Source organism: Solanum dulcamara, chromosome 10 (assembly GCF_947179165.1).
Source record: "Solanum dulcamara chromosome 10, daSolDulc1.2, whole genome shotgun sequence".
NCBI classification, from domain to species: Eukaryota; Viridiplantae; Streptophyta; class Magnoliopsida; order Solanales; family Solanaceae; genus Solanum; species Solanum dulcamara.
The window spans coordinates 10,447,505-10,519,593 of NC_077246.1; the positions used below are offsets into that span (position 1 = coordinate 10,447,505).

Here is a 72,089-nt window from a genome sequence, read left to right on the forward strand (position 1 = left end):
CTGAGCTGATGGAACTATACAAATTTAAATTTGAGATCACCTTGATCTGAAACTCGAAAAGTCGCAACTAAACTAACTTAGGCCTTCAAAACACCAAAATGGGCTCGGAACCTCTAAAATTTCAACCAACACTTCTTCTCTACCAAAAACCATCTAGTGAATCCAATGGAGTCATCAAAATTTGATACCGAGCAGCGAAACTGCAAAATTTGACCAAAACCAAACCTTGGCCTAAAATTCCCCAAATTCCCAACTCAACACCTCAAATCTTCATTCCAACTTCAAAATTGATTCCATAAACTCTTTCAAACCAATTTGCACATTTTGGAGCTGCTGGAATTAACAGAATTCCGTTCTGAGACTCGTAGCTCCAATTGCTCCCAAATACCACTTTTAAACACTTAAAACTTATAAAAACTCCAAAGTTTCCAAAGCCTTAACTTTTCATAGGATTTTCTAATAACCAACACCCGATACTAATCAGAAACCACTCGGGACAACTAATGCAAGGGGTAAAATGGTCATTTTATGAAAAATTCAAAAATGACCTTCAGGGTCATTACATCATTTACTAATAAAAGAACTTTCGTTCATGAAAATAAAATAAAACTACAGTCGCAGCTTGCAGGAATGAAAGGAGAAGGATAAAAGGCCCACATGCTCTACTAGACCCTCGGACACCCTCTTGGATCGAACAACACCGTCCCAAAACTTGAGCTAAGAGGAAAATCCTCAAATTCCATTCAAACTCCCAAAACTCCTCTAAATCTCTTTATGGGCCTCCAACCCTTACTCGCTTATCCTAAACTTATCCATAAACACCGAGTTTGAACTGAGGTCGACCAAACTAAACCAAAAACCACCGATATACATAATACAAGGCCATGGCAGATACAACTCACTCAAAATTCCAAATTTTTGTCTTGTTCTTTCAAATCCCTTCCTCCAAGCCACAAAGGACGTTATGCTAGTCTTCAACTATCCTAAGTACTACCAATACCATTTGAAACTTTCTTACCAAATCGCACCGTACAACCTCAGGGAAGTCGCATAAATCAACTGAACCTTACAGGGTGACAATATCGAAAACAAGGAAACTTAACTTGGGCAAAACATAAAATTCCAATCTCATCTTCAAAATCCAAAAACCCAACTAAAACACCCATTCTGAAACTGAACACTTCATTCTAAAATACCAGTTTCCCCCGCGAAGGACAAGACTACACTAAGTCCAGCTCCTACGGCTTATTCCTATCATAGGAAGTTCCAAAACACTGGCACTAGGTGCCCACAAACCACTTTTCTATCTCAAGGAACACCACAAGAACACACACAAACCTCGCACCCTGAATAAGAAATCAAGAGATGATTCCATGAATTACTTTGACTCCATCCTGAAGGAGAGTCATTTGAGAAATTCCATTCGCCCATGGAAGCAAGGGTCTGAATTAGTCAAAGAACACCAATATAGAAGACCCAATTCAATAATCTGACTTTTGGAACCATTGAGACACCCGTTGTAGCTTACCATAAAACCAAGGCATGACACGGAATCACCGAAACTAAAGATAGTCCTAGTTGTAAGGTAGAATAAGCCTATGACTGAGATTTTCATTTGGCATGACAGTCATGCCACCCTTTTTAGGAACACATTGCACCGGGCTCACCCATTTGCTATCGGCAATGGGATACACAACACCCTTATCAAGCCACTTGATTATTTCTTTATTCACCACTTCTTATATTGGAGGGTTTAATCTCCTTTGATGCTCGATGCTAGGCTTTTTATGGCTGGCCAACTAAATATTGTGTGTACACACATCGAGAGGAAGGCCTATAATGTCGGCAATTATCCACCCAATATGTTTGATGAATTTTTGCAACACGCTCATAAGAGCATGCACTTGATCCTCAACTAAATCAGTAGTTATTATAGCGGACAAAGTAGAATTTGCCCCCAAGAAAACATATTTAAGCTGAGATGGAAGTACCTTAAGTCAAGCTTGGGTGGTTCATTTATAGAAGGCTTGGCAGGAGGTGAGTCCTTATTTTTCAAATCAATCTCTAAACGCACAGGGTTCTTGGGGTAGAATCCGATACCCGTAAGTGCTACTACCACTTCATCATAGTCGGGAATTTCTTCCCCATCATATTACAGCAACACCACTGCTAACAACTCCCCAACATTAGAAACTTCTAGTATACTTGCCATAGAATCATCCATAATATCAATCGTGAAGATGAGGTGAAGATCACTAGGTTTTTTTATCGACTTAAAAACATTAAAAGTAACTTCCTCATTATTTACACAAAATTTCAATTCATAACTCTCCCCATCAACCAAAGCTCGTCTGGTAGCCAAGAATATTAGGCACCTCCTTATCAATTTCACAATCAAGAATTATGAAATCTGTAGTAAAAATGAATTTATCAACCTTTACCAAGATATCATAGAGAATACCAATGGGATGCTTGATTGTTCAATCGGCTATGAGTAACTTCATAGTAGTCGGTTTAGGTTCACGAAACCCGAGCTATTTGAAAATGGCATAGGGCATCAAATTTATGCTTGTACCCAAATCAAAAAGTGCCTTAGAGAATTAGTACCTATAGTGCAAGGAATTCTGAATGCCCTGGGATCATCCTTTTTCACCACAATGTTGTTTGACATAATTGCACTACATTTGTAAGACACCTTGATAGTTTTGAAGTCCATATTACACTTTTTCATTATAAGCTCCTTCAAAAACTTCGCATACTCGGGTATCTCCAATAGTGCTTCGATCAAAGGTGAATTTATTGAAAGAGTGTTAAACACTGAGAGGAACTTTTGAAACTTGATATCCTCAACTTTCTTTTTCAAACTTTGTGGGAAAGGAGATTTCACTTTTGGAAGAGGCTTTGGAGACTACTTGCCAGGTAGAACTCCGTCAACTTCATTTATTTAACTATGTGGGGGACCTAAGACCCCCCAAACTTATTATTACTGTATTGTTACCCCCTCACTAATTACCTAGTAAAGAAAAAAAGTTAAAACACAACATGTGTAAACACGCGCTTATTCAAAAATAAAAAAAGAGATGTCTTTTTTCATTTGATTCTTTCAAATTCAAATGACCGGGCCCTCATCCTCTCTTAAATCCTTTGTCCTCCTTCTTTCACTGTTTCAACAAAATTACAATTGCAAATAAATAACTAAGCTTGAGTACAAACAAAAGGGCAATGAAGAACAACAATTTATCAAGTTATTTGGAAACGAAAAAAGAATTAAAAGAAGAGATGGAGATTGTAACAATGCTGACAGGGGGTTTGAAGAGACAATAAAGGTCCGCTCATTTGGGCCTGAAAGAATCAAAATAAAAAATACTAAGACCTCCATTTATAGTTTTGAATAAGGGCTTGTTTTCTGTGTTTTAACATTTTTCACTTCAAGGTAAAGAGTTAAGGGGGGTAAATAATATAAAAATAAAGTTCAGGGGGTCATAGAACCCCGCATAGTTTAGGTGTCTAGTTGGTAATTTTGCTATAGTTTAGGTGTGTTTCTATGCCTTATCCCAAAACAAAAATCAGTCATCTGACATATATTTTCCTTCTGATCAACTTTGTGTTAAACTAGTATCTCCACTCCAAGGAAATTGATGTCTTTCATTAACTAGTCATGTCATTGAGTTCTTATATTCATCAACAGATCAATTACCATGAAGGATTTGTGAGCAAATAAACTTCACCCAAAATTAAATTATGGCATGTTCCATGCAAAACATCGTTTACACAACCTACTTGTTTCACAATATACTCATGAAAATTAGAGAAGAAATAATTGTTCTTTCCCAAAGCTCCATCCAAGCACAATTTCTAGCATGATGATCCCATCTTGAGAGGGATAATGTTAAAAACTTCTTCTTTTGTTTCATCAAAAAGCTGAGTCCTAGTTAAGTTCGGGCATAAATGTTAAGGTGAGAATTTAGACTGTATTGAATCTAAACACATATTGGCCCAAAAATAAAGTTCAAAATAATTCTTGAAATTTTAGTAAAATAAAATTGATAATAGAAGAAAACAAGGATATTCTGGTAATTGAGGAATATAGTAACAAGTGCCAGAATGGTGTCCATGGGCTTGTCCATCAATACTTATCTAAATGTCTTTCATCACAGTTGTTTGATGAAGTAGTCATCTTTTATCATGTCAGATTGTCATCTACCAGTTTAAAGGAAACAATGACAAGAGCTCTGATGAAGCATTGTTAATTTTAGTATGTCATGTATCCATTTTAAGGAAAAAGTGACAAGAGCTTGAGGAGATTAATTATATTTTAGATAAATTTAATAGAAAAAGAGAATACTACAAAACGTAGTATAGCACTTGGATATTTTAAGATCTCATCTTGTAGCAGACAATCAACTATCATAATATCATTTATCTTAAATCATAATACTTCTTTTGCCTCATAGATGATAGCACATGCTACTAAGTTAGATATGTCTTAGCACTATCATCAATTGTTGGAATAAAAGACAGTGGAACAATAACTTTTTCAAAATATCGAATGAGTTGAAAGTGCAGCAAGGTGTGGCCTAATGGTAATGAAGTGGGAGAAGAACCACAAGGTGTCAGGTTCATGTACCAGCAGAGGCAAAGAAATCTGTCTAAGCCTTGGTAGATAGAGTTACCCAACACCTATGCTGGTGGGAGATAGGCATCCGGTGAAATAGTTGAGGTGTACGCAAGCTGGTCTGAAGATGACCACCATCAAAAACAATAATGAAATGGTAGTAATGCAAATATTGATTGAAGCAGAATGGTTGTTTTTCTATATCGTTATAATAGTAGTATAATGGCAGAGTAAACACGACTGAAAAGAAAAAAAAGTAATTTATTTGTGCTTTCATGTAGCCTATTTGACAGCTACAACCACAATGTTACCCCTGGTTTGAATCATTAAACTTGTTTATAAATTACAGACTGCCTAATGCTTTAAAAGTAAAAAGGAGTCAACATGGAGGTATTGAAAAAGTGTTTTGTTGATTATTGAAGTGCCCAATGCACAGGAAACTATTATCAGCTAAAGCTTTTGTATGACCACATATAAAACAAAAACTTTGATATGATTTGCAGAAAAAAATTGAATCAATAATCCGCCTAATGCAACACAGACCAACAGTATAAAAATTGTAGAGACACAATCACAGAAGATTGCCAACAAAAGCAGAAGAAACTGGAGAAGTTTCAGTCATAATATCATTAGGTAAACGAAATGACAATCAAATAGAAGTTGAAGTATTTCAAATATGGTAATTTAGGTAGGATGTCCACCTGTGAAATGTGTGTGACAAACATTTTCAACAAAATCTGACCTTTGCTACAAAAGCACCTTTCACCTAAAGTTAATCATCTTTTCAAAAAATATAATACAAAATAGCCAACCAAATCCACAATGTATATTCATCGCAAGAAATCCACACGGGCTTTGACACAGATCTACTTCACAAACAAGTCTAGCTCAACCGAACTAAAACCCAAAGAGAAGAGTGACAGGAAATAGCAAAGAGAAAACTTACTATTTGTGAAATTTTTAGATTCCTTAGCAACATAGTCTCCGTACAAAAGTAAATACTCAAAGCACAAATTGGGTGCTACTGTTGGCTATATAACCATATATTTTAAATTCTATTATTGGGCATAGAATATACCTTTTTTTTCTAACTGAAGATGATTTGACTGGTGAGATCCAGATCACTGAGATTCTCACGTGAAGGTTGCCACTCTGGAAGTCATGCATACAACTCAACATCGCCCAAATTTGAATTTTTCCAAAAAACGATGGATTTCAAACTCCCCTTTTTCTTTTTTTCTTTTCTTTCTTTATCTCGTCCCAAGGGGGTGTTGGAGTTAAAGAAAAGTAATTGGGTTTTTTCTCAAATATAGAAAATATAATGCAATTACAATATTAATTAAAAAAATAATTTTATTCATTCAGATTGTAAGTACAAATTTATTTATCCTTTTATTTTTTACTCTTAAGATCTCTCCGTAATTCTAGGACTGTTAGTGGTGTATTTCTCGAACTAAGTATGATTTAAACTTCCTTGATCTCTTTATGAAGATCCAACCATTAGTGGGAGATTCAAGATTTTGATTTTTATAAATATTTCATGAATTTATGAATTTTTTAGGATTAGATGAAAAGAGAGGAAACTACATTCCTTGAACTTGTGAATATTTGTTTGCGGTCTTTCATCATCTTTGGGAGCTAACCAAGAAGTATCTTTTAGAAAGTGGATAAAATTCTAGTGAAAGAAACCTCTAAGGTATTGTAATGACCCTCGCGATCATTTGCTTGCTTTTGTGTGATATTATTGTTTTGCCCTTTTTCGTAGCCTTTATATTGTATATTTGACGTGTTGGATTGGGTGGCAGCTTCTTGAGTCCAGCATGCTATTTTGGTGACGTAACATAGTTTGTTTGCGTGCATGGAATTTCAAATGAATTTCGAGCCCTTTTGGGACATTTTCTCAACTTCAAGATTGTGCTGATGTTGTTATTGTTAGTGCCATAAACATTGTTCAGTGCGTTCGCGTGCTTGGAGCCACGTTTGAGATGACCAGTGAAAATGTTCTTCGCAACTGCGAGCTTGGAACTGCGATCGTGAAGACAAACCTTACACACGTGAGACCTATGATTCTGATACTCTAATATCATTTTGTCACAACCCGAATCCGGGTGTAATGGCACTCGTCTCAATCCACCAAAACAAGTCAGATTAAAACCTAGTAAAAAGTAAATGCGGAAGTAAATGGAGTAAACTGAAATTGAACTTAATCAAAAATAGGTAAATAATCTCAAATATCCCCCAAGATTGATTTTCATGTATACAAGCCTCTAAACAATACATAAAATGTAGAAAAAAATAAAAGTTTCAATGTCTTTGTCTCAAACATGACTAAAAACATAAAGTAAGAGTAGATATGGCTATCGAAGTGATGTAACAACTACCTCAGTCACTCTAGATAGTAGCCTCGGAGATGAATGGAAAAAGGGAGATGCCACACTAATTTGGGCTCACAACCTACACAAGTATAGAAGCAAGGGGTGAGTACCAACAACACGGTACCCAAAGTACACAACTAAACATAAGAAAAGCTATATAGAACTCAAATACCCCAGTCACACCAACCAAACCTCCATAACTACAACTTGTACACAAATGAGCCCAATTTAGTAATTTATATTATAAGTAGCATATAGGTTTTACAACTCTCAATATTTCAATTGACTCAGTTAAATGTCAAGATATATCATCCACAAGGGTATTGCAGAGGTAAATATGAATCCACATACAATTAATGAGGTGCAATACAGTGCAATATTGTGTCATATAATATGATGCATGTTTTTCCTATCGATACACATCCACTGAATCTCAGTTCGGAATTCACAGGGGACATATCTATCCATGTATTCTGCCATGAAGCGTGTGGCCCAACCCATCATATGATATCTTCCACGGAGCTTGTGGTCCGACCCCTATATATCATAATTACTATGATAGAGCATGTGGCGTGTCCCATATTTCTCATTATTACCATAAGTGTTTCATTTCAATTGTGTCATAGAACAAGTACAATATATGCATGATCACACATATAGCAATGTACAATGATAATCTTATCAACTCATGAGTCATATCAATATAGTCAAGGTACACTATCTCAGATAAGTCAATATCATCAATCGTATTGCTCATAGCATTAGAATTCAATCAAATTTCCTTTTTATTAACCCCTTCGTTATCCTTAATTCATTCCAATTTCACGAATGATTCTCAAATCCGAGTCCCCACTACACATAGCAAGAAGTATAGAATTTTACAAGCTTAAAGAAGGTTTAGAAATCCATTTGCTTAGAATTCAATCAAAACTAGTCTGAAACTTGCGCCTTGCCCTTACGTCATCGCTCCAAATCAAACAAAATCTAATTAAATATAAATTTCCAATAAGAATACGAATCTAACGACACTCAAATCATAATTTCAGAAATATGGGCCAAAATTGCTGCAAAAATCTAATTCTTAAAACAAAGGTTAAATCTGAAAAAAAATTGATAAAAAAGTTCTCTATAACATAAGAAATCTATTAGCAAAAATCGTTTTGAATTTGGAGTTAAAAATAGTTCGGAATCATCAATTTAAGAATTTTTTTGATGTTTCTAAAAACCTCAATTTCTTCAATTGACAACCTCAAATTCAAGTTACAATCGACAATTAATCAATGGGTACTTATGAATTTGAGTTAAAATAACTTACTCAATAAAATACCATGAAAATATCCCTTCAAAATTGCCTCTAACGAGCTTGTGTAACTCAAAAATGGTGAAAATGGCTAAAATCCAACTTTTGTGGATTAAACACTGTTTAGGTAAATTTTGACCTTCTCGAATGCGGCCCACTTAGCCCACGGAGAGTAACCCCTCGCGGCAGGACCCACGCGAACACAGAGACGCCCACACCCTACTCTCTGCGAATGTGACACCACATCGCGAATGAAAAGGTCAACTAAGTGATCCTTGCAACCGTGGGAAAAGTGCTGCAAACGCTAAAATGGCCACCCCAATTGAAGATATCAGTCAACACACAAGCAAGAAATCATGGATTGGACCTTTGGGATTCATTCGGAATCTCATGCACACAAACCTTATATGTTATCCTACTATATTCGACGTTTCTAACTCAATGAAACCATTTAAATTTGAATTCGAGGTCTCCTTGACTCAAAACCCAAAAAGTAACAACTAAACTAATTTCATGCCTCAAACTATCAAAACAAGCTCGGAACCTCTAAAAATTCAACCAAGATCACCCGTAGATCTAAAATCATCTCCCAAATCCAATAAAGTCATCGGAATTTCATTCCAAGCATTGGATCTCTGAATGTTGACCAAAGTCAACTCTATAATCAAAATTTAAAGAATTTCTAACTTAGGACCTCAAATATTCGTTACAACTCCAAATCTAATCCCCTCAACTCTCCTACACCAAATTCCACATTCTAGAGTTGATGGAATTGACAGAATTCCATTCCGAGACTCATAGCTCCGGTTGGTCCCAAATACCACTTTTGAATACTTTAAGCCTTTAGCAATCTCAAAACCTCTAAAACTTAACATTTTCAAAGAATTTCCCAAAATTAACACCCAATACTGATTAAAAATGACTCGGGGCAACTATCTAAAGAGGTAAAATGGTAATTTTGCAAATATTTCCAAAATAACTTTTAGGTTCATTACATGGATCCACATATAGCTTATGATGTAATGATGTTCTCATGGAGTCTACCTTGAAAAAGTAGCCTCTCCCTTCTCGATGTGAAAGTTACATCAGATTTTATGTTATAGCTCGCATGGTATTATATGTCGGTTAAAAGTCCTATCATACACTAAGGTATATGAAAATGTATAAAGTTCTCATGATGATGTTTTGATACATTGACCACATGATTATGATTTTTTATGGATTTCAAAGTTTTACTCATGTTTTAAGATACTGCTCATGCATCCTATGTTCATATTCATTATGTCTTATTTTCATTGTTCATGCGCACTTCTTACATACCTAGTGCATTTTATGTACTAACACATACTTTTGCCTATATTGTATTATAATGTAGGGTCCGACGATCACATTCATCCTCCCATTTTGTGGCTAGAGGTTATTACTATTCTCATTTGTGGTGAGTCTTCATGTTTCAAGGACGTGACAGTTTACTCTTTCTTATGTTCTTATGACTTTCTTATATATTGTGGTGAGCTAAGAGTTTGTCTTACGCCTCCATCTAGACTAGTAGAGGCATGTTGAACGTCATGGAGTTTATATTGTCTTCTCATTCCGAGTTGAGACTTATTCTCTTTTATTAAGACTATTCTTGTTGAAACTTTATTTCTGCATCTATGTTTTAGTCTTATGACTTTACTTACTTTATGTATGCTCATGTATAATATGCTAAGAGACTTGGTTGGGGTCCTTTGGGTTTCTAATTGCCATGTCACACCTAGGGTCTACCTTGGAATGTGACACCTCTAAACTAAAAGTTTAATAAGCTTTTAAACCTCCTCATTACACTTAAAAATCCTAAAATAAAATTATACAATTAACTAATCTTGTATATATACTCAAAGTAACACATTGTGTGTCATTCGCGGCTCCCCTAAGGCATCACGACTTCCCTGTTTAGTTGCAACCCCTATCAAAAGTTACAAGTTCAAGTATTGCCATCAGTTTCTTTGGCCACTTTAAAAACAAATCTCATGATACCAATTGTAAGACCCCGTAAGTCAGAAAGTTGGAACCAAGGAAACAAGTCTCAAAAATTTGAACTCATCCATGTGAATGAGCCTCTCTACGACTCGTAGGGCCTTCTACGGATCGTAAGGTTGGATCGTAGAGCAAGCCTTTGAGAAGAAAATTAGAGTTCCCCTTAGGAGAGGTTCTACAACCTTCCAGGATGAGTCTTCCTTGAGAAGATGGGTCGTAGGAACCCCTCGTAGGCCAAGTTTCAAAGACCCCTTAGGTACAAATCTATGAGCCTTGAGAATGGACCGTTCCTAGGAGGACGGGTCGTATACACGAGTCGTTCATAATCTTTAAAGACTTGAATTTTGCAAGTATTGGGGACCTGCAGGACGAGCCCAAGAATGGGTCATATCCTTAAGAATGGGTCATATACAATGGTCGTTCGTAAAATTTAGAGACTATATTTTTAGGCTCTTTTCTGAGGCCTGCAAGACGGGTTATTTGCACGACTCATCATTTTGATGATGACCCGTATAGGGGTCTCGTAGGGCTAATTTTCTAGATTTAATAAAGGGCAATTGTGTCTTTTTCAAAGTTCGGTTCAATGAACCTAGACACTTTTATGGCCAAGTTCAATGTCTGATAATACTCTTCTCTTCAAGACCTCCATCCTATCCAAGTCTTCTCTTAAAACTTCCTAGGCAAGAACTCATAAGGTCTCTCAAGGTTTCTCTCCAAATTCAAGCTAGGGTTTCCAACTTCTTCAAGGTTCTTCTTCAATTACTAGTGAATTCAAGCGAGGTATGTGGGTTTTCATCCATGGGTTCTTCTACCCATGAAGCCCAAATATTTTCTCAATCTAGTATTTCCATTCAACATAATGAAATCTTACGAACTTTTACATGATGACTTTACATACATAGATTATGATATATTTGAAGTTTCTTTACATATATTGATGGATATTGACTCTTGGTTTCATGAAGTTATGATGTTATTAAAGTGCCTATATGAAGGGTTGAAAAGAGTTTTAAGACATATATGGCGGGTTGCTTTAAGAATGTGTATTTTATGCATTTTCATTACTCTCATGTATGCAAGAATATTTTAAAGCATTGGAAGGTTTTTACAAAATGAACCTACCTAGCTTCTTATGATGAAGTAAAGCTGAAATGAAGTTTGACTCCAATGAATGTCATGAAGTAAATGCTTATGAAGGGGAGTCTTTTTGAAATGATTGATTGATGAAAAGAGTTTACTAGACAAAGTAAGGTTTCAATGTTAAAGGACAATTCTCACGTTGAATCAAATGAAATGTTTAAGGTTATGATATGATATGTATGACATCCCTATATGACGTCAATGCTTTTGAACATTTTTTTTAAAAAGGGCAGGTCCGATTAGCATGGTACCCTGAATACCATCACTGATTGTAGACCTAATTTTTTTATAAATCAAGGTTCATTAGTAGAATGATAAATAGGGCGTGACAGCCATAATGATATTATAAACTAAAGATTTTAATGAGCTATTCTACCGAATGTGATGTTTGAATTCTCAAGCTATATGATATGACTATTTTTGAAATATTATACTATTTTGTGGGATTTGACTTAGCATTGAATGTAGCATGTAGATGAGGACTCGATCAAAGGGGTCCTTAAGTAAAGTCTCATATTGCATTAACTATGTGCCACCATAGGAGCCCTTATCGTCTTGGCCTTTGTAGCCACCAAATGTTAAATAATTAAATGTAAACTGAATAGAGTTCTACACGGCAAGTAGTCTCCCCGTGCCAATGTAGGGGATTATGTTGGATTCCATGTAATACCTCGCATGATCTAAAATATCGGTTATAGTCATCTTCCCACATATGTATGATTAAATGTTATCTACTTGATTACTCATGCATTCATTCACTCAGGTATTTTACCTTATGAATGTCTTAACGTTTTATCATGTTGCATGTCTACATACTTAGTACATTCAAAGTACTAATGCATACTCTTATGCCTACATGATATCACCATGTAGAGACCGGTGTTCCTCCTCCTCCTCCACGTGGTTAGTTTGGATTGATTGAAGGCTATTTTGGTGAGTTCTCATTGTTTCAAGAACAATACTTCTCTCATTTCTATCATATGTTATGTTGAGGCATTAAAACACATATTTTGGTACTTCATTGTTAGTTTATTTGAGGGTGATCTAGGGATATGTCTTAGCCCCCGCCAAGTCTATTAGTGTCACGCCCCGAGAGGGTACCCTAGGCGTGACCGGCACTCAGAAACCATCTCTGGCCTCTGATAGAACTACTTGATCTCATGACTTATTCGTTCATCAGCGGAAGACTTAATAAGAATACTTATGTGGGCTCTCCATCAACAATATTAAATGAAAGAAGAATTTTTTTAGAAGAAGTAGTTTCAAAGGAGAACTACTCTAATTACATTATTAAACTCTGTCTATGAAGCCTCTAACACTATCAGATGGTGCAAATGATATGTTCATGGATACCTCAAAAGAAACATTACACTCAACAATAATAAAAGGATAAGAAGTTCCTATGAATACAAGAAGGACTCACCAAATAGCCAAAAAGAAATGATCTTCAATGATGCGCCTGTTGAGGATCTCTAACACCTATATTTGCATTATAAAATGATGCAGGTCGAATGTCGTCAGTACGTGGAATGTACGAGTATGTAAAATGGCAGGAAAGTAAGGACAGATATCACGAAACTCCTCTTAGGAAGACTCGGCTCAAAATTCAACATCATCTCAACATCAATATGTAATACAAGTTTAAAAATAATAATAATAATAATAATAATAATAATAATAATAATAATAGCAATAATAATTAGCAATGCTTACTCAGTTGAGAGTTTCTCTAACCGACAACCATCACTTATGAGCTAGCGATGATACAACGAATCCACTCATCAAAGTCCTCTTTTTGGGACTTAAGAGGCATAACCTCAATCCTACGCTGGCTACGTAGTTCTGAGATTTGAGTCAATTAAACTCTTACCCTACTCGGTGATCAGTACTACTCCTAAAATATGTGCTCATATTAAACTCATCATCTAGTCTTATTGGACTTCATTTAAAATCATCAAACTCGTCTCATTACATCTTCATCTATCATTATACTTCAAAAACATCATTTACATCTCATCAAAATATCTCGTTCAAAACATCATTTAGTCAAATTCATTTAAACTTAATTCTTTTGCTTTTTCAAAACTTAATAAAATACATATATAGTATTAATTTGTATCACTCTTTTTGTTAATGAAATATTAAAACCCAATATCTTTACTCAAAATATGTGTAAAAATATTCATGAACATCAAATCAATTAGGGTTCATGGAAAAGTAGCCATGAACAATAATTTCAATAATTTGAGAGATGAAAATAATAATAATAATAATAATATCAATAATATCAATGCATAAATATATCTAACTCAATAGAAGAAAATTAATTTATTTAGAATTCAAGATTTGGATAAAACTCAACTATAACTCAATTATAATGAATTTAAATATTGGCGCATGGACGAACTCAATCCAATGTTATAAAAGCCTTACATACCTTAAATCTAAAGAGTTTACTCCGAATTGGAACACTCTTGAACCCCTAGCCTTTTTACTTTGTCGGAGCATTTTGTGTACTACCCAGAGTATAAGAATCACCGGAGTAGTATTTCTATACTATTAAAACTAAAACTATATTTGAGAATGAGTAAAGAAGTGTATAGAGAGAAGAATTACTTGACAAAGCTTGATGAATAAAATGAGGAAATAAGGTGGGTATTTATAGGTGTAGAGAAGGAATCTAACAATAAATAAACATAATCACAAAGGACGATCTTGAAAATTCAATGGAGAATTTTGATGTCAAATGGTTCTAGATCTTTTCATGATAGGTGAGATGAACTCTTTTTTAACGGAATATTCTTTTTTGGAGCTGCGTTTGAATATGATAAATTCCTAATTAGGATTTGGTGTCCATATGAATTTTCTTCTACAAATACTCCATTTTATCATAGTACACTATCTTACAATAATTAATTTATTTGACCTACTTAACCTCTGAAACTTAACATATGGTCTTCATAAAAGTTGTAGGTAATGATATTGTGGTTACTTAAAAATTTGAATCACAAAATTTGGACCATCCTATGAAAATATATGCCCAAAATACAAAGAGAGTATCATTTTCGTCAAGAATTAAAATACCACATACAACGTTTTAGGAGGTGTTATAGGAAAGAATACTCTCATTGAAGTCTTACCTACCTTAGAGTAAAACATAAAGAAAATGAACATAATTTGTATAATCAAAATACTTTAGGCATGGGAGAACATAATTATGATCAAAATACTTTAGGCATGAGAGATCATAATATAATCAAAATACTTTAGTTATGAGAGAAATAATCATGATCAAAATACTTTAGACATGAGAGATCATAATATGATCAAAATACTTTAACACCTTTCTATGTCTTCATATAAGGACTTTAATAAATCAATAGTTTAATACATTTAAGAGCCAACATAAACTAACATAAGATAGGTGATTAAACTTTAAATATTTAATAATTTATGCAATTGGAATCATGATATGAAAACCCATAAAGTTTCATGCTTGAATTAAATAGAAAACTTTGATAATTCATTTAGGATTCATGAATTAAAGGATCCATGAATCAATAACATTTTAGGAGGTGTTACAATTAGTAGAGGTATATTTGGACATAAATGTATGATGATCCAAGGTTGATTATGACTCTTATTTTATTATTTTCTTCTTTAGTCCCTATATTCCTTATATTTTCGCTTGATTTGTTTATCATTACCAATGAAATGCTTAATGAATGCTAAGAGACTTGGGTGAGGTACTCCCAAGTGTCTCATTCGTCGTGTCATGTGTAGGCCCTAGGATTGGGTTGTGACACCAATAGGACATCTAACTAATACTACTCGAAACACTTGAAGGTTCCATTACTTTCTTGATGCTAATTCATAATACTTGTGACATCACAAATTTGGAATTTCACCCACTACCGAGTTGAACTTATATTGCCAACAATACACCTTGACGTTTTACAACAATCTATTGGCGTCACAGATGAATGACCGCTTGTTCTACTGTAAGACCCTAGAAACATGAAAAGTCCTAAACAAAGGATCAAATGAGGAATTCTCAGAAGTTGCAGAAAACTGGCACCAGAAGCTGACTACGAAAGCCTTCACATACTGTGGTAAGCACCACGGACTGTGGTGTGCAACTGTGGTGGAGATTTAGAGGCTCAATCTGTCACTCTCCGAGAGGGTACCCTAGGCGTGGCCGACACTCATAAACCATCTCTAGCCTCTGAGAGAACCACTTGGTCTCATCACTCATTCGTTCATCAACGAAAGACTTAAGTGAAATAAGAATACTTATGTGGGCTCGCCATCATCAATATCAAAGAAAAGAAATATTCCTTAAAAGAAGTAGTTTCGAAGGAGAGTTACTCCAATTACATCACCAAACTCTGTCTATGAAGCCTCTAACATTATCAGACGGTGCCAATGACCTGTCTATGGCTACCTCAAAAGAAACATAATGCTCAATAATACTAAAAGGATAAAGAGTTCCTCCGAATACAAGAAGGACTCATCAAATAGCTGAAAAATAATGATCTCTAACGATATGCTTGGTGAAGATCTCTAACACTTGTATCTCTATCATAAAATAATGCAGGTCGAATGATGTCAGTACATAGAATGTACGAGCATGTAAAATGACAGAAAAGTAAGGACATATATCAAGAAACTCCCCTCAGGAAGACTCAGCTCAGAACTCAATATCATCTCAACATCAATATGTAATGTAAGTTTAAAAATAATAATAAGCAATGCTTACTCAGTTAGGAGTTTCTCTAACCAACAACCATCACTTATGAGCTAGTGATGATACAATGAAGTGATGTCGTTGTCACATCCATCCAATACCTTGCTAGGGTAAAGGATATTACCATCTTGGATCCAATCATCAAAGTCCTATTTTTGGGACTTAAGAGGCATAGCCTCCATCCTATGTTAGCTACATAGTTTTAGGGTTTGAGTCAATTAAATCCTTGTCCAACTCGGTGCTCAATACTACTCCCAAAATATGTACTCATATTAACCTCATCGTCTAGTCTTATTAGACTTTTATTTAAAACATCAAACTCATCTCATTACCTCTTTATCAATCATTAAACTTCAAAACATCATTTACATCTCATCTAAACATCTTACTCAAAACATCATTTAATCCAAAAAATCAAATTCATTTAAACTCAATTCTTTTGCTCGTTCAAAACTTAATAAAATACATATATGGTATTAATTCATATCACTCTTTTTGTCAATGAATATTAAAATCCAACATCTTTACTCAAAACAAACGTAAAAATATTCATGAACCTTAAGGTTCATAGAAAAGTAACCACGAATAATAATTTCAATAATATGAGAGATAATAATAATAATAATAATAATAATAATAATAATAATAATAATAATAATAATAATAATAATAATAATAATAATCTCAATGCATAAATATATCTAACTCAATAGAAGAAGAATTAACAAAATAAAGTCAACAAAATAATTAACCAGTTTTTCAATTACTGTAGTCGAAAATGTATTAAAATAATTAAAAAATAATTTTAAATAGCTACCGCTATAATCGGCCATGATATAATATTTTTTAATTAAAAAATAATTTAAATTTTCCGATTACTGTAGTCGAAGAAAGTAATATTATATTAAATTCTAATACAATTAATTCACTCAACTCCCGCAATTCTATCACTGCGTCTCTCTCACTACCCTCTCTCTAAATTAAATCTTTTCATTTTACTTTAATATTCAGTTCCCTCAGTTCACTAACATGTTCCCATCGGTAAATTCAGTTCCGATATAAATCTCATCTAAATTTCATAAAGTTCTCATCGCTTAGAGGAGAATTGGATTTTCCAACTTTAGGGTTTCAATTTTGTTGAGGTAATGTCAACTCTTCTCCTTTTTAGGGTTTCAATTTTGTAGAGGTAATGTAAACAATGAACTCTAATATTGTTCAAAATGGTTGTTGCCTTGGTATTTCTCTCTTTCTATGTGTTTGAGTAAAAGAGTAATGTTAGTCTATTGTGTTCGATTTGTATTATCTCATGGGAAAAAACTAGCTAAAGAAGTTTTTTTTGAGTTTGTTAATCATATTAATGAGCTTGTTATTGAATTCCCTGTGTATGTACGTGCTCTTTTCGTTATTCTATCACAAGAAATACTAGCTATATCAGATACTAATGATGGTAATAGATCCATTTTTTAGTTCTTTTGAGGGAATTATCTAGTAGATTAGAACCTTACTGGAAAGGCAGTGGTGACGCCAAGCTGGAGGGATCTAACTAGTTTATAGGCTTGAGTCTTAGAGCCCGTTTGGATGGGCTTAAAAAAAATAACTTTTATGTATGAAGTGCTTTTAGAACTTTGAAGTGCTGAAAGTTATTTTTATAAATAAGCAGTTGAGTGTTTGGATAAAAGTACTTATGATGTGAATTTTAAGGTTAAAAGAATAAAAAAAGGTAGTTTGGGAATTTAGTTAAAATATAAGGGATATAAATGTAATTTTCATGATCAAAGAAAATGACTTTAAGCACTTTGGGAAAAAAGTTAGGAATCCTAACTTTTCATTTTTAACTGACTTTAAGAACTTTATGGCTTAAAGTCAGCATTAGGCAAACACGTCTAAAAGTTAAAAAGGGGCTTTAAGTTGATTTTGACCAACTTAAAGCCAATCCAAACGGGCTCTTAGTTAGCAACTTACTGCATCCTTAGTTGTGTAGTGCTACAAAGGCTCCAATTTATTTACGGTATAAAGGAGAGTAATTGTACGTTGAAAGAAGAATAAGTTTGAATCTCGTTAAAGAGAGGAAGATATCTGTGGCTCACAAAGAAAATAGGTCCTCAAATAGATCTAGAATAGTGTCCTCTATAGAGAAAGAAAGAATGTGGAGTAGCTCAAAATTACGTTGAGAGCAAGGCTCTCTTCAGACTTTTCAATGAAAATTGGCAAATTCATGCTTTAAATCCTTCAATATCTACAAATTTTGGTTGTCCAGGAGAATCAATTGGGTATGTTTGGAATTTGGTGCAAATCAATGGTCATGTCTATGAAGCATATGTACATTATTATAGTAACTCTTGATGTTCTGTCATTTATATTTGGGGTTTGTTGCATTTTGTTAAGTTGATCAAACTAATTTTGTTTAACCATTTACTTACCCATGTACAACATTGATTACAATTTGAAAGTGAGGTTTCTTTTTTCTTTCTCATTTTTATTTATAAACTTAAGGTTCCGGAACAACTTGCACTTATTTCACGGGGCATCTGCTAAGTCAAAAAATAAATTGTTTGAGTCCTCTACCATACCTTTTCAGTAAAAATATAAAGTTTGTTTGAGTCTTGTACTTGACAAACCAATCTGCCCCTGTTGTGGTCTCTCCAAAGATGTTGTCATACCTGTGTTGGATCCTCTAAAAATGTATTATGTTTGGAGGAGCCAGCACATACTCGATGAGATGTATGATATGTTGACAAACCAATTTTGGTTGTTGCTGCTTGTTGGGATTTTGGTCTCTCGTTATTTTCTTTTGGTTCAGATGAATTATTTTCTGCTTTAATAATAAAAAGGCTATAATTAATTCTACTTTTTCTTGTTTGTGAGAAAGATGAAGAATATATGAAGGAGGTGTGTGAAAATGCTGGAGAGAAAGCCATCTCAGTTGAATTTTTTTTTCTCTTTTTTGTGAGATATAACTAGTTTTAGTTGTGGCCAATATAAGTGGAGTAAGTTGTACATTGCAAGCAAAGTTCAAAATTTATAGATGTAAAAGAACAGACATTATGTTATATTGTTTCCTTACAAAACATGAAGATAGAATTAAGTAGACAAGTCTATATCAACTTGAGAAGAGCAAATGTTTTTGTATTTGCAAGATCACTCTGTCTCCTCTCACTCGTTTATACTCTTCTCCTTGATAAGTCTTCTCATTGTTTTTCCAGAAGGAGATTTAACCACGAACTGGACCACTCTCACTCGTTTATACTGTGCAACGGTGGATGCACTGGGAGCCCAATTTCTTACATTTTCTTTTGATACGAGTTAATTAAGCAAATATGAAGAATTTTATGTATTTATACTTTTTAATATACCTATTGATTTATCTAATCTCGATTATAGCAATTACCTAATATTGCATTTAGTTTAATTAAGTTATATGTAGGGGTGTTCATGGTTCGGTTTGGTTCGGTTATTGATTAAAACCATAACCAAACTAATTTAATCGGTTATTAAATGTCTAAAACCATAACCAAACCAAGTAAAATAATAACTACGGGTTTGGTTATTGTCGATTTGGTTCGGTTTGGTTCGGTTATTCGATTTATGACTAGCCGAGACAATTCAAATATTCTCTATCTACATTCTTCAAATTCTTACGAAACTCTTTTTTTCTCACAGCCCACAGAGGTTCAAAATAGAAAAGGAAACAACTTAAACATTCAAAATAAAAAAGAAAACAACTTAAAATCAATTTAAAATTTGAAAAACTTCTTATAAACCTTCTCAAAATTTGACAATCTTGTACTTGGGGTTGAGGAGTTGAGGTTGCTTTTGAGTCTTCACTGTTAGTCTATGACAGTGAGTCTGTGACTTTGTGAGAAACCAACATGAGAGGAACATAAATGTAAAAGAAAAATAGATACTAGGTTTTTAAAGTTTTAACGTTTACCTTATGTTGTTGCCTGCTGCTTAAGTGCTTATTAGGAATTTAGGATAAAGAATTGAGGATTTAGAATTGGGTTTGAGAGTTGGGCTAATGGGCTTGGATTGTTGGACTTGGACTTCTGTTTAGTGTTTATTAGAATTTATAATTGGGCTTGAGAGTTGGGCTTGGATTGTTGGGCCTTAAAAATAAGTAGATTAATATTAAATTAATAATTAAAAGGTATAAAATATCTTTAATTATTTATGAAAAACTAATATTATATGTATAAATAATTATAAATTTTATGTATATAATTATCGGTTTGGTTCGGTTATTTATTCGTTTATTTTTTCTATAACCATAACCAAACCAAATCTTATCGGTTATTCAAATTTAAAACCAAACCAAATCAAACCAAATCAAACCAAACCAAATGTCGGTTTTTTATTCAGTTTGGTTAAATTTTCGATTTGATTTTAGTTTTAACCAAAATTGTGAACAGCCCTAGTTGTATGCACTCAATATGTTACCAAATCATCTAAAAGATAATTACAGAAAACAACACATAATAGGTGAAGTTAATAACTCATAAAAGAAGGCATGCTACCAGTTATAAAAAGTTAAAATAAACTGTCATTGTAAAAAATAAATTGCAGAATTATATATTATTTAGGCTGTATTGCAATTAATCTAATGCTATCAAAATATTATCACAGTATAAATTTACAAAACTTAAGCACCTTTTCCTTGTTATTCCTCAAAAGTTGTCTTTTTTAACTTTTATGTTCCAAGATTTTGATGCTACTAATAAGCAATAAACAAGAACAGGCTCAATTGCAAGCTCATGGCTTTCTTTTGCTTTTGAGTTCAATACTACCCATGCCGTTGGTATCTCTCCTGCTTCTTCATCTGGCAGCCTAGAGTTACTAGTTCACAAGTACAGACTCAGTTCCGTATTCTGCTGGTGCATCCTAGTATCTTTATCGGAGATATTTTGCAATTTCGGAGAAACTTCAGCCCTGCTCCACAGGTTGCCTGATCTAGTGATCTTCTTATCCTCCTTATCAGAAATAAGAGTCCTCAATACAATCTTCGCCTCAAATTCCCTCCTTTTATAGGTAAGAGCTCCCTCAAAGATCATATTCCTAGAACCAAATGACTTCAAAATTTTTGACTTTCTAATAATTTGGTCATTGAAATTCCTAGTAGTGCATTCCTCATATCGTTGCTTCTTAAATTTAATGTTCTCACCAAATATAATTCAACCCGACTATCAAAATGCTCGAAATTGGCAAAAGGATTGGAAAAATGTTATTTCCATCTTCCCTGCAAAAAATTTACTAGGATATTATTGCCTCAGAAATATGAACATCTGCAAAATCAAAACAAAAGTATATGTTATTAATTTATTTAATTAACTTAATTCTTTGTTATGATGATTGAAGCTAATCGTGGAATTATCTTTTTTCTAAGTTCAATCTGTATGTTACAGTTGCATAAGAGACGAGATGGCCAACACCATGCAATTTCCTAAGAAAGCGCTACTATTGTATAGACTTGGTTATTGATAATTAGGATACAAGTGATTGGGTACTATTGAGATGTAACATGTACTTCTTGACGACATAAATTTGAGCCACAAATGATGATTCGTGCTCAATTAGCAACTTACAGGTTGTCTAATGCTTCAACGCCTAGATTTCGGTGGCACTAATAAGAAACTTTGGAAAAGACACTTGGATAATATTTCAAGGTTATATAATATGAGTCTCATGACTAGGCATGCACGTGCGGTGAATCTAATAATATTATAAAATCATAAATATAAATATAGATTGACCAAAATATCCTTTAAATATCATTTAGATATTGAAACACTTTTATGTCCTTAAAAATTTAAGTCATGGTAAAATTATAATAAACAAAAAAATGGTAATAGAGTATCCTAATTTATTTTGGACAATGATTTATTTAATTTGTATAGAAAAAAAATATGTACCGTCAATTTTAACTTATAAACGCAATCCACTAACCAACTTTTCCATTATTCTTGTTATTTTATATCTGTAAAAGTAGTATTCGAAATGTCACAAATTAACATATATACATGTTTAGAAATTACCATATAATTTTAAAAAAAGAAGCAAAGGTTAATTAGTAAGTAACTAAAAGCATGAATCCTTAGAAATGTCGATGAACTTTTTACTTATTATTTTTTTCAATTTATTATTTATAATTTTTTTAAAAAATAATTATAAGTTAATAAAAGTGTAAATATCTATAAATCCTAAAAAACCCTCTCTTCCAATTTCCAACCTTGTTTGTGGCTAGGTAATTGGAGAGTTTACTTTGTTTTTCTATCTTTCATGATGATAGCTCCTCAGGCTTGTTTTTGAATACATTTGTAGTGGCTGACTAAGAGCGGATTGACTTATACTTTTTTTATTTTTTTTGAATGTTTAACTAGTTAATTTAAAATTATATTATGCTTAAAATAAGCTTCAAAAAATAATTAAATTTATTTGATTTAACTTATTTAAAATAACTAATAAATTTAAAAAATTAAATTAAATAATTTTAACTTATTTTTTTTTAACTTATAAACTATTTTAGAGCATATGCTGTTTTTCCTTGGTTGATTGATAACCGTGCGAGTTGAGCAGCCCTCAGTGATAGCGTTGGACCTGACCCTGTTTGATGTCCGCTGGATGATAAAACCCGAACCGACTTGATATTCATATACCTGTGTGCGTCCACTTCTCTAATAGGGTTTAGTGAAGGGGTTTTAAGTTAGCTGTAATGATGGTTGAGTGAACCTTCTCAATTCTAGGGTTTAGCCGAGGTAGTTTCCATGTGTAGGCATAAGTTTATCGAGATTATTGATTTTAAGCTAATATATGTATGAAGGAACATCAATGGCGAATGATGTAATGATTAAAGAAGACCTTACAAATCCCTGCTGCATTGCTGTAAGTATTCAGGTTTAACGTTTCTATTTGCTTCTTCTGTTGATTTTTGGCTGATTTTGGATTGTCTTTGCAGTGGAAAGACAAGTACAGCAAATTGAAAGACAGCTACACAAAGCTTGAAGATCGAAGAAATGCTCTTCGTAAAGGTCTCTCCATTTACGAGGAACAAGTCTCCAAAATCCAGGCAGAAAATTTGTCTCTGAGGAAAGGTATAGTTACTTTCACTTTAGATTCACGTCACCTTTAATTTCTGAATACAAGATTTTCGAGTATTAACTTAGAAGGAGAAGAATTGAGAAATTCTTAAAAAATTATAAAATAAAAATAAGTAAAAGCACTGGAATTTAATGTCTAGGAGGTTGGCCATACCAGCCTGCGTGGTGAATTAGTCCAGGTGTGCAAGTTCGCTGGGACTTCTTTCAGGATAAAGAAATGCTACCAGTACTTTGACTATACACCGGCTGCCTGTTGAATTTTCAAGGTGCCTGGAAGGTGGCTCAGTCACCTCATTAAGAAAGTGCCTAGGAATTTAAACACGTCATCTTGATTGGTGTCATAGAAACTTAGTGCGTACCTACATACTAAACCAGCGACAATACTGTATAGTTAGAAGCTTACATTCTTTCGTCTTGTTTATCTTTAGTAGTGAGATCTTGTTGATTGCATGCCTTGTTTCTTGTCAGAGACATACATTGATTTGACACTGTATTTTGTTTGATTTCTTGGAACTGACACACATTGGGTTGCTGCTATATTTTGTTTGATTCTTTCCAGATCTCGGGGATGAAAAAGTTAGGGCAAACAATGAAAAGGAGGAAAAGGTAAAGGAATCTGCTTCAAGAGTTTCTTTAGAGAGCGAAGTTGCTGGGTTGAAGAATGAGATTCTTTCCTTGAAGAAAAAACTGGTGGCTGATGATGGAGGTAGAGAAATTAGAGAGCTTAAGGAGCATCTCTCGGAGAGGGAAACAAAGGTAAATGAACTGAAGGAGCTTGTTGAGAAAGAACGAGTGAGAGCAGAGTCAGAGAAAAAGAAGGCTGATCTAGAGAGGAAAAAGGTGGACGACTTGAGGACAAAATTGAGGGGTGAAAAAACAAGGGCTGATGAAGAGAGGAGACTTGCTGATGCTGAAAGGAAAAGAGCAGAAGTAAATAGGCTTAATTTGGAAAATCTGAAGAAGGAAGCTGATCAAGTGAAATCGAAGTTAGCTTTGGTGACTTTGGAGTTTGAAGATGCTAAGAAGAAGCTGGAGGTAGAAAGAGAAAACACATCTAAAGAGAGAAAACGTGCAGATGCAGCAGGGATGAAAAATGTAGAGCAAAAAAAGATTGCAGAAGCCAACCGCAAAATGGCCATGGATGAAAAGAGTCGTGCTACTGCTCTATTTCGGCAGTTGGAACAGGATAGACAAAAGATTGATAATTTGAAGAAGGAGATTGGTGAGCTCATGGCATCTGGTAAAATGGTTAACATTGTTTCTAGTGAAGGGACTACTGTAGGAACTGCTCAATTATCATCTGAACTTGATCCAGAGGCAGTGGATAGAGATGTTACCATGTTAGATGTTGCTCTGAATTCTGATGCAGCCCAAAGAAAGCTCCAGGAAATGGAACATAAGGTGGTGGTTGAGAAAAAGCGTGTTAAATCAGAGATGAAAAAAGTGGAAAAGCAAAGAAAGGCTGCAGAAGCATATAAAAAGAAGGCATCCGAAGAAAAAGATCATGCTGATCAGCTATCTGAAGTGGTTAAAAATTACACAAAACAGGTTGAAGAACTGCAGAAGGAAATTAAAAAGCTAATTTCTGCAAGGTCATTAGTTGATTGCCCTCTTCACGCGGCTGATTGTAATGTGCATGTTGAAACTGGTAAAGTTAAGCTGTTGAAGAAGCAATTGAAGTTTGAAAAGAAGCAGGTGAAGCATGCCAAAAAAGTAGCTAAGTTTGAAAAAACTCATAATAATGTTATACAACAGCAACATCTTCTTAGCATAAAGCAGGAGGTTGTTCATTTCTTAAGACGTCTAAATATGTTGGATGGTTGCTTCTTTCAAGGCGGTGAGCATGAGCTGGAAAAGGTTTGTTTCTCTCGTGCTTGGTATCGCTAAAGCTCTTATATAGTAATGAAGGTGTTTTTGATAAAGTTTTCCCAAGAAACCTTGGGGGAAGTATGCATTTTATTTGGAATTTTTTTACCAGAACTCGAGTTGGTAGAAACAGAAATGGACTGTTTGAACAATTAGCTTAACATTTTTCAATAATTTGTTGAACTTTGTTAAAATTGCTTTTTTGACTATTTTTGAAGTCATGCACACTCTTGCAGAATGTTCAGAAACTTTTGAAAGTAGTATATGATATGTTCACAAGAGCTCACTCCTCTATACCTGCTCCATTTTCACATAAACACCCATTTAATTTATTTTTGGGTTGTCTTTATTCCTTCAATTCCTTTGATTAAATTGATGCAAACTATGTTTCTATGGTTTCTGATGATGTGATCTTCATGCTGTGCAGGTTTGCAGCGTCAACTTGAAAAACTGTTATTCTGGTTTGAAAGCTTGTGATACGCACTATCATCTTGGAAATGATTCGGTGCAGTTAGCTGCTGTTGTGTCTGATCCGTCCAAGCAAATCATAAAATGTAGTGAACCTTCGCTTCCTATATGTGGAGGGAACAACCCTGGATCAATATCAGGTATTAACTCTAAATTGGAGCCTTTGCTTAGAGGTTCCAACAAAAAAGTGTTACAGAGTTCTGCCATGAATTCCAGTTCAGCATCTTTTTCTGATAGGCTATTGGTGGGCTCACAGGAAAGATGTGCTTCTCTCACAACATCAGCTAAATCAACTGAAGGAAAATTGGACATAGAACCGACCATATCAAGTTTATCTGGAGATGCAAGAAAAAAATGCAACGAGAATGTTGTAGCGATTGCTGAAAGTAATGTCAAGAGTCCTATCAGTTGTATTTATACTGAGAGGAGAGCCTCAAATCATAAGAGGATGAGCAGATCTAGTGATGCCATTGAATATAATGGAAACTTAAATTCCGAGGGTAACAAGTGGCAAAGACAGCTGTCACAAAAAATCTCTTTACATGATGGTATGTTAAATAGTAGAACAGATAGACTTCGTGATGAGAAAAAACATTCGGTAGCTGACATGCAACATGACTCGTTCAGCGAACATTTTAGATCTACCAAGAAGAGAAAAACATCCTGTGAACTAGGCCCACAGCTTTTAAACGGTAATAGTGTGGCAAAGACAAAGTTTGACAGTTCTGCTGTCAATTCTGATGTCTGTACACATCCATCTCCAAATGTCTATAACCTTCCAGAAACTGCCCAGGATTGCAAGGATGGGGAAGAAGATGATCTGGGAGATATTGATGAACTTGTCAGTGGTGATTATATAAAGCTTCTCAATTTGGATAATGATACAGATGAAGAGTCTTATCGTCGAGCAATTGAAATGCCTTTATCGCCTACACTTCCTGAGATTCAGTACCATAACAGTATGGCACTTGTCCCGATTAACACACCTTTATGCGAGGGATTCTCTAATGCAAGGGGGTCTGTGGCTTCATCAGGTAATTTTGATGTCATCAATGAGGAAATCAATTCTAACCAGTTAAAACACCCTACCACTGATCCTCCGAAAAAATCATCATTACCTGAGAAAAAAGATCAAGCTGATTCATCTAAGAGATTAAACCTTGACACAGCTTGCAAGTTATCCTGCAGTTCCTATTCAGATACATTGGAAGCATTGTTCAGGTCAGACCTAGCTGCTCCTGCTAGTGAGGAGTTGCAGATTTCATTGGAAAGGAGAGTCGTTTCATTACAGGATGAGTTTGCCACGTATTGTGTCATCTTTTCAAATAACAATGATGAGAACAGCATTTCAAGTGTTTACCGTGCTACCAGCCGTTGTCTTGCTCAATGCTCAGCATCATCAGATACTTCTTTTAGGAGTATTCTGGTCACTCTTTTGAATCTTCAAGAAATTTCAAACGAGTAAGCTAAGCTATTCTATTTTGAGTTGGGTTTCATGCTTACTTTGCATTAGACATACCAAAATTTTGTCCCTCTATACAATATTTTTTTTCCAAGGATTTCCACCTATACTTTGTTCTTCATTTATCAATATGACATAAGCAAACTTCTCTTTGCTTTATTTTTTAACTTCTAAGGGCCTGTTTGGAAAGCTACTTGGTAATTGGATTTGAGTGTAATTGGGTGCAATTACACAGCTTGACCTATAATTGGAAAGCACTTGTTCTTTTGGGACATGTTGATTTTGATCAGAGAGGATGATTTACAACATGAAAACAAAATCACTTGTTATTATTGAAAATAGGAGGTTGTGATGATAATGCATGGAGGTTTATGTAATTTTTTTGATAGATTATACTGGATTGGTTTTTCTAATCTATTTTCTAGATGCCTTATTTCATATAGCGATCTGGAGTGTTTGCATATTTTAAGCTGTTTGCATGAGTTTAAGATGCTTTCGGCCAAATTGTCATTCTTAGGCATGTAGGATGTTCTTAGTTTATGTGCATTAGTCTCGTCCTTGTCCATATCAAGTGTTATGCCTATGCTTCATTAACTAGCGAATGTTTTCAAATTTGATAAGTTGATAATGAAACAGGAGCTAACATTTTATCCCTTGCCACTTTTTTCAGGGAGAAGACATGTGTCTTCTTTTCACTCTTACTGCTCTACATTTCTGATACTGCAACGAGAGCCTTTGGAGATGATTGGGAGAGAGACCTGATCCTTTTCATAAATTCTGTTGCTCAGCACATATATACAGGTTCCTGGCCTTTTTTTTGTCTATTTAAATTAAGATGTTTCCTGGAAAATTTTACCGTGTATATACTAGCAACTCCTAATCTTCCATATTTGCAGAACTCTCACGTGAAGATATGAGAAGAGTACTTGTGGAATCTTGCAACTTGTATGATGTACTTTCTCTTATGGAGGATTTTCTTTTGCATGGTAAATTGCTGGTGCATTCTGTAAGTTCTGATTCAAAGCTTGCATCCAATTCAGTAATCAATCTTATTTTGGATGGTCGTAGTATAAGCTTGTGCAAGCAACCAGCTCCTACTCAGTTGTTGCTAACTGGAGGAATTTTGCTAGCATCAGTATGTGCCGCGGTTGACCATATCGGTTTTGTTTGTGAGGCTTCCTGCAACATTTTAAGGACTCTGAGATCTGATGCTCTAGATATTCTTCATATATTTGCCTATCTATGTGGTTCTAAATATATTACCCTCAAAGAGTATGGCTTAGCTATGACTGTGGTGAAGTCATTGGTGATGCTTCTTCACAATAATAGATCATCTCCTAATCCTCTTTCCTGTGTTGCATCTACGGTTGAGTCTTTGTCTAAGATTTGTTCAGGTAGTAAGTGCCCATTTTCAAAGAGTGCAGCTTCCATGGATGCTGTTGCATCCTTACTCTTGAATAGTCTTGAGAGTTATTCTTGCTCTGCTGTGGGGTTGGATTTGATGGAGTCATTGAACTCATCAAGACATGGAATCAAATGTGATGGAAGGAAAACTGAGGAATCCACAGATAATGTAGTAGATCTAGTCCAGTCAGCCTATGTTACTTTGGGGGATTCAAGCCAGTTCATTGATACCCTTGCATTGGTGGAGCTTGTTGCAGGTTTCATGGTATGATTCTTATTTTATTCGTGTATTCTGTAATCTTGTGAATTTCTATCCTCTTTCTTGTTTCTCTTTTATTTCTCCTGATCTAGGTCTAAAGAAAGTACGAATATTTGAGAGCTATTATAGGATATTCCTTGAATGAATGGTATTGCTATATCAGGACACAGTGTCATTTCTTTTATAAATTTAAAAAGTTCTTGCTGAATATATTAGCAATAGTTAGTGACTTAACACTCCCAAAAAATTCTTATCTCAAGGTAATGGTAAGTACTTTTGCATACTACTGGTTTCTCTGTGACTTGTTAATTTTAATAAAATTATGTTACATCTAAAGAAAAAACATAATTTCGAGTATTTCTGTCCTTAATCCTTTTGCTTGGAGAAGTTTGCAGAAAGGTTATTCAAATGAATAGTATGTTCTTTTGTGCATTCTTATAGAATGTTTCAACATTTTGCACATTGTCTTCCATCATTTTCTAGTATCCATATTTAGGAGCCCCACTTGCAAGGGGAGAGCCAAAATCTGTTCGTTATTGTTCATTCAGTAGGATGCAGATTTCTTAAAAGTAATTACCACACCATTTCTTATTGTTGAAGGTGGAAAAGGAGTAACACTTTCTTAAAAGTAATTACTGCACTATTTTGGCGCGGGAGTTTGAATTCACTCTAATTCCTATTATCTCAAAATGAGATACTAATATTACAAACACGTTAACTTAATATGGTGCTTTTGCATCCTGGACTTTGTATTTGCTGAAGGATGGAAAATCAGAAAGAAAATACAAATGGATTTCATTTAAAAATCAAAATGTGTTACGGTGAATCTTATTAGGAATTACACCATTTAATTGGGTAGGAGTTATATTTCATCCCCTTTTAATGTTCTCTCTTAATTCTCATGCAATTTATCTCTATACTTAGTTCGTTGCAGTTTATTTTGGGTTTGAAAGGTGTACTTCTCCCGTAGTTTCTTGTCCTTCTATTTCTGTTACTATTTGCTGTCTCGTGTCTTCGATTATCACACTTTCTGTTGTAGTTACTGTTTTTTTCCTTCAGAATGCTTTGTCATGCTTTTTATAGTATTTTGCCATGATTTCTTCACTTCTGTTATTTCTTTTTCGATTTCCTTTGATATGCATCAGAAATAATCTCTCTACCTTCCAATTTTCAAGGTAGGGGTAAGGTCTGCGTACACTCTACCCTCTCCAAACTCTACTTGTGGGATTACACTGGATATGTTGTTGACTAGGTTGCATGGATGTGAAATTTTCTCAACTGATTCGTCAAGTGGAAATTTATGGGGAGCAATTGATGTCCACCCAAATTCTTAACTCTTTTAACTCCTATATTGTTGTATTTAAATCTTCGTTATGCTCACTCCATCTTTTGTTGGATCTTTTTCTCAATGGAGGATGTTGGAGAATCTTTTTCCTTTTAAAATATTATCTGGCATAATTCTCTTACTCGGTTCCTAGTGGGCAATGGGGGTAGTGGTTCTGGGTAGGTAATTATTTTCCTGCTTTTAGTTCATTTATGAGGAGTTTCTGCCTAATTCTGTCATATTTGATCTCCCAAGCAGAGCTGGGATTGGATGTTTGACAAAATTGCCTGTCCACTATTGAATCTATTGGAATATTGTTCAACAGAGCACAATGCTGCTGCTATTACTACTCTTCTTGGCCAACTTGGAAGGTAACTGACCAAATATGTTAAATTATTTTCAGCGTTTATCTTGTACATAGTGCTTAAGTCTTAAATGGGGAAATACGAGAGGGAGCTCTATTAGCATTTTGATTGTTGTTTGATGGCCTGATCTGCATACTTGTGTTTTTACCATTTTCTGAACTTATATGATGTGTTCATTTTCTTTGGGAATCTTTGAAGCAGCATATTAACTAAGGTAATATTGTTTTGAACCAAATCATTGCATTTCTTATGGGATAATATCCTGATTCTTAATTATTTCTCCCTATCCTGAAGTTTTTCCATAGTTCAATATAAGTGGCATTGCTGATATTGGATGCATTTATAAGTTTTTGTTTGGCCATCCAGAAATCTTTTCGACCAGTTTATCCATCCATACATGTATATGTTGGCAGTTACGTACTCTGATTGATCATAGTCCATCTGCTCATGGAACCATACAGAGTCAAATTGTTTCCCCAACCGTTTCCACATTGGTGGTCTATGCTATAACACTCATGCAAATAAGAACTTTAATGGACACTATTGGCCTGATCTCTTTTAGACTTACACTAACCTCAAAGTTTCATTGATTTGGTACACAGAATTTGCATAAAACTATTCTATGTCCAGAGGCGTTGCCAATGGAGAAAAGCTTTAAGACATGGCTATGGACATTAACAGGGAATGATAATGTTAAATAGACGTATCTGTAGATAGTTTACTTATATTATATTGTTACATATCGATAAAATTAGGTTTTTATTACCTTATAGTCAGTGACATGAGTTAGAACTCTGAGGGGGTGCTTGGAAAAGTCTTCTAGGCGTACAGAGATGATTGAACAAACTCATTCTGCATTTGCTACAGATTATCAACTCCTTACCAGCAATAGAAAAGATGAAACTTCACATAGCAGTTGGGTATCTGAATTTCCTTTTGTATGCATGATTTTACAACCAGCTTTTGAATTGAAATTGACTGGGAATAGAGTTGGAATACCACAAGTCACTTTTCTGTTTGGGGCATTTGATTATTTTAGAACTAGGTACCATGTTTTAAGTTGTGTGAATGAGTAGAGATGCTGGTCACAATCATCAGTTAGTTGGATGAAATAAATTGACCTTTGGATGGAGGGCTACTTATTATGACCTCAATGCTTCCATCTCTTAATTGTATTTATTTGATAGGCATCTCTTAAGTGTGTTTGTGTTTATGTTTATAGCGGCATTTCACTTGGATTTTTTTTGGTTTTATTTCAGTTCATGCTAAAATGAGATTTTATATATGATATTTCTACAGGTGTGGACTTAAAGCTTTTGGATATGAAGATGTTAGGATTCAGAGATTAAGAAGCTCTTTCTGTGCATTACTTTCGCAATGCGACTCCAAAAGAATGGGTCTCCACCTCCAGTTCTCCATTGGAGTTGCTTTAATTGGCCTAATTCCTCTTAGGTTTGAGGAACTTGTTTGTAGTAACATTGAAGTTGCACCAGCTGCAAATCCATGTGATCCAACTGATTGCCTAAGAAAGTGGTTCGCCTTATTGAGCAGCGAGCAGCGGTTATTCTTCAAGGCTCGTATATTCTGCTAGTTGCCGAAGGGAGAATGTGCAAGGCTGACAAACAAAATTTTGGGGGAGAGCAATAGTTGAAATATTGCCCATTTGTGTCTTTGTGGATGTAGATAATTAGCAGTACTCGAGGAGTTGTACAGAAAAAGGCGTTTTTTTTTTCTATTTTTGGTCGACCTTTGCCATTTCTGCTTTTGGATATTACCGGGGATTGTTGGGCAATGCCTTTGTTCCAATTGTTAACATTTTGTACAATGGTTGGACTTGGGCAACATTTTTTGCAATGCCAATAATATTATCCATCCAAAATTTCATATATGATTGACATTTTGGGCTTAAGTTTGTTGCTCTGGCTTTTCAACGAGGTACACGGACATTTCATGAAAAAAAAAAGTAAAACTGGAAAATCTCAAGTCATTGGACAAGCGTATTTTAATATTCATTTGAAGAGGAAAACTGCATGCATCGATTGACGAGCTTATTTAATAATAGCACACTATATTTTGTCTTATTGAAGATGATTATATTAGTTAAACTAGCATTGTTGAGGGATTATTTTTCTGTCTTATTAATTCTTTTTTACTTTGTTTCTTTTTTTTATTATTTTATAAAATTATCCACATTTGCAAGTTAATTAAAAATTGTTCATATGGGAAAAGCAAAGGAGAAACTTGAAAATCTTTCAGTTTATGTCTAAATTTAAAAGAGTTATGGAGCAAGAGGTGGAATACTTTGCTCATTCCTGAAGTAATTTGCTGGATCAACAGTATATTTCACCCTGGCCAATTTCTCAAAGTTTCCTTTGAAATACATTTCACCCCAACTCCTTGCTTTTGAGTATTTCTCATTTCCAATTAGTGTTGTTCCCAAATCCAAATCCCTTGTATTTACATATGCTGTTCTTGGGTTAGAAACAAATTTCCCCATGTCATCATAAACACCATTAACCCAATCAAATTTTATCTTTTCTACAGTTTGGTTTGGATGATGCCAGAGTGCAAAATATTGTAGGTTATAGAGAACTCCTTTTCTATGTGGAAACGGAATTGCATCCTCTAATATTTCATTCATTTTTCCACCATGAGGAGTGAAAATGACAAGTCCATCTCCCGTACTTTTGAAGACATTCCATAACCCTTGTAATGCTTTTTCTGATAGAGGCTTTGTGACATAGTCCGATTTGGTATTGTAAAATGTGAGTCTCTTGTCCTTATTCCTTTCTAACAAATCTTCAATTCTTGAATCTTTCCTATAACTATCTATCCTTATTGTTGAATTAATCCAGCTCATCTTTTCACAATCTCTAGACTTTAATTCTCCTAAGATGGCTCCCCCCCCCCCCTCCCCTCCTAAATATAACGAGTTAAATGAAGCTTGTATGGATGGTCTCCCTAAAGAGTCCCTTTTAGGGTTTATGTTTATTCTTAGGAAAAGCTCCTCAAGGAATTCTTCCATTACTAGGTTTTGCCATTTTTGGACAAGCTTCGCTGCACCTTCCTCCTGAGTTCGAACCACCGTGAAGAGAGTGACCATGGGTGGAACCTCCACTAATTGTAACTTCCAAGATAGAACCACCCTGAAACTAGCTGCTCCACCACCTCGGATTACCCAGAATACGTCTTCTCCCATCCCTTTCCTATCCAAAATTGTGCCATTAATGTTGATGATTGTGGCATCGATCACATTATCCGCTGCCAAGCCGTATTTTCTCATTAACGGTCCTTGTCCACCACCACTAATATGGCCTCCAACACCAACAGAGGGACAAGTTCCAGCTGGGAAAGCTAGGGTATTGCTCTTATTACCAATGTTGTAGTAAAGTTCCCCTAAGGTAGCTCCAGCTTCTACCCATGCAGTCTTTTATTGAACGTCGATATCGATGTTACGGAGGTTGGATAGGTCAACTAGGCAATAGGGCTTGTGAGAAATGTAAGAAAGGCCTTCATAGTCATGTCCACCACTTCTAATTCGAGTCTCAAATCCTGATTTCTTTGCAACAAATCATGGCAGCTCGAACTTGTTCTTTTTTTTTTCTGGGACAATTATGTAGTTTGGTTTGGGGACATTAGAATTGTTGAACCAAATAAAATTTTGTTCCTTCTTTCCTTATTGAATTCAGTTAGAAATTTATTCACACGAAATTCATAGAACCTAATACCATTACCATTAATACCCTTATTAATTCAAACAAATTAATGCTAATCTTTTACTTTTTTTTTTTTTGCTTATTTCTTGCTTTTGATTTGGCGTAATTAATAAAAAAAGAACCTTCAATTCCATTAATTTACTTGTGTGTAGTGTGTTGCGTGCATGAAAGAATAAATAGTAGTCGCGGATGACATAGGCACGTAATCAATGTACTATTGACGTTATATCATAATAAAGGTGTTAAGGGCCCACTAATTTGTTTTGTCCACCAATTTACAGGGCTGGGTTGGGCCGATCTTGCCCTTTCTGGGCCGGGCTGGTTTGGTCCCAACGATGCCCTAATGTCAGATGACCCAGCCCATGATCCATTAAGGGTATAGTGGCTGGACTGGATTGGATCCATTGGGCTTGAATTTATTTTTTTTGTAAAGTTTTTTGTATTCAAAAATTTGAGTCAATCATCAATATAATGTATCGTTATCTACTTAATTTAGAATTAATTATAATAATTTATATACTTAAAATATTTAATATTATACTTATATTATATTACATATATGCTTACAATATATATCAAATGTAATCATAATATACTATCTATTATAATGATATACTTACATTAAATTATATATACGAACAATGTATACCAAATATAATTACAATATACTATCTACTATATGATATACTTACATTATATTATATATATATATACTTACAGTGTATATCAAATATACTCACAATATACTATCTATTATAATAATATACTTACATTATATATTATATATATACTTACAAAGTAACCAAATATACTCACAATATACTATCTATTATAATATACTCACAATATACTATCTACTATAGTGATATGGTTACATTATACTATATATATCTACTATGTATATCAAATATACTAACATTATACTATACATTATAGTGATATACTTATATTATATTACATATATACTTCATACTTATATTATATTACATATATACTTATAATGTATACCAAATATAATCTCAATATACTATATATTATAATGATATACTTACATTATACTATATATATATATTTACAATGTATATCAAATATACTCACAATATACTATCTATTATAATAATATACTTACATTATATATTATATGTATACTTACAAAGTATACAAATATACTCACAATATGCTATCTATTATAATGATATAGTTACATTATATATTATATATATACGAATAATGCATACCAACTATAATCACAATATACTGTCTATTATTGTGATATACTTTCATTATACTATATATACTTACAATGTATATCTAATATACTCACAATATACTATCTATTATATTATATATACTTATAATGTATATCAAATATACTCACAATATATTATCTATTATAATATACTCACAATATACTATTTATTATAATGATATAGTTACATTATACTATATATAGTTACAATGTATATCTAATATACTCACAATATACTATCTATTATAGTGATATTCTCACAATATATTATCTATTATAATTCTATACTTACATTATATTATATATTTATATATACTTATAAAGTATATCAAATATACTCACAATATACTATCTATTATAATTATATTTTTTCAAGTATTGAAATCGTATAGTGGCTACAAATTTAATCTTCAATATATGATTATGAAATTATTTGTATATAATAAATTATAATTTCTACAAATGTTATAGTGACTACAAATTATTTAATTGAATCATTCGAAATTTATGAATAAAAAATTAAGAAATACAAAGACTAAATGAGTCTTTGACTTTATTAATATATTGATAAGATTTAAAATAGATAAAATTTTAGAAAATGATGGCTCGTCAGAAGGACGAGATAGATGAACAATATAACTAGGGATAGAATTATCAAGTAAATCGATATAATGATCATCTAATGTTTGAATATGATCATTTGTATCACTCATCGCCTTAAACATACTAGGTTCTTTATCTTTTTCAATTTCTATAGAATTATATATAAGGCGAACACATTCAAACATAGTACTAAATTTCATATACGGATTTAACATAGCACCAATTAAATAAATAAGAGGAATAGAAAAAAAATATTTTTAAAATTTTTCTATCATTTCATCGACAACTTTTTTGTGATCATCTTTCTTTTTATATTCCATAAGCAATACAGAAATTTCGGCTAAATAAGCTAAAATATTAGAAATAGTAGGATAATAAGCATAAAAAAATTCAAAAGTAGCCAAATAATATTTTTCTAAAAATATAACAACATCATTAATTTTAGTCTAATCTGATTCTTCCAACATAACTTCGAAAATTTTATATTTATATTGATTAAAAGTTGTAGTTGTAAGGGTTTATAAATATTGCAAGTCTTTGAAAAATCATAAGTAGAATTCCACCTAATCTCAATTTCTTCGGGCATTAATCTTGGTATAAGATTATTTTTTCCGTATTTTCTTTTAAATTCTTTAAGTCTAGCTTTTCTATTATTTTTTTGAATAAAACCAACTGCATGCCTAATTTTTTCAATTGTTGGCTCCAAAAATATAAAGTCCATATTTTACAATTTAATTATCTATATGATAAGCACATCTAATATGAAAAATATCTTCAAAATAATGTCATACTAAACTAGTTTTTTTTCTTTCTTTTACAGGTCGTGGATGAAGATTAACAATTCTAGATTGAGCATTACCTATATCTATATCAGGACTAGTTGATGTAACATTCACATCATCATTATTATCTTACTCTATTTCTACTTTAAATTCATTTGGTTCTTCTATACCATAAGTTTTTTGATATTCATTTTCATTCATATCACATGCACCTACATCTATTTCTCCAAATTCACTAGGTGATGCTTCAGACATACGAGAATAATTTCTACTTATTCTACCTCTACTGAAAATATTTTTTTCTTACTATCACTACCTTCGTCGGAACACAAAACTTTAACACTTTTACCTATATTTTTTAATCTATCTATTATGCAAATTAAAAGAATAGAAATTATAAATACAAAAATTAAATATTTAAATATACTAGAATTAATTTATAAAATAAAAGCAAGAGAAGGAACGATTATAGCAAATTGCCGGAATCAAAAAAAGAATCGTAAAATTGATGAAATGTTGAACACTTGAAAGTTTAAAACTTTCACTTGATGTTGTTAATTGTAAAAAATAATAAAAAAATAATATCATTTTAAGAGAAAATTGAGAAATTGAGAGAATTAGATGATTGTAGGTATTTATAGAAAAAAAATTGATTAATAAAATCTTTTTTTTTTCAAAAAAATGCCATTTTGGCCACTTTTCAAAAAATGGTTGTTGGGCCAACGAGCACTTTCTGAAAAGTGGCCCAACAGATCTGTTATTAATTTTAAAAAAAGAAAAATTTTCTTACCGGGCAGTGGATCGATGGGTTGCTACCGATTCCTTAGCGGGCTAGTCTTACCGGTCTGGACCAAAAAATGCACCAAACTGGCCTAATTTTTTTTTGGGGTGAACCGTTACCCGGTCCGGTCCCTATCATGTCAGGCCCTTAATTGGCCGATCTTAATCGGCCGGGAGCTGGGCCACTCGGCCCATTTGATACCCTTATAACATACTACACTTTTGAATTTATTTTTGCTTCTGAAGCGTTTTCTATTTTTAAAAAAATTATAAATAAAATTAACTTTGAGGACAAGGCTTATTTTATTGATAAATTACTTAAATAGTATAGTATATATTATTAATTACGAGTTATAGTACATGTTTTAAATTTACCAAAAATAGCAATATTTTTTTTTACCCAAAATAGTAAAAAAAAGAAGCATTTTTCTCTTTCTTCCCCCCTCTCTCCTTCTTCTCTTTTTTCTTTTTTGGTTTTTTTCTCTTTCTCCTTCTTTTAAAAATAATAATTAATTATTCTAATTTAAAACTAAATTTTAAATTGAATATTACGGAATTGATGATTTTACCACTTTTAAAATGAAATGATTTTTTAATGTTAATACATATATAATGCATTTCTAACCTAATAAAAAGAAATAAATATAAATGATAATTGTAGTACATTTTGAATTCAATATATTATACATATTATATACATGTTTCAATGTACGTGGTGAATACATAATTAAAATATTTTTAATACAATTATATATTCCGTTAATAACAGAAAAAAACAAAAAATAATTATAATAAATTTTTAATTCAATATATTATACTTAAAATGTGGTGAATATGCAATTAAAATATTTTTGATACAAATGTATTACAAGTATTATGTGTGAATTTAAAATATTTTGGTACTATTTAAATTAGTTTTAAATCAGGATAATTAATTATTATTTTTAAAAGAGGGATAAAGAGAAAGAGAAAGATGGAAAAAAGGGTAAGTTAAATAAATCTCATAGTGCTAAAACCCAACTACATTTTATTCCTACTTTTTTCTTAATTCCGAAAAAACCTAATTTTTAAAGCCATCCGGATATATAAGTTTTGATACATAGCCTTCCAGGCTATTACATTATTTAAGAAAATAAAACATAAAAATCTAATTAAATCCCATAATACACGCTATCACATAATTCAAACTGATAATCCGCCCTATTCCAGTCTCATTGCAAATGTCCTCTAAAATTGATGCAATGTGAGTACACAACTCCCTCAAACCTCACTAAACCTGTGGGGTTTAAACATAGTAAATGATCACCCGTAGGGTTAATTTTTAGGATAAATAGGAAACCTTTTTTTTTATAATGGGGTAAAAGGGAATTACTATAGAAATTTTAGTAATTGTCAAGTCATCCTTGCAAATGATGTTCATACAATCATTAAACTATTAACATAAAACTACATAACTTAAACTATAAAGATCCCCAAACAAACCCGATCAATTTCAAATTAATTTACTCATATCTTCCACTTCATATAACATTCTTTCCATCTTAGGATACTCCGATATGTTTGACACTATTCCATTTATATGAAACTTCCAGCAGTTCAAGTCCATTAAATAATTCAAATTTAAAAACTTGATGTGATGTTTTCCTTATCAAAATATTTTTTTGAGAAAATTCACATTTTATAAACAAAATACACCAATGATGTATTTCAGTAGTAATTACGTCACGAGTTTACAGTAAGCAAAACAAAAGATGTCTATCACATATATCCTCCTAAACTATCTAAAAAATGAGTAATATCCTCCACCTTTTTGGGGAGTACATAGTTACACCAAAAATAAAATGCAATTCAATTTCAAACTCTGGAAAGTGATGCTTTTGTTTTCCAAGCATCTCTGGTTAGTTTCCTTCTATATTGTCCACCATATGCAAGCAAGGACAATCTTCTATCTCTCCTTGTAACCTGACATATTTCTTTCTCTATTCTATGTTAGAGCTTCTGAGGTGTGCCTTGGGATGGACCAATTGATACCCCTCAAGTTAAAAAATACCTGCCACAATTTCTATTGTCACTCTACAACAGTTGAAGAGATGGTTTGTTGTCTCTCTTACCCTTTCACAAAAAAACACCTGAAACATAATTGTCTCCTTTATTCATTAGATTTTCCTGAGTTAGTACTACTAGCTTGACTACCAACCAGGTGAAACAAGCTACCTTGTGAGGTATTATAACTTTCCATATCATCTTCCAAGGCCATGGTAAGAGCATTGTAGCTGGCCTATCAAGGTCTCTGTAAGCTGATTTTACTGTGAATTTCCCATTTTTGTCCTTCAGCCATTGCAGACTGTCTTCATTTGTGTTGAGGTTATTTGCCTGCTCCAAAGAATTGTAGAAATCTATTAGATTGTCTATCTCCATCCTTGGTTGACCCTAACATCTGCTACTGCTGCCTGCTTCTGTTGTTCACCTTATAGATCATATGGTACAACTGTTTCAAGGGATATTGACCAACCAAACATCATTCCAGAATGATGTCCTCCTTCCCTTTCCTATTACAATTCTTGAATTTCTCCATATTTTAGGCCACTAGCTCTTGACTATTTTCCATAGACCGACCCCATAAGGGCTTCTAACTTCCTTAGTGATCCATAAGTCTTCCATTGTAAATCTGGAAACTATAGCATACTTCCACAAACCTTGTTCCCCAGAGAAAAACCTTCAAAGCCACTTTAAGAGGAGGCTTTGATTCTGTACTTTGAGGTTCTTTATGTCCATTCCTGTCACGACCCACTTTTCATCAGGTCATGATGGCACCTACTATAACTCTCTAGTAGGTAAGCCAACCCGTCAACCCAGAACTTCAAGTAATGTGTTTGAAGGCAAAAACTATGTAAGAGCATTGAATTATAAAAGTAAACAGAATGAATAAGCGGAAGTAAACCAAAACATGTTTTAAACAACTAAAGATCCCTCCCAGAACCTGGAAGTCACAAGTACAGAGCTGCTATAAAATAAAATATGAGTACAAGTCCCGAAAGTGGACCAAAAAGATATAAAACAACTGACTAGTCTCAGAAGGCAAAAGACGGGCCATCCTTTCTGAAGGAGACAAAAGTGATCCAAAAACGCTAAGTTATCACCCTAGTCTCCGAATCTGACTACAACAAGATCGATCTATTCGTGACACTAGCTGGTGCTCGGTCCTGCATCACGAAAGTAGATGCAGAGTGTAGTATGAGTACCAAGACAACAGGTACCCAGTAGGCATCATAGGCCGACTGAGCAGAAAAGGTGAAAACAATATGAAAAAGAGGAATAAGCCTAAATAGGAATCAACATAAGCATCTAAAGTGAAAAGAGTACTATCTACGAGAGTTACAGCTAACTATACCCAACTAGGCCCCCATAAGCCCAGCCGGGACACTCGTACGCAAGTTAAATAAAAACTCGAACGAACCCCCATAAGTTCGCCGAGTACACAGAATAGCTACAACTACCAAGGCTACGAACCAAGAATATGCGATGTCAGGAACCGAAGTACTGTATCATTTCCAAAACCCAGAATCTCCAAGAGTCAATCGATCTAGGGGTGACTTAGGGGTCGAGGCCGAGACTGGGACCCAGATGCTCGCCCAAATATTCAAAGTGGCCAAGGCCGGGACTAGGTACCCGGATGCTTGCCATAATACATAAGTGCGGGACTGGATACTCGAATGTTCGCCGTAATACATCGATACGGTCGAGGCCGGGACTGTATACCCGGATGCTCACCGTAATACATCGGTATGATCGAGGCCAGGACTGGATACCCGGATGCTCATCATACTAGCAAGTCAGTGGAGGCCGGGACTGAGTACCCGGATGCTCCCCGATAATTCAGAACGGAGGCCGGGACTGGGTACCCGGATGCTCACAGATAATTTATCCCATGGTGCCGAATATATCCTTTCCAACTAATCAACAACAGTACCGAGAATTTCCTCCACAATGTGTCAACTGATATGCCGCCAAAACTTGAACCGGAGCCGAAGCCAAACGATCATGAATTCTAGTATTGGCAACGCATCTCAAAAGTTATGACTATACCGAGTTATGGGTGGGAGTGTTATTAAGAGCAAGGGTATCGCCTAGCTAAGGCCAACTACTAGGCACTAGTCCGCTACACCATTCTACAGGGATCTAAGTCCACCGGAGCGACACCGGGCATATAAAGCAAGTTTACATCCTATACTAAGGCCAACATACTCCACAGTATCAACAACATGCTCATTCAACTCTCCTTATAATACTAACAAATAACGATAAGATACGCATGCTTCTAAATACCTGAAAAACCTAATAACAAGTCTAAAACATGATTTCTAACACCTATACTAAGGCCAACATACTCCACAGTATCAACAACATGCTCATTCAACTCTCCTTATAATACTAACAAATAACGATAAGATACACATGCTTCTAAATACCTGAAAAACCTGATAACAAGCCTAAACCATGATTTCTAACACCTATACTAAGGCCAACATACTCCACAGTATCAACAACATGCTCATTCAACTCTCCTTATAATACTAACAAATAACGATAAGATACATCTGCTTCTAAATACCCGAAAAACCCGATAACAAGCCTAAAACATGATTTCTAACACTTGAGATATACAATTAAACTACCCAACCAAAATCCCAACTATTTCAACATGCTTTCACACATTCCAACTCAATCTAAAGAAAGGTAAACCGTAGCCTACCTGTAGGCCAAACACGCGGGCTCCAAATCACTGTGCTGGAGCTTTTCCCTTTCGAACGGCCTCGGAACGCTACCAAGCTGTCAAAAATAGAACCACAACATCGATACGGTCGTTTCGACACTAATTTCATAATTTTTGGAAATGGACTAATTTTTGGGTCGAAAACGGGAATTGTGGGAACCACATACGAAATTCCGGATTTGACCCCCAAAACTGGTTCTAAACGTCAACCCAAGCTCAAAAATCAGATTTATAATACAATTCGGGGTGGGAAATTACGCAAGACGATCAAACAACCAAAACTCATAAATTCGGACTAAAGGACCAAAAATGGCAGCATCGAAATCAGTAGATTCTGGAAATACGAGACTCTTTCAACCCAAACAAATTGCACTATGATGATCCTTGCTAAAAACCCCACAATCTAGCCTCAAGAATCACTCAAAACGAAGTTATATTGACCAAGATACACTCCTTCAAAATTCAATAAAAGTTCATTCCAAAAATCACTAAATCTGCAGCTAAAAATTAATTTATTACCTCGAACGACGTGCCAAAAACAGATTCTAAAACTTCCACAATGTTCTCCTTAAATTTGCACGCAAGATAGCCTCTGGAATCACCCAAATCGGATTTATATTGGTCAAGAAATAACTTGTCAAAGTTTTTCAAAAATCCATTCCGAAAATGGATACTGCTGCAAATAAAATCACGATTTTTACCTGAATCGAATGCTCCAAATCAGTTTTCAATCTCTCCAATGCGTTCTCCACGAAAAACCTCACAATTTTGCCTTTTGAATCACCCAATTTGGAGCTCTAGAACTCAAGAAATGAGGGTTCAAAGTTGAGGAGAAAAATCTGAAAATCTGGTGCAAAATCTGCACTATTGCACCAGATTTTTCTAGTTTTCCATTATTTAAAGTCTCCGAATGGACCCTCGGAATTCGTTCGGAATCCGATAAAAATAAACCAGATATGCTACCCTACTAAATTCGATATTTCGGACTCAATGGCGCATTCAGAATTCTCATACGAGGTTATTATAATAAAAAGTGGGTCCCACATCCAAGAGTTATTTTAAGTCATATTTCACAGCGGGCCTCGATATTAGTCCGGAAGTCTCAAAAAGCGAACGAAGGGTCGTTCTAGACTAAAATCAACATTCCGGAACTAACCGCGCTGTCAGAATTTTTATTCGAGCGCATTTTCCAAGAATGTTGACCAAAGTCAACTATAGGCTAAGTTTCAAAGTCAAAAGCGCCAAATAGCCCCAAACTCGTATCGATTGACTCGATAGTTATTCCAACAGTGCTACTAGCCTAATTTGGTCATTCCGGAGCTGATGGAACCATCAGAATTTGAATTCGAGATTTCGTTAGCCCAAAACTCAAAAAGTCGCAACTAAACTAATTTAGGCTTTTAAAATACCAAAATGGACTCGGGACCTCTAAAAATTCAACCAACACTTCTTCTAGACCAAAAACCATCTCCTGAATCCAACGGAGTTGTCAGAATTCCATTCCGAGCATCGAAACTCCAAAAGTTGACCAAAGTCAAACCTTGGCTTAAAGTTCCTCAAATTCTCAACTCACGGCCTCAAATCTTCGTTACAGCTCCAAAACTGATTCCATAAAGTCTCCTAACCCAATTTCAACATTTCAGAGCTGCTGGAATCGACGGAATTTCATTCCGAGATCTGTAGCTCCGATTGACCCCAAATACCACTTTTTAACACTTAAAGCTTATGAAACTCAAAATTTCCAAGGACTTAACTTTTCATAGGATTTTCTAAAAATCAACACCCGATAACAATTAGAAATGACTCGGGGCATCTAAAGGGAGGGGTAAAATGGTCATTTTACAAAAATTCCAAAAATGACCTTGAGGGTCATTACAATTCCACCTTCTTTTTTATTGTTGATCACAACATCCCATTTCACCAAGTGATACTTCTTTTTCCCCTCTCCATTTCCTTGCCAAAAAAGTTCTAGCTTCTTTAAGATACTCCTTGGCAGAGGAAAAAGTGACATCATATAACTTGGCATAGCATCAATCACAATATTGATTAAAGTCAAACTTCCACCCAAAGATAGGTATTGGCTTCTCCAATTTACCAACTTCTTTTCACACTTTTCCACCATTGCATTTCATATGTTCTTGGATTTACTTTTTGCTCCCAAAGGCACCTTAGATAGGTAACCAACTTCTTTTCACACTTTCCACCATTGCATTTCATATGTTCTTGGATTTACTTTTTGCTCCCAAAGGCACCTTAGATAGGTAACCAACTTCTTTTCACACTTTCCACCATTGCATTTCATATGTTCTTGGATTTACTTTTTGCTCCCAAAGGCATCCCTAGGTAGGTAGTAGGTATCTCTCCCACTTTACCTCTTAGGATACCAACCAAACTGTTGAAATCTAGAACTTTATTCACTGGTTAGACAAAACTTTTGCCCCAATTTGTGTGTAATCCGGAAATAGCTTCAAATAGAATAAAAATGATCCTTAGATGCTTCAGTTTCTCTTTCTCTGAACCACAGAACACTAAGGTGTCATCAACATACTGTAAATGGGAGATGTTTAAGCTCAAAATGTCACTATCATTCATCAGAAACCCCTTGATCCTGTTATTTGATGGTGTTTTTTTAAACATATCACTCAATACTCCCATAGCAAGTATAAAGAGGAAATGGAGAGAGGATCCCCTTACCTTAATCCTGTTTCAGAGTGGAAGAAACCAGAGGGGGTACCATTAATTAATACTGAGAATTTTACTGTACTCACACAGTATTTCAACCAGTTTATCCACCTATTTCCAAATCCCATCCTCTCAAGTGTATTCCAGAGAAAGTTCCAATTGAGGTGATCAAAAGACTTTTTTATATTCAATTTACATAGAATCCCAGGGACTTTAGTTAAGCTCCTCACATCCACATATTCATTGGCAATAAGTATGGCATCCATGATCTTTATAAAAAAAATGTATGACATCCATGATCTACCTACCCTTAATGAAAGTCACTTGATGTCTATCCACCAGCTTGGACATCACTTTCTTAAGACTTTATGGATCTTGGATATGATCTTATAGACACTGCCAATCAGGCTAATGGACCTGAAATCTTTCAATTCGGATGCACCCATCTTTTTAGGGATCAAATCTATGAAAGTAGCATTTAAGCTTTTTTCAAAGTAGCCTTGACTATGGAAATTCTGGATGGCAGCTATTACATCTGTCTTCACCACCTCCCAACACTATATGTAAAAAATGCCATAGTAAAACCATCTGGGTCAGGAGTCTTATCTCCTGCACAAGCAAACACACATTCTTTGATCTCCTGTTCTTCAAACTCACTCTGCAGCAATAAGTTATCTTCCTCATTCAACATAGCTTATTCGCTGGGGCTGAACTGAGGTGTCTAGTATTCATTCTCTCTTCTCTCTATAAAGGTTTTGGAAGAAACCTTTGATCTCCTCCTTGATCACTGCTGCCTCAAATACAATAGCCCCATTGATCAAAAGGCTATCAATCTTATTGTATATTTTGTGAAAATTTGTTGTTCTGTTGAAAAATGTTGTATTTTTATCCCCCCTCTTTCAACCATACAACCCTCGATAAAAGGGCAGTCCGGTGCACTAAAGCTTCTGCTATGCGCAGGGTCCGGGGAAGGGCCTGAGCACAAGGGTCTATTGTACGCAGCCTTACCTTGCATTTCTGCTAGAGGTTGTTTCCAAGGCTTGAACTCGTGACCTCCTGTTCACATGGCAACAACTTTACCAGTTACTCCAACGCTCCCCTTCCATACAACCCTCGATCTTCCTGTACAAAGTTCAAAATCGCACCACCCCTTAACTCTCATATAATTTCTCAGTTTGCAACCACCAATTTTCGAATTTAAAATAATACAATGACCTCTCCCAATTTCCACATTCTAGTAACAACGGATTGTTTAATTTTCTTGAAGGATACTTCCCATTCTTCTGAGAATAGGAACCTATCTAGTCTTGTTGTTGCGTCATGTCTGTCTCCTTTTCTCCATGTAAAACTACCCCCGATAAATGGTGGATCTCTAGTACCATATCCTCAATGAAGTCTGAGAAATCTTCCATGGCTTTAGTGGTTTGATGCAGCTTTTCTTCTCAGAAGGGAACCTTACAACATTAAAGTCCCAGCAATCACCCAAGGACCATTAAATAGTCTCCTTACTGCTCCCAGCTCCCAGCTCCCACCATACCTCTTCCCTTTCCTCTCTGTTGTTTGGGGCATAAACACCTGATAAGTGCCAGCTAAAATTCTGAGTTTTTGCCCAGGAATTTAATAGTGATGTAATAAGCCCCTATTTCACAATATTTTTCCCCTATACCAGTTATCTAATTAAAAAATTGAATTAACTAACTTAAATTTCGTGACCAATCAAATGTCATCACATAAAATGAAATGGATGAAGCAGGGATTGGATTATTTGTAAACAAACAGTTAATGTTTTGTGGAAACATTGTTCTACTATTTTAAAATTCTGATTATTATTGTGCTATATTCAAAAAAATCTGGATCTTATAGTCCTATGTTAATACTACACAATTTAACCAACAAAAATGCAATTTCATTTGGTACAAGCATAAACTTTTCAATGGCATGTTCTGATATGAAGACTAAGGGTCATTTGGCCATTGATATAAAATCATATGAGATGAAACAGAAGTTTTGTTTGGATGTGCAATTTGTATTTCATGCTCATAAACGTAAAATCCATTAATTTGTGAAAACTATCGAAATAGTCTCAATTCTTTATACAATCTTACCGAGTAAGCAAAAGTTCATATCAAAAGTGTAATACACTATTACAAAGCTATTCAAAAAAAATACAACGTTTATTTATCAAACTTTAGTTCAATAGAAAAAAGTATTTCCTCCGTTTCAAAAAGAATGGACTATTTTGACTTGGCATGGAGTTTAATAAAACAAAGAAGACTTTTTCATCTTGTGGTTCTAAACTAAAGTTATGTCAAATGTACCAAAATATCCTTTAATCTTGTGGCCTTAAACATGTCTCGTGAAAAGTTGAAATTAAAGTTTTACCAAAACAGGAAAGGGGTCATTTTTTTGGAACAAATTAAAAAGGAAAGGAGGTCATTCTTTTTGAAATGGAGGGAGTAAAATAGATTAGAAGTTGTAGTCTAAGACTCTTTAATGTAATTTTCCCACAAAGTACAGACAATCTTCTCATGTTGAGCATGCATTTCTCAATCAGATGACTTAGAAGATGAACCAACACTGTTACTTTGAACTGTTTGTTGGTAAATATCATTAGTAATAATATCAACTATAAGTTTTGTTTACATATGAAATAAATGGTTGGTAGATATAAAATGACGAATTTTCTTTTTACAAAATATAAACTTGTGGGTCAATTTTTGTATTTGAAAAATGTGAAATCATGATATGAAATTCTCAAATCAAGTTTTTTTTAAAAAATGGGATTTCATCTCATGATTTGAAATAAGGTGACGAAATCAATGTCTAAATGCCTATTAAGTTTATTTAACACTTCATCCTCTTGAATGGCTATATCTAATAGGTTTTCAGTTAGATCCGACAATGATAGGTTTTTAGTTAGATCCTACAATGATATCAGATAATGTAGAGTTCCCCTGATTAATTCTATGAAAATCTAGAATTAAAGTCAACAATGCAATTTGTTAAGAAGGAAAAATAATATAAAAGTAAACTTAACTAATGATATGCATAATCATTATAAAGTTGCATAAATTGAATCCTAAATCGCTCCTTGTTCATCTTCTTTTTTTCATTTCTAAATGATATGTTGATGTCATTCTTCAAATCAGGTGCAATAGCAACAACCACATTACACTTATATCTACATGAACTTAGTTCTACTTCTTGTTTACTATAAGAGCGTGGATGATATAAATCAATATGATTTCAATATTTAGTCATCGCAGAACACCAAGACAAGACAAATTCTAGCAGATCAGTTGTCCAGTGCAGTTTGCTGATCAAAGTAACATGCTCATCTCAATAGAGAGATTGTTTTTCTAGTTAAAAAATAAAGTCATCCCTCTTGAACACTATTTCTTTCGCACAAAATATTCTTTAAAAAAGGTTAGCAGAAATTAGGAGCTCACCATTGGACAAAGCAACCCGTTGTACTGGCCTGGTCCACAAGAACCAATATCTATTCCAATCTGTCTCAATTTCTGCTTCAGTGCCATCTCGTGGTCTGACTCCGCAATATCCTCCTTTGGGTCTTCCAGCATTACCCCAGAAACTGAAATTATATAAACAATATTTTAAAATAACAAAGGTGGAAATTTTTCATGGAAAATTTTCGAAATCTTTCAACGAAAAATCAAAATATGTTTGTTTAAGTTTATTCACGAAGCTTTTGCGGAAAAAAGTTTGTTAAAAGTGATTTTAAGGTTTGATGTTCCATTAACGGAGAAATCTTCAAACAAACTACAAATATCCAAACACATTTCTATTTTGAGAATGTCTTCTTCTTTTAACATAAAGCTTTTTATTTCTAACTATTGTGCAGACGGTACCTAAATAACAGATTCAAAAACATTGCGAAGTTTATACAAGAGAGGTTAAAAAATGAATGCCTCGACAAATAATATAAAATTGCAAAAAGGTACCTGGTGGAGGAATTCGTTGGGGCCTGTATGAGAAGCTTGAAGTTCCGCGGTTTGGGGAGATGGGCCTTGAAGCAAATGCTGAAAAGATGAGTCGCAGGAATTGTCTTGTGTATTGTTGGGAAAGTAATGAATGGCTTGTGGAGAAAATATTTGGAGACCATGACAAAGTTGTTAGAGTTATTCAGTACAATTCTGCGATAAGGAAGAAGAATCATTCCTGCTAATTTTCAACAAGACAAACAGCAGTCATTCGTTAGGGATTAAGGAAGGGTTTTATGATTTCTGATCTACTTAGGACAAAATGATCAAATTGGTATTAAATGTATATGCCCCCTTCACAACAATAGTCCCTGATATATACAAAAACTGGTCATGTTTACTTCTTGCAACTCTCAACTCCCAAAACTTCAGTCAAACTTGAACGAGTAAAAGAAAAAAATTAATTATTTTTAATATATTGAATAAGTTAAAAAGGAAGGGAGGGAGAAGTAATTTGAAGAGGTTTTGTGAGACGGTATAAATTCAAGCACAATCATGTTTTCAAGCCTATAATATAAGTTGACAAAGAGTTAATATGATTTTAAATTTGCATTACATGCACTATCTATTCATATTATTTTTATTAACGAGATCATGTGCTGGTTTAGTCTTTAATAGAGGATAAGATTCAAACAACACTTTTTAATAATTATGTCTAAAAGTAAAACTTCTTTGAATCTACTAACAATTCTTATATTATTAATAATCGATTAGATCATGTTAACCTCAGCTAGGGTTGCTTATCGGACGGATTGGATGAATTATTATGCTTAACGATTTGACTTAACGGTTATCGACTTTTAAAAGTACTAATCTGTTATTCAACCTATAAGATATCGGTTAGTTCGGTATCGAATTAGCAATTATTGAACGGTTGTCGGGCGGTGTATCGGTGGTAACAACATGTAAAATTTCTGTCATTTACTACAATTCCCCTTCTCAAAGGGTATGCACAATGTAAGAAGTTAGTTAACCAGATATGTGAGCAGATTAACAACAAACTGCCACTTAAACTTCACAGTATATTCATATATAGCTACAACCACCGTGACAGTCAAGAAGAGTACACACAACTTAACACTCATCTTGGTAAAATGTAGCTTCAATACAGAGGAAAATCTTGACATGGCAGAAAAGCATATCACTAAGCTTTGAAGATTAAAGAAAACAAATTGCACTTGAAATAAACACTTCAGGGCCTCTGATTAGCTAAGTGGAGCATTTGATGGAAGATAAAATAGAACTGATACCAATGATGGGAAATTGAAGGGGGAAAACAGAGGAAATAACTTGTTTAAACTGCATAAATACCTCAATCACCTTCGTGTAAATAGTTAAGAGTATTATTTGAAGCTTCAGGAGAAGAAATTAAAAAATCAGAGGCAATACTATGTGTAAATGGCATAAATACGTCAAACACAATCATGTTAGTTGGGCAATTCATCCTAGTTTGAAAATATTTAAACAAATGCACCAGCTATACAAGCTAACAAACTAAGCTCGCGCTTCAAAATCAACCCAAAGGAATAATTTTTAACCAAAAAAATTAACCAACTAGGTTTGGTGGAGAAGAAGACAAGTGGCGCCACCTCTTGGCCTCGCAAGAGAAAATGAGAGATGATGAGACAGAGGCGGCAAGCAGTAGGGCTGCTTCAGTGCTTCTCTTATTTAGGTCTAGGTAAGTAAAATTAGTAATTTGGATTTTAGGGTATAGTAATAATGTAATATAGTTGCTGACTTGTTGTTGCTGGGCTTGTACTATAAATGAGTTAGGCCTGTTTAACTGAATGGGCTTAGCCTGTTGAGGCTTATTTTTAGGTTTACAAATTATAATTATCAATATCATACATATTTTATATGTTTAGGGATAAAAATATATTAAAATATAATAAATTATTAACGGATTAACGGTTTACCCAATAACAAAATTGAGTAATTCGTCCTCCACACCGATAAGCCGTTAATTATAAAATTTAAATATATTCTCCACCCGCTAATCCGATAACCCAATATCAATAAGCCAATAAACCAATTTTGCAGTTGGGTTATCGGTAGCGATCGATTTTGAACAGCCCTAACCTCAGTTGATTTTCAATGCATGAAGAAGTTGAAATGGTTGCAACAATATCATTCTAAAGTAATCCGGCAATGACATTCTCACCCAACAAAGCTTGAAATATTTTATATTCTTGAATAGATTTATATTATATGATAATACTATCTTTGCAACTCTTTGTAAGAATTTACGGATTATCTTCATATATAATTATATGGTACTAGCTTGTCATCAATTAACTCTATATTTTTCAGATATAATTTGCATATCAATAACACACTAAAAGTGAAATCACTTATTGGAAAAATACGAAGCACAAGGAGATAGAGTATAGTAAATAAAAATAAGTTGCAATTACATAAATTGCAAGGATGGAATATTTCATAGTAGCTACTAATATTAAGAATAATTCCTCATACCAATTTATTTTTTACAGTTGCTACCTTTTCATATAAGAACACATCCAATTAAATGGCCTAAGACACTAAAATTGAAAGGGGATAATGCATTGAAATGATCATATCATTCGTCAACTAGAAAAGTCCATCTCAATTAGATATCAAATGATAAATTTTGAAATAGAGTAAATACATCAAAAAAAATCCTAAACTTGACAGCAAAATTTATTTTAGCACTTTAACTATACAGACGTTTAAATATCCTCCATAACAAGTTTGAAGTTAATTAAATACCGCCCTGATAGTATAACACCACTCCCATCCACCACATCACTACTATGTTAGCACCACATCACTACCATGTAAGCACCATGTCATTAATTTTTATTTCTTTTTTATTTATTCACCATTATTTCTTACACACTTTTTATAATTAATTACACTAATAAATTAAAAAATACATTTTCAAGAATCAAAATTTAAAATATGAGCCATTTTCATTAATTTTAATTTATTAATTTTAAATATTTTTAATAAGTAGCCCCATCTTCTTAATTTTTTTCTCCTCCACACCCCCTGGACCTCTCTTTTTCTTTTCTTCACCATTTTAATCTTTAGTAGATTTTTTTCTTCTTCACTACCATTCAATATTTTTTTATAAAAAATAACTGAAACTTCCTCTTCATTCCCTTCTTATTCCCTCCATTCTTCAAAACCTTTATGCTTTGCAAGTATTCTCAAATTCAAAAATCCTAGAAAATCAATTTCACTTTTTACATAATATAGAGTAAAATCAACGTCAAGAATATGGTGTTGATGTTGAATTTTATATATTTTTGAAGGGCTAGTAGAATAAAAATAATTGATAGAGGTGGGATGGAGATAAAGAAAAAAGAGCTTCAATGGAGAAGGATGTGCATTGGGGAAGACAACAAAATAAAGAAAAAAAGATTATTTTTTTTTTTAAAAAAGAAGACCCACAAATTTCATTTTCCTCTAATTAAGAAAATTTACATATTTTTGAAGAATTACTATATCAAGAAAAAATACTTAAAATGATGGCTATATTAGCCAATAAAAAAAAGGCCACGTGTATGATTTTAAATTCATTTTTTTCTTTTTTTTTCTTTTTCACGCGCTTTTAGAAAAGTGAGTACACTCACTATGGCACGTCACCCCTTAGGGGGATATTTAAATCACTTCAGGATTGTTAAGGGGGTATATAAAAATCTGTGTAGTTAAAGTGTTAAAGTTTGTTTTGATACCAAGGTCAAAGGGGTTTGATGTATTTACTCCTTTGAAATAATAAAGAAAAGGAAATGCAACCTTATAACCTTCAAAACACACACAATTCATATATTTAATCCAAAACACATGACTTTCATAAGGGTTAACAACCCATTTTACTTATTCATGCTGATGTTCTATCATCCATCAACATGTTTAGAGAGAAGTTGTGAAGCGGGCTCTCATGTTCACATATCACATCTTTACTCCAATAACAAATGCAAATTTCAATAGAAATAACACTCCAACATGAGCATGGAATAACAAGAATGTTACGACCCGTGTTAAACTCATTAAAAACTTTATAACTTGATTATTTATTTTTTTAAAATATAAAGAGTCGCCACTTAATTTTTAGGAAATTAAAAAAAAATTGAGCTAGATGAAAATCTTGATATCTATAACCATAGTACAGGTAACAGTTCAAGTGATTTTCAAAAAAAAGGTATTAGGCAGTTTCAAAAATCCACAAATACAGTTAACCAATGAATTTAAAATAATGTGGCTAAAATAATCTTAAGGTTGTTTTTCGAGTAAACTCTTGACATTTCATCAATTATTAGAATTTTAAAATTTTAAAATAATCTGATTATTATTCGATCCAATTAAATTAAATTAAACACGTTATGTAATCTTTTAGGAGTGAAAGTGTATGAACCTTACTTGAGGAAATGTTAAAGAAAAATGTGAGAAAATTCTTAAGAATTTCCATAAATTATGTTATTGTTTTCCTTTTGGAATGACACCATTTTTCTTTTAAAATGTGATCAAAATGTCTAAATCATATTTCCAAGTGATTTTAATTAGGTTCCCAGAATAAAATAATTTCTAAACTATATCTCGATTCAACTTATTTTTATAACAGAAGCTCACAAGTAGAAATATATCATATTTCTATACGCTAATACCAACTAGCTAGCATAGAAAGTGTCATTAAGAAAGCCTCTAAACAGTTACTAGTCCTCCTTACGGTTATAAACAAGAGAGACCATTGTAAAAATAAATAAAAAATCTCTTAAGATTATAATGAGTTAAAACTAAATATTTATATTCGAATCATGCTTAAACATAAAAAAGGAAAATGGGAGGAATAATATATTTTGTTCATCTTGAGAGGCATAGATATTTTTGCGGGGGGAGGAGGGTTGTTGTCATTCTCTTCCCTCTTGATACTGTGTAGACTTTCAACTATATTCAGCCGTATCTTGACAACTTAAGAGTATTGTAAGACACTAAGAGTCTAACCACATAATTTTAATGCCAATAGTCACACAATATAACCCCCCTTCCCCCCCCCCCATCCCGGCAAAAGATACAATACAAGCAAATTTAAAAGCTTATGATTTAGGCTCAAGTAGTGAAGCAGCCTTATCATTTAGAATATAGAGAAAATATAACCAAAACCAATAGAAAAAAAAGACAGAGACAAAGACACGAAATCTGATCAGATGATCCTCAAACCATTCATATAATGATGAACTTTAGCCGTCATGGTACATACGATATCTGGTGCATATTTCGCCAAAGAGTTAAATCTATGACTATAATCCCTCACACTCATATCTCCCTACCTCAAGCTGATAAACTGGTCACGAGGGGCCTCTCGAACCTCTTGCGGTAGATAATAGGCTATAAAGGCCTTAGAAAATTCTTCCCACTCTGCTGGCAGAGCATCAGGTCCTCCGGACCTCTCTTATGTGCTAATGTCTTTCAAAGACAAATACTAATGACCATTGAATAATTCTCTCAAATTGTTCGATTTATAGATAATGGGTGATGCTTTCTCTTAAAGCCCAAATCAACTCTAAATAGAACTAAAATTTCAATTCTTTTTCAAATAGAATTGAAAATCAAAACATAATAGAATTAGGCGATTGACCGTTAACTGAAACATTGGTCATAGCCCAACTATTTCCCATTTGTCGAACACGTGAATGAATTTTTAATGCTCAATTTTTATTAAGATGCTCATAACCTTTTGTCCGGGTTCTGATTGCGAATGATTCGAAATGTTGGGATCCAAACTCGATTTTCCTTAATTAAGATAGATTTCTCACCGCATTCACAAAATTATTCAAGGCCCGGATTGAATCATATGTTGAACAAAAAAATTTTGACAATTAAAATAATTTTATTTACAAAATGAGAGTGATGTACACAGTAAAAAGAAACAATAGGTCCCTGGGACATCCATGCTCAAAAGTCAAAACAAACAAGCTAGGCATAAAAGGGTTCAGGATAAAAACACAAATCTTTAAGGGTGTGTTTGGTATGAAGGAAAATGTTTTTAATGGAAAATGCTCTCCATGAAAAATGTTTTCCTAAAAATTGTTCTCTTTGAAAATAAGTTGGTTTCTAACTTATTTTCTCATGTTTGGTTGGTGAGTGAGAAATATTTTCCAATACTCGACCCAACCCTGACCCGAAACCGACCTCAACCTCGACTCCGACTTGAGACCTGACCCCGATCCAGAATCCGAACTCAACTCCTATCCGAGATCAGAACCCGACCCCTCCAACATGAGACCCGACCCTGACTCGAGACCCGATTCCGACCCAAGATCTGACTCCGTACCTAAGACCCGACTCGACTCCGACTCCCACTCGAGACTCAAACCCGACCCCGACCTCGGACCCGACCTCAACTCGAGAACTGACCCCGACCCCCGACACCCGATCGTAGACATGACCCCAACCCCAAGCCCAACCTGAGAACTGATGCTGGACTAGATATCCGACTACCGAACTTTGATCCAACCTCGACACCCGACTAGAGTCCCGATTGCCGAACTTTGATCCAAAACTCAACTGTGACATCCGACTTGAAACCTCATCCAACACCTGATTCGGGATCCGACAACAACACCCGACCCGGAATTCAACCACTATTCCTAATTTGATATTCGACTCCAACTCAATCCGAAATTCGGGAGTTGGCTCTCGAATCACGGTCGAGAGTGGAGTCTCGAATGGAGAATCAAGAGTCAGATCCAAGATTATTATCGAGAATCGATATCGAGACTTAAGTTAAGATGTAAATTTGAGGTGTGAGGTTGAAAATGATTTTGGAAAATGTTTTCCTTACTTTTTTTAAGGGAAGTCATTTCCGTTAAATTTGAGTAAAATAAGTTGATGTAGAAAACATTTTCAAAACATTTAAGCCAGCCAATTACAAACATGAGAAAATTGAAAAACATTTTTTGGAAATTGTTTTCCTTCATACCAAACACACCCTAAGTCTTCTTGCAAGCTTGATCTTCATATAGTCCATTGTCATTATTTCCTGCGCAATCAGCCTGATCAGGACATTAGTCCACCTTTGTGGGCATTGGAAAATCCTCTTAATCATCTCTTGTCATATACAATATACACAACTAGCCATTACCATTCTAAACATTACAGCAGATTCCACTTTGCTATTGTCATGGAGAGACATTCATGTTAATTTATCCTTTCACTGCATCACTAATATATGAACACCTTTCCAAGATAACAGTTTCTCCCAAACAATTATAAAGAATACACAATGAAAAACAGGTGATCCACATACACTTCACGAGTCTCACATAATGGACATGAACCTGATCCAAATTCTTCCTTGAGACAAAATAAAATCTTGTTCTTTCTAAAATCCATACTCTTTGTGCTTCTCTAGTTTATTATGGAAATTATAGCAACTCTTTGTAATTGACTATTGGTTTCGGCCGTTGTTACTTAATTGTTGCATGTATAAATTAATTGGTTTGATTTTGATGGAACATCAAGATGGCTAATATCTTTCGATTTTCATTGAGATACAATTATTATGCTCAAGTTAGCGACCTTGAGTTATATATTGCTAAATTATCATATTTAACTTGACTAACACTTTATTTTTCAGTTATGCCAAAAGGGGGAAAATAGAAGAGAGATGTGCATGTGAAATTTATACTAATCAAAGAATCCGGTCATGTACAAATTATTGATGATGTTTGCAAGAAATATGATTGAACTTATTTAGGTTCTCATTACCTGACAACCTACAAGGTTTCAATGAGTGGAAGGTGAATCTCTAGATAAACTTAGGTGAGATCACATATCTTACTAAGTCATATTGTTGATCGAGCTGGTTCTTAGTGGGGAAGATGCACATGAGTTTTTCTATAAATTTGTCATCATCAAAAAGAGAAAATTTGTTGAACTATGTTGAATTCAAAGTTTTGATAATTGACAAACATTATATAAGAACCAAATCTTTAACATGTCGTCTTAGTTAAGGAAATGGTAGTGTTAATTGATAGAAGGTTCTTGTCATGTCTATCGGAAGAAATGGATTGCAAAAGTTCGTATTTACAAATTGGAGGAACCAAACCTTTCCCTGAAGATGGATACGACTGATGATCAGTAAATACGAAGAAGATTTCAAGTGCAAGAAGGTTTTCTTGAGAAATTTGGTTTATGGCATAGAAGTATGGATCAAGGAACAAGAACTCAACATGGAAACACTATCATATTTGCACAAAAGGAAGAGTTTTAGGGGAAAACACGTGAAGGTCGAAACAACAAGGAAACCGAGTCCAATTGGGATTGAATTTCTTGATTAAGTTCCAATGGGTTTTGTAGCAAGAAGACAATGGTATTTCAATCATCACCACTCCTATATAAAAACACCATATTTGATTATATTGTCTTGGACGCTATTCGCACATATTGATATATATCTTTGGCAAATATATAGCAGTCATTGTGAGGAATGTTTTGTAAGAGTTGTGACCAAAAATTGCTCAAGTTTTGAGTGGAGATTTGAGGCAAATCATACTAAGGCATGTCGTGGTTTTTTATTTTCTTGAACAAGGAACTTTTCACGGTAAAATTTCTTATATTGATTACAATCCTCACTTAACCCGTTTCTTCAATGCATTAGGTGGGATAAGTAACAATAGCAAAGAATTTGTCTGAAATCTTATGAACAAATAAGATCTAGTTACATACTGGTATATGCATAATGGACTGCCCTCTAATAGTTGCAATTAAATGGCACTGTTTTACATCAATTAAGTTCATAGTTAGTGTCATTAGTTCCACCAAAGAAGAGAAAGGTGAAGAAAAAGAATAAATCAAAACAACAAAATTTGTCTCATATTCGGAACACTTATTGGAGCTCCTGTGTCAATTCCTTCCATTCCTCCATTAGATCGATCGAAAAATAAGCTAAGTGAGGTTTTTCCAGAGAAAGCAAGTAGAATAGACAGAGAGAGATTTACTAATAAAATTGAACAAAGAAAATTGAATTTACAAAAGAATTGATTCCTATACTAAGTCCATTTTTTCATGAAAATTGAACAAATGGACTGCAATCTTGACACTAAGATAACTCTTGTATACACATTCCATAAACAAATCAATGAACCCTCCTACGTACATCTAAAAATGAAAAAAAGAAGAAGAAGTTATATATATAGGGGACTTAATTTAATTGACCTCAGGTATAGTAGGTAAGGCAGGCCTCCATGAGCGATGTTGTAATTCAAGCCCTTCATCGACGTTCATCAGCTTTGTCAATAATTGATGTATCGATAGATCACCTTCTATGTCTGCCTTGCCCATCAGCTCCGACAATTGCTTCTTCGTGATTTTTATCTTTACCTCTTTTACTGCAGGCATCGAAGATTGAATGCTACCCTTATTTTCTCGCACGAGAAAATGATCTTCCTCTAATTTCACCGTCTTATTATGATAATAGAAATCTTTGTTAGTTTCTAAGTCGGATGCAACACATGATTGTTTTTTCATACAATTCCCCATATATTCTTGGTGTTGATATATAGTGGATACTCTATTTTCTCTCTAATATAATCAGACTATATATGAAATGTATTTGGTAGGCAATGTTTAATTTCTTTGTAAAGATGAGTGTTATGACATAGTATATATATAATAGGAAAGATTAAGACATAGACATAGTTCATTATTTATGGCAAGCAAAGGGACGTAAAGGATTAGCAATGACTGCGTCGTCCAACTTGGCTGGTGATAAGATTTTGACCGTCCACCGGTATTAACATGGTAAACCCTATCTAATTTTATTAGTTTTAATTTGTTTGGTCTATTTTATTTTGATACGCAAGTTTAAAAAAAGAATTTTGAATCTTATGATATTAAATTAAAATCATTTCAAATGTATCAAAATATTTTTTTAATTTTGTGGTCTTAAACATGTTCTATGCAAAATTGAAATTAAAGAATTACTAAAAAAGGAAATAAATATTTTTCTTTGAAATGAACTAAAAAAAAACACGAGAAACAAAACTCAAAAGGATGGAGCATATTCTAAATGCTAAACTACTAGCTTCCTCCGCTCCAATTTAAATATTTTAGTTTAACTGAACATGGTGTTTAAAAAATAACGGAAGACTTTTAAATTTTGTAGTTTTATCTTGTGTTTGACTTCAAATTTCTAAATATTCTTGACAAGTTATTTTTGGGTGAAGTTTGGAGAAGTTTCACTATGCATTTGGCCATATATTTTCCAAGAATATTTAACTATTTTAAAAATATTATTTTGTACCCATAAGTTCTAAAAATTATTGAAAATACCCATAAGTTTGTATTATCATTTTATAATGAACATGTTCCGCTAAAAAAACCCTTATAACATAATCGGTAACAATCAACAACAACAAAATAACAATATCGCATCACATTAAAAATAAATTATTCTTTTTTTTTCAATCTTGTTACTCAAACTATTCTTTTCTGGAGGAGGTAGATAGAGATGTTATTTAATAGTGATGGTTGACCAAGTTAATGGAGTAAGTTGGTTGATAAATATTAGTTGGAATTAATAAATAATGAATGTTTTTATAAAATATAAAAGTTTGGGGTAATTTTTAAATTTTTTTAAAAAATTTCAAATATTAGAGCTTGGCCCAAGTTCTAGTTTCTTCTAGAACTTCGAAACTTGGATGTTTGCCAAATATAATTGTAAGTAATGACAAATTATATGGCCAAACATCAGTTTCCAAACTTTTTTCAAGTTTTTTTCAAAAACTGTTTCTGGCCAAACGACACCTTAAATTTAAAATGTGTTTAATCTTTTATATCTTGTGATTCTAAACTTTTCACATTGAATGTTGAAATTGAAAAACCTACCAAATATATATATAAAAAACACTCTTTTTGAATGAAATAGATCAAAACGAATAGGAAGACGCTTAAAATGTACAGCTTAGGAATTATACATTGTACATATGTATTGTATTAAAATAATTAGATAAAGATGTTATGCAAGAAAAAAAAACATAAAAAGGTGAAAAAGTCAAGAGGCCGGTTAGCCACGAGGCAAAACTGCATTAAGCGGCTTATTAGATGTGAACATAATTATATTAAGTTCAGAAATTATATCTCATGCTTTGTCTTTCCAGAAGCAATTCCGAATTAATCAACTTTGGTTTAAACCTTTTTCATATTGTACTTTAAAAATTAATTAAATTGATGGATATATATCCTTTTTATTATTATCGGTGTTGATGGATGTACGTACTGATGTTGCCATTAGAGTTTTAAAAAAAAAAGAAAAAAGAGCACACCATTATGATGCATCTACGGAAATAAAAATTATTTGTAAAGTTTCCGTCATATATCGTCTTATTGATCATCCTGACATATTAAAATTAAAATAGATAATTTGATGTATAAAATATTTCGTATTAAACTAATTAATATTAAAAAATATCCTTGTCTGGAACTCACCACAGGCCACAACCTTGCTGATAGATTTTACTTCCACCATCTTATTACTACTAATTAATTTTATGGGTATTTTTTTAAAATTAGTTGGTGATATTTAAAAGGGAAAATTCGTGAGATTATAACTTTTTTTTGTTAAAAATAAATAATTGTAGCAGGGTGATAAGCCTAATATTACATTTAATTTTATAAAGTAAAACCCAAAAGGTACTCTCTAAATTTATTTATCCTATAAATAAATTTAGCAGCACTCAATATTTTTAAGCAAGATTGAAATCTTATTTTTTTTTAATTTTAGTATTTGCGAACGTAATATGTATTTGTCAGATTGGTTTAATTTAAATGTGGCAATCAATATGCTTTAAATAAATAGTCAAATCTGTCTGAGTTGATTTGATCCAATGAAGTTAAACTATATTGAAATGACCCGTCAAATTAGGGAAACTTGTGTACATATCCTATATTAAGAAATTATTTATTGTTTAAAGTAATAATATTATTTTTGAGAAGATTTATAATATATTTATAATACAGTTTTTATATATATTAGAGAGAATAATTTATAAAATACATATAATATAAGTTTTATTGATGAATAATATATTTATCACACACTTTAATATATTTATAATATATTGTGTCAATTTCTTCCAAACAAGCATTATATATTTTTAAAACACTTAAAATACATTTATATTGCATGTATAATTCATTTTTAATACAAATACATGTTATCATACTATTGATATATATTAATTAAATAATAATAAATAAAAAATATCGTTAAAATCAGTACTCAATTATTAAAAAATACTCCACCAATAAATTTTTCCGAAGGAGCCAAAATAGTTTATCTAATTTGGCATATTGACCCAACTAATTAGGAATCAGTGTTTTGTGATTGATTGACCAATGATATGGTTAAAGAAGTTTTCTTTAAGACTATTAAAATATCTTACTACCTTTTAATAGTTAATTATCTCTTACTATTACTTTAAACTCTTTCTTTTGAAACTTTCTTTCAAAGAGATTAGTTCTTTCTAACTTTAAAACTTATATTCGAATGAACAATTAAACAATATTTGTGTGGCTACACGTGAAAAGTGTACCACCTCCTCACAAATTTAATAAAGAAGGAAAAAGAAAGACTTTAGTTACAACGAAGGAAGTACGATCATACCTCCCAAAATATTGAACTTGAACGTCGCATTCTTCCCCCAATAATCACTCTCCCTCCTTCCCCCATCTTATGAAATGTTTATTTTGTCCTTGATTTTCTATCTTTCATCAACTATTTATGCAAATAAAAATAATAGATAATATAATAGCTTTTAAATATATTTCAAAAATAATAAAAAAATATTAATAAAAATAAAGGTATATCCTATAAAAAAGAATTAAAAAATTTTCTATTTGTATTGTAAGTAATTTAAGAATAAGAGAGAATTGAACATGCCTTTATATATATATATATATATATATATATATATATATATATTAAATGTATGTAATTTTAAAATAATAATCATAAATAATAACATAATTTTTAATTAGAAACTAATAAAAAATTATTCTACTTATAATTTTAATGTGCTTAAATAAAAATCTATAAATACTTAGATTAAGAAAGATAAATAGTATACATTAGAGTTTTGATTATTATTAAAATATTCACTTTTTACCCTACTTATTTATTTCATTATAGAACGTCAATAATTTATATATTCAATTAGAATTTTTTTACTTTAATTTTTTCGAATAGAAAAAATAATTTTTGTTTTTAATAGAAAATTTGTTACCTAAAATAAAAAAATCATGATTTTAAAAAAGTAAAAAAACAAAAGACAAAAGTTGATAATACAAAAAATAAAATAGGTATTTTGAAAAATTAATTAGGATAGCGAAAAAAATAATTATTGTTGAAAATTGGGGGAAAAATGATTTTGTCCCTAGTGGAATATAGCCCAAAGCATGTTTGAGGAGGATAATAGTATAATACAAATTGTAAAAAATTATACAAGAACAATAATACTATAAGGTTTCATTAGTGCTGGTGGAAATGATTTTGACATGACATGCAGTGTTGTTAATTCCTCTCCCCTTTTGGCAGATGTTGCTATCATTGCAGCAGCAAAGATGTGACTTGGATGGTTGTGAATCCCCATAGGCTCATATTTCAGCAGCCGATCTTCCAGCCACTTGGATAAATCTTTCCAGCAAGTATATTGAGGAATAAGAGCAATGTAACGAGTCTGATATTTAAGTATATGATGTTTAGTTAAATAGTTTTGCACTTCTATCATTACAAATCAAGAAAAATCAAATTAGCCAAGTAATCCTTAGTCCTCATTGCAGTGTTCAAAGTAAACAGAGCTTAAAAATCTTGACACAATAAAGTATGATAAAAGGAATCCGGTAAGTCGGTAACACTGTTTTCCAGTACAAGTCAATTATTTCACTATTCATCCGAACTCAAATTTTAGATACCGATTCTCGATACTAATTCAGAATCCAACTCTTGATTATCATTTTGGGACCCACCTCTTAATTTCAATTCGAGACCCAATTCTCGGATTCCGATTTCAATGTTGGATTTTGAATTAGGATTCAAGGTCAAATTTCAAATCGGGTAACAAGATGGAGTTCTGAGTCGGGTGTCGGAGTCGAATTTTGAATCGAGAGTCGAGGTCGGGTGTCGGAGTCGAATCCCATTTCTTCGAACCAAGTTAATCATCGGAGTAGAAAGTCTTTCGATTTTAGTCTCTAGCCCCCAAACAGAATATAAGATGAAGTAGAAATATACAACTTGTTTCTAGTTTAACGATGAAGTTTTTATATTCTTTCAATTGTTAACTGAATGAACCTTGAATACTGATGAATGTTTTATATTCTTCGAATCAGTATTAGATTCAGACAGAGTAGAAAATTCAACAGCTTTTAATCTCCAGAACCCTCAAATACAGAAAAAAAAATCTAAATTCCTTAAGCTTGTCATCTCCTGTATTAAAGTTAGTAAATTAGAAACAATAAAGATGAAACGAATTATTTCCTCACAGGATAAAACAGATAAAGCATTAAAGAAGTAGCGGTACCTCAAACTTTGATAATTTCAATGAACTCAGAAAGCAGCAATGAAATTCCACAAAGACACAACTTTGTTTGTAAAAAAATATATGCAGAAGAGGAGAAATTTCGATGTAGAAAACTGAGATGAGGCTTTTCTATTTATAGCCAACAAAGGGTTTGAATATGCCTGTTCAAAACAGTCTCACCTGTTCAAAATAGCCATAGTGTCTTTTGGGAAAGAAATGTCTTTTCGGAAGGGACAAGTCCTTTCCGAAACATTTCCACGAAATTTAAATAAATCTCATTTTAGTTAATTCAATTATTTAGTTGATTCCACAAATTTAATTAATTTAAATTATTTCGCGAATTAATTAATTAAAAATAATTAATAATTCCGAATTAATACTAAATTAATATTCAGAAAAAGGAAATGAATTAATGATATTAATAAATAAATTTTGTCTAAAAAATTATCAATCAATCACATCATTTGTCAAAGCCGAAGCCGAAGGAGCGACCTTCTACTTAACCCTTTAAGAGTTAAAGGAAGTGTTTTCTTATATAATTACATAAAATTTTCTATCTTCTACTATTGTCTTTGCATTCTAGGCAGCTTGTAGACTTTTGAATTATGTATTGAAATCTTCGATGGGTTTGTACTGGTGTCACCAAATTCTTGGGGATTTTGTTCGATTTTTCTGTACTTATTTTATTACTTCATATTTGACTCTATTTGCTATCAATGTTTACTAAAGTTTTCGTTTATTTTCGTTTTCTACCCGTCTTAATTGTTTTATAAATGAATGGAGTTCGCCTACGAGGAATGATGGGAGCCCTCACGACCTATTGGGATTTTGGATCATGACAATTTTTGTCTAGAATTTGTTGAGTTGTACGACGTTATTAGATTGTTGTATTCTGGAGAGGACAAGTCAAGAAGATTATTATTGGCAGGACCATCTCAGTAAGATTGGGAGTCTAAAGCCAAATCTCATAGAGAGACATTAATTTGTTTTCCTAGTTAACATGTATAAATTAAACAATAATAACATACTTAATATAATCCTACAAGTGAGATCTGGAAAGTTGGGTCGAATATACGCAATCAGGTTGTTGTATCCTGGAGGGGACAAGTCAAGAGGATTATTATTGGATTGGTAAAGACTTGTTGTAGTGGACTTGGATCACATTAAAGAGCGCGAAATATCCGTGCCGCAACCTGAAGATATTTTATTTTCCAATTGTAGTTGTATTTTCACTAACACTTTATGTAGTTATTTAATGATAAGAATAGTATTGGAAGGAAATGTTAAATCTCTTTTGATTTGCTAAATTAGACAAGTGAAAATAAAATTTTGATTTAAATATAAGGATCAAATAAAATGAAATGGAGGGAGTAATTACTAAGTTATATGGGAAACAACTTGCCATTATAGTATAAATGTTCACTTCAATGGAGAAAGTAAGTAGCACAGTTGAATTCCAGTTTCATGGAAAGTGCATGCAGTGAAATTGTCTTTTTGGTTAGCAACTTGTGAATTTTAAGCTAATTGTTTTCTTAATGCTCTAGCTTGCCTTTTTATCATTTCCTATTATGTCAGTCAACATGCATGCACACACACTCAATCAACATAAATTTATCTTTCACTGGTGACTATTACTATATTCTAACATTCCTCAAAATTCTCACAAGTGCCTTTATAATGCCTTGGAAATAGGCCGCTCACGTAATACATAATCTTTCATCTTTTTGACAAATTCGAGTCCAAAATATCAATCAGGGGGTCAAAACCTGTAGGAAAAATGATCTCGGTGGATTTTTAGGACCAATATATCAAAAGATAGATTTTTCAAGAAACTGCGCAAAACAATAAAGTGTGCGGCAAGTCCGCGTCGCGAACTTGCTCCTGTTCAGCACAATTTTTACCGAGTCAAAATTTGGCCAAAATCTCATTCACACAAAATTTGCCTATCATGGAGCACCTCCGCACCGCGTACATGGACGATGATTTTTGTCTGAATTCAGTTTTTAAGTAAGGGCACTTTAGACTTTTCCCTAATTATTAGTTACTGAACCTAGACCTTTTAGGACCTAATTCAGCCCTATAAATTAACATAAACCTCTAATTCTATTCATTCTTCTATAATTCACTTATTTAAATATTTCTCTCTCTACAAAAGACTCTCAAGGACTCCATTGAAGACTTCAAGTAAATTCGCTCAAACTCTCTATCAAAACTCTCAAGTTCTTCCAAATTATTTGGTTTCCTCCATTAAGGTATGTGGGTATTAATTCATGGATTCTTTCATCCATGAAACCCAATCAATTTCTCAAGTTTTCTATCAAATTAAAGTATGGTATTTTATGAGTTTTATAATCTCTAGTCCAATTGCATGAATTATGATTCAAATTATGATTATGAGTTTATTTTGATATAAATTGATGATTATTGCATTAAATTGAAGAGTTTTTCTATGAATTCTCCTATATTGATATCTAGGGTTCATGATGTGAATTATGGGTAGTTTCAATTATACTTTCTAATGATATCATCTTTATGAATTATGTATGTGCTGATAGAAAGTATATGATCATGCATGTTTTCAAGTCAATTACATAATTTTCAAGTCAATTGATTATGCATTTTGAGTTTTAGTCTAATTTCAAGGTATGAATTTCATGCAAGTTATGAAGTAAGGTAACATAGGGCCTTATCTAGTGACCTAGGACCTAACTATATGAATTATGTAAATATGATTATAATGATAAAAGGTCAATTCTCACATTATAAGTATGTTATGAAAATGAGCTACTCTATGATTTCAAACCTATGATCATGACTATGATATATGTAATTATGATTTCTATGCTATGCATGTATTCCGTGGGATTTGACTTAGCACCGAGTGGACTTGAGGTGGGGGCCCTACCAAAAGCCCTAGTAGCAACCTCATGTCTCGGTTGCCTTCATGCCCTAGCTATTGGATCCACATATAGCGTATGTATGACTCGCCTAGCGGGGTAGAATCTACCTTGACAAGTAGATTCCCCCTTTTCTTCTTGTATGGGGAGACAACGAGATTTCATGTTATAGGTCACATGGTCTTATTGTCAGTTATGTTCCTATACCACATATGTACGACCTCATATGCATTCTCATGATCTAAATTGTGTTTTTCTAATGCCTTGGTCATTATGATTTTCTCATAACTTTACTTATCTTATCTTATCGTGTGTTTTACTTGAGCATTGAATCCCATGATTTCGTTGCATGTCATGCCCTCAAAGTTAGTACAGTCCAACGTACTAATGCATACTTTTTCCCTACATTGTCTCATAATGTAGGGGTTGAGATTGAAGATCATATTCATCTATGTGGCTAGTTAAGCTTTCCTATGCGGCGGTATTTGTGGTGAGTCCTCATTTATCGGAGACTAGTCATCGAGTTGGTTATTGTTTTTAAAGTTATTGTTGTGTTTCATATTGAGGGTGAGCTAAGGACATGTCTTACCCACCGCCCATGCTCATGAGTAGAGGCATCTATTTGGACAAATGTTTCGAATCTATGTTGTCATGTGACACTCTTCATTCACTATTTAAGGTTTAGACTCTCTTATGATGTTTTCATTTTTACTTTACCTTATGTATGCTTATGATATGTACAAGAGGCTGGGTTGGAGCTCCACCGGAGTTTAGATCATCGTGTTACGACTAGGCCCTAAAACGGATAGTGACATATATATATATATATCTCAAAACATCCACCTTAGCGGTAGGGGGTTAGGCAGACCCCTACCTGTTCATTCCATCAGCCAAAGAGAGTTACAAGGTATGGAAGATGGTCTTCCTCTATGGGGGTTGATAAGGATGAAAATTTCATCCTTATTCAAAAAGTGCCCTATACATAGACTATAAGTTTGGATGTAGCTCGAGGATATACTTATACCTGAGAAAAAATGTCCTTGAAAGGTATAAAAACAACTATAAATAAAAGTGCATAAATAGATGTTAGAAATTGAAATGTCTTTTTTTAATTCTGATCCTGAGATTAGGCCTGCCATCTTAATCATTCTTCAATGCAACTTTCACTTGTCTTGGCAAAGAAAAAACTTCAGTGAAGAATGCGTCATGTTTCACCATGACTCCAATTGGCTAGTACATCATCGACTTCATTAGCTTCTCTGAAACAATGAGTTATTCTAAAATTACCCTTCTCCATGATCTGTTTTATTTGATTAACAATGTCCAGTACCTGCCATGTAACATTGTTTTTTCCTTTTATCATATTAACTATAAGCATCGAATCAGACTCAATGATGATATTATGAAGATGGTTCGCAACACACCATTGTAAACTTTTCACTCTAGCCAATCCCTCGGTCATGTTGTTACTGCAAGTACCAAAGTATGCATGAAAAGTCATTCTCATATTTCCATGAGAATCCCTTAGTACTCCACCACCTGCTGCCTCTCCAGGGTTACCTTTTGAGCATCCATCGGTGTTAAGCTTTTAGAAATTCTCAAGAGGCATTTTCCATTCAATGATCTTAGTGTTAGTAGTTGGCTTTGCTCTTTCAATCCTTCTGCACAACTCTTGCCAACTTCCTCTGAAATTAAGACATGGAAAGTGTTGGTTAAGAATTAGAATCAACAATTTTTTTACCTGTTCTGCAAATCTGTAACTAGAAATCTTTGAGCCTTCAAATCTCGCTTTGCATCTAGTGTTCCAAATCTTCTAGCTCAAAATAGTAGGAAGGCATTGGTACATGGTCTTTTGAATTTTATTGTTTGGTTTGGCCAGCCACCATTGCATCACTACACTTCTAATAGAGCATTTATTGAAATTGATCCCACAAGAGTTACCAAATGTTTTCCACCATTGAGACATATCTCCCTCCACAAAAAGGTGTTGAATACTCTATTCCTTATAGCTTATGCAACAGTTACATCTGGAAGGACCATGAAACTTAAATTTCCTTACCTTATCATGAGTAGGGATTCTACCTCTCAAGATATTCATCATAAAAAGGCCACTTTAAAGGTTATTTTTGAGTACCAGATACTATAAGAGGACAAAGTAGAAATTTTAGCATTTCTTAAAATTATTTCAGCTAATTTACAAGTAAAATTTCCACTGGAATCAGCTTTCCAGATAATTCTATCATTTTCCCTTTACGAATATGAATTTTCATAATGTCATCAACAATGTTGGAAGGAACATTAAGTTTGAGATGATTCTCATCTCATTCACCCTCTCTTATGAAATCAACAACTATGATCTTCTTGGATTTAACTATAAAATGTAGCACCTTAGCAAGAACGCTTTTTCCTGTCCAATTGTCCCACCAAAATGATACATTTCCATTCCCAATTCTCAAGATCATGTGACGTTCACATTTCTCTTTGATGTTCATAAGTCTTATCCATGTGTGAGATTGATCAGGTTTTTCCTTCCCAGCCACATGATGCATTCTTTTGCAGTATTTGGCCTCTAGGAAACTCTTAAGCAAAGAATTCCCAACTCTAAAGTTCCACCAATTCTTAGCCTAGAAGGCATCACAAAAACTTTGAATACTTTTAAAACCTGCTCTACCTTCTATAGTAGGGTAGCAGAATTCACTTCATTTGAACAAATTATGCTTGTTTCTAACTTGAGTCTCTCCCCAAAAAAAATTTTCCATAACCATTTCAATGTTCTTTATAGTAGTTTTTGGAGACTGCATTACAGAGAGGATGTGCAGAGGTAGTGCTGAAAGAACAACCTTAATCATAACTACCTTCCCCCCAATACTGAGACTTTTGTTATGCCAACCTATTACTTTATTGGAAGCTCTTACTATCATGTCATTAAAGTAGCAAATATTTTTCCTTCCAACAAAAGAGGACTTCCCAAATATGTGAAGGATAGATTGATATGAGAGAATCCAGTGACAACCCTTACTTCTTTTCTAAGGTAATCAGTAGCTTTAGGATGAGTAATAAATCGAGACTTGCTTTTGTTGATCATTTGTTCAGATATCTTCTCATAAATGTTAAGTTTTTGCATCATCATAGTTAAGGAAAGTGGATCACCAGATGAGAAGAAGATGGTATCATCCGCATAGGATAGATGAGTCATGGTAGGGCTATTTTTGATGTAATTCTCACTATGAACTACGAATAAAAATGCAAAAATTAAAGAAAAGAAATAAAGATAGATAGTAGACACAAAAAGAGAAAATAGAAAGCAACCAAAAGGTATGTTAAACCTTAAGACCTTAATCCGTTGATCCTACAATGAGCACCTATCACTTACGACCACCACGACAGAAATGAATTCACCTCACAACTGACGTTTCTAAGAAATAATCAACCTAAGCTTGTATCAAGCTCTCAACACTCATACAAGAGTTCATAATATCAATATTCAAAATAGTCTAAGAAAATAAAAGGCTTAAGCTAACTATTTATAGTTTTGGGCATTTATTATAAAAAGGCCCAAAGGTGGCCTGAAATAGGCATGGGGCAAACTGGGGCATCCCCGCTGAAGGGATTAGGTGAGTCGCATATGGGTTCGGTGAGCTGGCCTTGGAATCCTGCTTCTTGGAATCTTGATCTGGAAAGTTGGGCGAGCTCTGAAGCTAGTTGGCGAGTCGCTGATTGGGTGGCCCTCCTCGCCGATTATAACTTCCCATCCCTTTGTTTCCTCCACATTTGACGAGCTCAGGGGAACATTTGGCAAGTCTCCCTTTGGGTTTGGTGAGTCTTCCATTGAGTGGTCCTCCTCAACGAATGTAGCAGTCCATCCATCACTTCTCCAAGCAATCTTCTAGACATAGAAACCTCCTTTTTCCATCAACACAAGCTCAAGGACCTCTAGCTTCATGATAAATCCTAGCAACCTTTGAAGATCTCTAACTTGGCTTCGAGTGAACAACTTTGAGGCAATATGTATTGCATCATTCTCTCCTTCTTGAAAAGGATTTATCCTCGAATCCATACCTTGCAAGACCATAGGGAAAACAAGCAACAACAATATCCTCATGCCATGAGGGTTAGCGTTAGTAACAACAATTTAATCACCATGCCAATGTTTCACACACTTAATATATAACCAAGTATCATATAGTACAAGTATAGGTTTTTGATCCCACAAAGTAGATGAAACTTGGCTACTAAAGAAATTTTGATAAAGGGGCAAATCATAAGAACCAACATTGGATCTACACAAGCAAAATTTCCCTTTTAAGTCAAACAAGACAAGATATCCCTCATTGCACTTCTTCTTTAAAAGACAATCTTTGTCATTGGAAACTTCCCCCATACACAGCTTGGGTCCATCAAGTAGATCATAAATCCTCAAGAAAGACCTTTTATCATTGGGAAGAAGGTCAACAACCTTAACCAAAATTTGCTTGTCATCTTGACCAAGCACCAAGTAGTATAAGTCACAATCACATCTTTCCAAATGATCACCGAGGTCAAATGAAATGATTGTCCATAAACAAGGATCAAGACCATACTCATTCATCCCAAGGATGTCATTATCACCATAAGTCATATTCTCCACACAAACACACACATCATCAAGAGCAAATAGAGAATAAAGAAAGGTATCACGCAAATGAATTTCATCTAAGATGTCTTCAAGTACATACTCACTATTAAATTCAAGATCATTGCCATAAGTACTCTCAAGTATTGGAACACACAAAGAAGAAGTATCAATTTCTAAGCAAATACCACATTCCTTCTTAAGAGAAGAATCCTCAATTTGACATAAACCACCACTAAGGTTAAATATACTATGACCCAAGTCATCACATGAATTAAATAATGCATCCTTGTCTTCATCAAACATAGGTGGAGTGTCATACAAAAGATCACAATGATCATCACAAGAATAATCATTAGTCGGGTTTCTAAAATAATCAAGAAAATCAACATCATATTCACCCAAATGATCATCCTTTTTGAAAGTTGAAAGATTACTATCATCAATTGAATAGTTAGGAAAATCTTCACTCAATCCTATATTCTTAATAGATTTCAAGAAATTGGATAACATGTGAATTTTAAACTTACCATCCCTCTTTGCAATCACATCAAATGGCAAAGGACCCTTAGTCGAGCTATAAGTACCAACATTAGGTGGCCTCAAATTGACCTTACTAGAAGAGTGTATTCGGTCATCTATAGGATCAATTAGTATTTGTAAACTCACAACAAGGTCATCGTCATCATGCAACAAACTGTTGTCAAGAGTATCACAAGATGAAGACTCATTATGCTCAAATAAAGATAACCATTATTCACACTTATTTGGCCACTAGCCACACCATGAATTTTTAGGTTTTAAAACGTGTAAGATTTAGCATTGTTACCTTGATATTCATAGGGATGAGTCTTTTCACATTGGTTATCAACATGGTAGCACATCTGCTCTTTTTGGAAGTCCTCAACACATGAGAGTTGGTTGATCCCCCTCTCTTGATTCAATTCTTTAGCACTCTTCCCATGATTGGAATCTTTAGATAAGAACTCCATTAGGT

At 33.6% G+C, this 72,089-nt stretch overlaps 2 protein-coding genes and 1 pseudogene across 4 annotated transcripts; 1 reads left to right on the forward strand and 2 right to left on the reverse strand.

The window, feature by feature from the left end:
* The first annotated feature begins 22,761 nt into the window (after positions 1-22,761).
* LOC129870035 (uncharacterized) lies at positions 22,762-32,321 on the forward strand. Of its 2 annotated transcripts, XM_055944614.1 has the most exons (9): positions 22,762-23,072; positions 23,146-23,281; positions 23,847-25,144; positions 25,581-26,655; positions 26,791-27,082; positions 27,754-27,884; positions 27,980-28,752; positions 30,329-30,441; positions 31,735-32,321. In XM_055944614.1, the coding sequence occupies exons 1-9, from the start codon at positions 23,001-23,003 to the stop codon at positions 32,024-32,026; spliced, it is 4,182 nt and encodes a 1,393-aa protein (XP_055800589.1). In that variant the 5' UTR covers positions 22,762-23,000; the 3' UTR covers positions 32,027-32,321. The 2 variants fall into 2 exon arrangements, with proteins under 2 accessions (XP_055800589.1, XP_055800588.1); XM_055944613.1 differs by having other exon boundaries at positions 25,581-27,082.
* Positions 32,322-32,713: 392 nt separating this feature from the next.
* LOC129905032 (tetrahydroberberine oxidase-like) lies at positions 32,714-39,983 on the reverse strand (annotated as a pseudogene).
* A 645-nt stretch (positions 39,984-40,628) lies between these two features.
* LOC129870869 (uncharacterized) lies at positions 40,629-49,482 on the reverse strand. 2 transcript variants are annotated; one of them, XM_055945749.1, is made up of 3 exons: positions 48,984-49,482; positions 48,471-48,613; positions 40,629-40,768 (listed from the first exon to the last, which is right to left on the reverse strand). In XM_055945749.1, exons 1-3 carry the CDS (start codon positions 49,196-49,198, stop codon positions 40,752-40,754), a joined length of 375 nt encoding a protein of 124 aa, XP_055801724.1. In that variant the 5' UTR covers positions 49,199-49,482; the 3' UTR covers positions 40,629-40,751. The 2 variants fall into 2 exon arrangements, with proteins under 2 accessions (XP_055801724.1, XP_055801723.1); XM_055945748.1 differs by lacking the exon at positions 40,629-40,768 and having other exon boundaries at positions 48,248-48,613.
* Positions 49,483-72,089: the final 22,607 nt, after the last annotated feature.

Coding starts and splice junctions, on each gene's coding strand:
- LOC129870869 (XM_055945748.1), bottom strand. CDS start 49,198: ATGATTCTTCTTCCTTATCGCAGAATTGTACTGAATAACTCTAACAAC. Junction 48,614..48,983: donor CCAACGAATTCCTCCACCAG/GTACCTTTTTGC, acceptor ATATAATTTCAG/TTTCTGGGGTAATGCTGGAA.
- LOC129870035 (XM_055944613.1), top strand. CDS start 23,001: ATGTATGAAGGAACATCAATGGCGAATGATGTAATGATTAAAGAAGAC. Junction 27,083..27,753: donor CTTCAAGAAATTTCAAACGA/GTAAGCTAAGCT, acceptor CACTTTTTTCAG/GGAGAAGACATGTGTCTTCT. Junction 30,442..31,734: donor CTTCTTGGCCAACTTGGAAG/GTAACTGACCAA, acceptor ATATTTCTACAG/GTGTGGACTTAAAGCTTTTG.